The sequence below is a fragment of the Schistocerca cancellata genome, chromosome 9 (assembly GCF_023864275.1).
Source record: "Schistocerca cancellata isolate TAMUIC-IGC-003103 chromosome 9, iqSchCanc2.1, whole genome shotgun sequence".
In the NCBI taxonomy this organism is placed as follows: domain Eukaryota; kingdom Metazoa; phylum Arthropoda; class Insecta; order Orthoptera; family Acrididae; genus Schistocerca; species Schistocerca cancellata.
Window position 1 is genome coordinate 194,879,455 of NC_064634.1, and position 72,089 is coordinate 194,951,543.

General features: G+C 41.8%; 1 protein-coding gene across 1 annotated transcript; it reads right to left on the reverse strand.

The window, feature by feature from the left end:
* Positions 1 to 2,881: 2,881 nt before the first annotated feature.
* LOC126101279 (proteoglycan 4-like) lies at positions 2,882 to 50,106 on the reverse strand. The gene is made up of 2 exons (XM_049911961.1): positions 50,030 to 50,106; positions 2,882 to 3,959 (listed from the first exon to the last, which is right to left on the reverse strand). Exons 1-2 carry the CDS (start codon positions 50,104 to 50,106, stop codon positions 2,882 to 2,884), a joined length of 1,155 nt encoding a protein of 384 aa, XP_049767918.1.
* Positions 50,107 to 72,089: the final 21,983 nt, after the last annotated feature.

A 72,089-nucleotide genomic window follows, 5' to 3' on the forward strand; every position in this document is an offset into this window, starting at 1 on the left:
TCCAGGCACAAGCGGGTGATTTTTATGCAGAAGGAATTTCAAAGCTTGTGAAGAGATACGGTAAGTGCCTCAATCGCTATGGAGACTATGTAGAAAAATAGTGCAAAGATGTAGTTGTAAGATGTATATATTAAAATATATTTTTTTAACTTGGTGTATTTTTTTAAATCAACCGGAGGATACTTTCTGAACGGCCCTCGTATATCGCATTTATCGATTTCCATCCCATTTGAATAATTTCTTCGTGATGCGCTGTTTCCTTTTCTTTTAGAGTGTATTAAGTTAAACGTGACAGCCTGCATGCTTGTATGGTTAGAAATCAGGTCATCGGCATATTGGGCTGGCCTCATATTCGTCCCAGTTGGTCCAATGAAGAGAAATCGCCAGGGACAACGACCTGAGGACAAGGAAGAGGCGACAGTGGCTGCCGATGAGTGATAGGGTAACCCGTCTCTGATAGTTTTTGAATAGGACAGATAGGTTCAACGATGGAGCACATACATTCGCTTTTGTAACAGTAGCAGCGGCAGTAGTAGTCTTAGTAAGGTATGAATACTTCATGACTACTTTTATGATTTCCTGCCACTGACGCAGAGGTCTAATAGAATACATGTTGAACAAAGAATATACAAAAATGTTACTAGGTCACATAGTTTTAGTGCTTTTCGGAGAATGTCATCAATCCTGTATCCCTTCATGTCCATATCAAGTATGTAAGAAGTTTACTTCGGCATTTGGCCGCTGAAGTGGTCTACAGACTCAAAAATATCAAAGGGTTTATAACCCATAATTGTTATTTAGCAGAATGAAAACTTTGCCGTGTATGTCGGCGCCATGATTTATTTATAAGGTAATTACTGACCAGGAAGAGCAGACAGAGATTATTTTCGACCATCGATTATTTAAATGAAGGTAGCTGTGCCGCGTTTCTTTCCTGACGACCGTGGAGCCGCCGTCAAAATAACAAATCACGTGATTACCACTTCCTATGCGCGTCAGGGATATTTAAATTTTCTTTTCCACTTGTGACTGCTTACGTAAATATTAATAGACTTCGCGAGGAGCTGTGCTGCGTGAAATAATGTTACATAACGGTTATAAAAATCAGAAAAACATTTCTGCTATTTGTTCTACTGCAACTTTTTTAGATTCTGTAATACAACAGTGTCTTAGAAAAATCAAATCATGTGAAGCTCGAGTATCAGTTACCGGCAATTTATAATCTAACTTTACCCTAAATTTAAGTTACAGCACTGGGTTAATGAATAGATATCGTGATTTGTCAGTAAATAAAGCATTTATTCATGCTAATGAATTGCAAGGCCGCAACGAACTTTCTTAATGAAAATGTGCTGTGAGTAATTCATATGTAATTTGTACTGGGCAACGCCAGAAAAAAATCCACCACACCTCTTTAGTAAATGAATCATGTTGCATGCAGGAACTTGTTCAGTAATGAGTTGCGGGAAACTTAACTTGGATTCCACGAAGCTGCCATTGTTCCGTTTAGGCTGGCAAACCTAGACGAAGCATATAACTTGCAAATCAACACGAACAGTAAAAAATAATGTGAAAAGTTGCCTGTTCATGCTTACGGACTACACTCTCATAAATGGCTAAAAAAATCCGAAGATGGTAGTCTAACGAAGAAAAGGTCTAAATAAAAGCTCTCAGTGGAATAATGTCACCTTCATTCAATAAACTTTGGCGCCCACAGTAACCAAAACTTATCTTCATTTGTGTAATGAAAAATACGCGTCGTGATACGATGAACACAAACGCTCGATTCCAGCAACCCTATTTAAAGTGACGCTCATGTAACGATTGTTCTTGTAGCTGCACTTATTTTAGAACTCCTCTGAATCGGCAAGAGGAAAATATTAGCGATGCGTTGTTAAACAAAGCAAAAAAATTAATGCATTTGTGTGACACCTCTCACACGTCATAGCCTTCTCTTTATGAATTATATAGAGCTCGGAACGCTAGCAGAAAATAACTGACGTGATACACTTAGGTAAAAAAGTTTTATGATACTTTTAGTTCTTAATAGTTACACACACAAGCAAATCCGTTAATTAACCTTTGGCGTAAAATCCTTCTCAAAAACCGACTACGGGAGGTGATTACACGGGAATCACGTCTAAACGGCGCCACCGTATTTGCGTGCTAATCACTTCATGCATATGCATCGTTCCACTCGTAAGGGCAATATAAACTAATTCAAATCCTATTAATTTACTGAAAGCGTACCAAGCCGGGAATCGAACCTGACGTTCGGCTTTTGCAGAAAGTACGAAATGAAGTGTCCTCATTAAGGCTGACATATCGGCTTGACTTTAATGATCCAGTTCTCCAGTATGATAGTGTACTGAGACTTCGATGATACTGAGACTGCGATGAAATACGATGGAGAGCGTGGTGCAGTAGCTTCTTTGGCTCCCGGTGCCAAGTTCTAACTTATCACGCCCTCATAATTGTCAACCAAACATTTTATAATCGTGAGAAATTTCGTTTCTGAGGCTTTAATCAGACTGTTGGGCTCTAAAACACCAAGACTGTGGCGAAATTTGGTGACAATGTGACATAATTAATCCATATTCCACGTAGCAAGAACTTCTAAGCTGTGTCCTCATTTTTACCTTGTGACGACACCTTGCTGTTTGAAGCATCATCGAGTCCGTGGGCGACGTCGCTAGGCGCCACGCTTTTGTACCATTAGAGAGGCAGATTGTGTGTATATTTTTAATGAAGTTTTAAACTTATGTGACGCAATGGGATACAATTACAGGGTTTCGAACAACTGATCCTTTAACAGTGTTGCGCACTGTATTCGCAGTTAGCAACCGTGAGTCTACGTGCGAATTTGAGTCATAAAGGTATGTTAAGGGGCTATTTGATCAAATATTGGACAACGATTATCTTGACGTACGTGATCCTTGGCGTACGTGGTCCTTGGCGTACGTGGTCCTTGGCGTACGTGGTCCTTGGCGTACGTGGTCCTTGGCGTACGTGGTCCTTGGCGTACGTGGTCCTTGGCGTACGTGGTCCTTGGCGTACGTGGTCCTTGGCGTACGTGGTCCTTGGCGTACGTGGTCCTTGGCGTACGTGGTCCTTGGCGTACGTGGTCCTTGGCGTACGTGGTCCTTGGCGTACGTGGTCCTTGGCGTACGTGGTCCTTGGCGTACGTGGTCCTTGGCGTACGTGGTCCTTGGCGTACGTGGTCCTTGGCGTACGTGGTCCTTGGCGTACGTGGTCCTTGGCGTACGTGGTCCTTGGCGTACGTGGTCCTTGGCGTACGTGGTCCTTGGCGTACGTGGTCCTTGGCGTACGTGGTCCTTGGCGTACGTGGTCCTTGGCGTACGTGGTCCTTGGCGTACGTGGTCCTTGGCGTACGTGGTCCTTGGCGTACGTGGTCCTTGGCGTACGTGGTCCTTGGCGTACGTGGTCCTTGGCGTACGTGGTCCTTGGCGTACGTGGTCCTTGGCGTACGTGGTCCTTGGCGTACGTGGTCCTTGGCGTACGTGGTCCTTGGCGTACGTGGTCCTTGGCGTACGTGGTCCTTGGCGTACGTGGTCCTTGGCGTACGTGGTCCTTGGCGTACGTGGTCCTTGGCGTACGTGGTCCTTGGCGTACGTGGTCCTTGGCGTACGTGGTCCTTGGCGTACGTGGTCCTTGGCGTACGTGGTCCTTGGCGTACGTGGTCCTTGGCGTAGGTGGTCCTTGGCGTAGGTGATCCTTGGCGTAGGTGATCCTTGGCGTAGGTGATCCTTGGCGTAGGTGATCCTTGGCGTAGGTGATCCTTGGCGTAGGTGATCCTTGGCGTAGGTGATCCTTGGCGTAGGTGATCCTTGGCGTAGGTGATCCTTGGCGTAGGTGATCCTTGGCGTAGGTGATCCTTGGCGTAGGTGATCCTTGGCGTAGGTGATCCTTGGCGTAGGTGATCCTTGGCGTAGGTGATCCTTGGCGTAGGTGATCCTTGGCGTAGGTTATCCTTGGCGTAGGTTATCCTTGGCGTAGGTTATCCTTGGCGTAGGTTATCCTTGGCGTAGGTTATCCTTGGCGTAGGTTATCCTTGGCGTAGGTTATCCTTGGCGTAGGTTATCCTTGGCGTAGGTTATCCTTGGCGTAGGTTATCCTTGGCGTAGGTTATCCTTGGCGTAGGTTATCCTTGGCGTAGGTTATCCTTGGCGTAGGTTATCCTTGGCGTAGGTTATCCTTGGCGTAGGTTATCCTTGGCGTAGGTTATCCTTGGCATAGGTTATCCTTGGCATAGGTTATCCTTGGCATAGGTTATCCTTGGCATAGGTTATCCTTGGCATAGGTTATCCTTGGCATAGGTTATCTTTGGCATAGGTTATCTTTGGCATAGGTCATCTTTGGCATAGGTCATCTTTGGCATAGGTTATCTTTGGCATAGGTCATTCTTGGCATAGATGATCTTTGGCATAGATCCTACTATGCTGATACACTCTCAAGCAATATTTGGTCGAAGTTTCAGACCAGCGGACATTAACTTGTCACTATGCTCTGCAGCTGGATGTATTACAATTGCACTGTGTTCGCATTTGGAAGAGCAGCATTTGGGTGAAGCCGTGGATTTCGCGGCGAGATGATAAAAGCATACAACAAAATTTGTTACCGGAGCTGAAAGTCGTATGAAAATTACTTGCGAATGGACGTGAGAAAATTTCAGAACAAGCTCAGGAAAGTGGCGCCTCATATTACGAAGGAGGGCACTCACCACAGAAATGGTATGTCCGCAAAAGACAGACTTACGGTAAGACAGATTTGTTGCAGCAGGAAAAAGCTATTCTAGTCTACAGTATAGCATTCTATTACTGCAGCGCACACTGACGAAAATACCAGAAACGTGTGAAGCTATTTATAGAAAGCACTGAAGGAGGAGTATCAGAAGGCAAATAACTGCTTAGTGCATACTACAGCCATTAAGAAATATTTTTATTTCTACAAAAATTGTAAATTTTCTCCTTTATATTCTCAGGGTACATACTGGCCGTGCTTCAGCGCTAATGGTCTCAGCAATTTTTTAAGTAACTCCCCTTTGTTCTTATTCTATTTTTGTATTGGGGATGCTTCATGTGCCTCGGACATTTCTATCAGTGTATATGCGACGCACCGCGTAAATTTCGAGGCCACTTCGATGAACATAATCTGTCAGACAGCTGCAGCGGTGCTAGCGCTCCAAGCGGTTACATTTCTCGTTGTGGTAAACAGAAGACGAACGATTTCCTTCATCATATCTATGCCGAGGCAATAGATCTGATGAAATAAATTGGAGGAAAGGCGACATTTGATAAAATTTTCCTATTGCGCTACTTCCAATGTATTGGACAAATCAACTTTGTCCAATAAATTTAACAGCGTAATATCGGCATTAGTAAAAATGTCACATTTAGTGAAATGAAAGTGAGGTGGTTGTTCACCGATATACACAACATATGTCCGCCCCGACAGCAGCCTGCACGGTGGCTCAGCATGTTAGGTCAGAGAGCTGCGTGCTCTGTGTATGAAAAAACTGAGTCAAGGAGTCAACGATCAGCTTGAATGGATGTCTTTAGACATCCACCCAGGTAGGATAGTTGAGTGGTCAGCGTGACGGATTGCCGTCCTACGCGCCTGGGTTCGATTCCTGGCTGGGTCGGGGATTTTCTCCGCTCAGGGACTGGGTGTTGTGTTGTGTTGTCTTCATCATCATTTCATCCCCATCCGACGCGCAGGTCGCCCAATGTGGCGTCGAATGTAATAAGACCTGCACCAAGGCGGCCGGACCTGCCCCGTAAGGGGCCTCACGGCCAAACGCTCATTTCCATTTCTACACGACATATATTCTGTGGCCGAACGAAGACAATCACTGCAAATCCATTACTTATACGTAAAATTTCGGTTGAGACATTATGTTAGTAAAATTATATGTGGTATCGTTCCTTTCATCTGCACGTGTTCTCTGCAAACCGCTGCGAGGTGGATGGCAAAAGCGCTTCCCATTGTACCACATACCAAGGTTCCTTCCTGCACCATTCACGTATGGAGTGTAGGGGAAGTGGTTGCTTAAATGACTCTGTGAGCGCTGTTATTAGTGTAACCTTGTCCAAGCGCTGCCTATGAGATTGAAATTGGAAATTTGTGCCGGCCGCTGTGGCCGAGCGGTTCTAGGCGCTTCAGTACGGAACCGCGCTGCTGCTACGGTCGCAGGGTTCGAATCCTGCCTCAGGCATGGATGTGTGTGATGTCCTTAGGTTAGTTAGGTTTAAGTAGTTCTAAGTCTAGGTGACTAATGACCTCAGATGTTAAGTCCCATAGTGCTTAGAGCCATTTGAACCATTTGGAAATTTGTGGTAAGTTCCTATGGGACCAAACTGCTGATGTCATCGGCCCCTAGGCTTACACACTACTTAATCTAACTTACACTAAAGTACGCTAAGGACAAAACACATATCCATGGCCGACACCCGAGGGAGGACTGGTCTCGAACCTCCGCCGGGGACGTGGGGTGGAGGGCGTGGCTCGCGAACTCTGGCAAGTCATCAATATGCTGTCAAATATTTGTAATATTTCAGGCAGTACTTTGTTACAGATAACTCCATCAACTGCAAAATGTCTGGTGTCATTATAAATATTGTGTGCCAGGTAATTTAAATACACCAAGAACAGTAAAGTCGTTTTAGGACTACTAGTTAGGTTCATAGCGGCGCCTACGAGATATACGCAACGAACTTGTAGCGTCACTTTCGTGGCCTTGTCCGCCATATTTCGCGAACGCTCTGTACCGTTCACAGCCAACTGTAAATCAAAATGTCAATGAAAAAGTATCTACTAAAGGTCTTATCTTTATCGTGTGCTGTCGGGAACTTGAACGCGTTTAAACGCGTAGTTGAGAATTATTAAACTCGTGTGAAATAGCTACTCGCTGCCCCCGGAGACGGCTGCTGGCGCTCGTAAGACCTGTAGTGTCATGCGCAGTGACGTTTGATAATTGTTAAATACGGTACAAATAGGTGTCCCGGATGACTGTTCGAAAATTCGGGACAGAGCTATAAAAATCGTGGCTGTAAAAAATAAATAAATAAATAAAAATAATAAAGAGGGGGTAGGTGGTGGGATACGACGGATTGTCAAATGTGTGCGCCATCTGTGGCGCGCAGGTTATTTAAGCGATAATCCAATTCCATGTATGGCCTATCGTGTCATCATTAACGTGTGCTTCTGCTGATCTGATGCGAGCTCACAGTTCCTGCAGTTTCCGTCCAAAGAAAAAGCAATTTAATGAGATTCCATAGGACTGGGTGTCAGATTTCGTATGCTTCAACCATTCCACACGCTGTGACAGCTGACTGGTGGGGAGGCAGTCAATAACAGACAGGGAAAAGGAACAAAACAACTTTTGGCGAGTGACCTATTATGCCACAAACAGGACCTTTATACCTATTCCCGTTTCTGAAATATACGTCATCAAATTTGTAAAGATCACTTTGAAATATCCTGTATAAGTGAGCGTCGAAGCGTGCTTGCCGTTGGGTTTTTAACGGACTGAAACGAATAAAGTGCCTACGAGCTGGTCCTTATTGAATGAATTTTCACTAAGGTTTATTGGACCTATTTATTTCCAATCAATCGAATTTCTCCAGACACGAAGAAAGGTCTGGGTTTATCCCGGACGGTTGTATAAAAATCTCTCCCGTATGCCTCTGGAAGCCGTCAAAACTAGGACCAGTCGGGGACAACCGGGCGCATTCACTGTGACAAGTCTAGGCTTGCCCAGCACTGCAGTCAGAGTGGGTGAGTCGTTCACTACAATACCATTCTTGAGCGCTGCTGTAGAATGTACCAGGTTTGATATTAAACGAAACGAAATGCTGCGCATTTGTGTATCTATGAGGGGACTTGAAAAAGTAAGTTACACATTATTACGGCAGGTCAAGTAATTTTTATTGAATGCTGCACTGTACTTCACCGTGAGACAGATACTTAACACTATTTTTCGTCATAGTCAAATAATGAGCCTGCTCACCCAACGACAACGAAGCATGACCATGTTCTCCAAGTGATAGAAAGGCTTGTGCTCCGTTGGTCCCTTGGGCTTACCCCATTTGACCATGCAACAAACGCTCACGTTCGACTGCGACTTGGGGTTGAACGCATCTCAGACAAACTACTGGAAAGAAAGTTAAGATGATACGGACACGTCACACGCAGTAAAGCAGATTCGGTGGCCAAAAAACAGTTACGCATATAGAAATAAATGGCCGACGATCTCGTGGCAGGCCAAAGACTCAAAGATGGAGCGTATCAAGTCTGATATGGAATTCATCAGTGACATCTATGTAGATGCCCTTGGCAGACCAAAATGGAGCAGGTGTGTCAACAAGCAGACCCTGGTAGAGCGGAATAATCGCTAAGAAGAAGAAGACACAAATTTTCTGTAAACAACTGTTGCAACGTTCTACAAATATTTAAGAATGAAATTCGCCAAACAGCCGTGCAATTTAGATGTTATTTTATTTTCGCTACCAGTCTCGGCAATTCATTGTGCCATATTCAGGCCGCATATACATCTCTACAAAATTATGGATATTGGGATACTAGGGCCATATGTTTCTGGATGTCGAGAATTCGTAGCTCACGTACTTCCTTCGAAGACTTGACTGCAACTTAAACTACGAATTCACGACATCCAGAAACATATTGCCCTAATATGCCAATATGGATTATTTTTGAGAGGTGCATACTGGGCCTGAAGTCGGCATAGTGAATTGCAGAAACTGGTTGCGAAAATAAAATAACATCTCAATTACACGGCTGTTTGGCAAATTCCATTTTTAAATATTTGACCAGCCGCTGTCCCAAGTCCATAATAGAGCAACAGAGACGTTCTAGCAATAATTCATTTCCACAAAAGGATTCCCCTCCTCCACTATGGAGTTACCCGAGTACCAGATGTATTCTCAGATTGCCAAAAAGATGGAAATTATGCTGTGAAAGATCCATAATCTATGTGGGATCCTTTCAAGGTCTCCCAGCGAAAACGTTGATGTAAAACTTGTGTTTTGCGTCGTGTGAGGTGCTGCACTGTTGTGCGGGAGGAAGATGACTTTGCCTAATTTTTCACGGCTCTTCTTTATGGTGTTGTGCAGCGATGTCAGTGTCACACAGTGCAGATCGGCATTAATGGTTGTGTCCCTTGCCATAAACACTGCATACGCAACTCTTTCACGTTGAAATAGAACTTAAGAATTTTTAACACCGTGCAGCCCCGCCAGCAACTGTGATAATTAAACACATAGGGCGTCAGCCTCAGTTGCAAATAGAAACCAATCTTTACCTAGGTTTCAGCCAAAATAATTTGGCCTTCTTCAGAAGCTATAGACACTAAACCATTGCATGCCAAAGTTTGGCCATGTCAAGTATAAAACTATAGCACCGTGGTACCCAGTCATAAATCTACATCACTTAGCTGAAGAGAACCAGCAGGCCACACTGCGCGGACGAGGTCGGTAGGCTGCGAGTGCTGCGCCGGAACTAATCGCGGCGAGCGGCTGTGTGAAATTACAATTAGATCAATAAAATGAAATGAATACCCTTAGTTGCATACAGGCGTTGAGATACGTCAACGGGGACAGTTGAAAATGTGTGCCCCGACCAGGACTCGAACCCAGGATCTCCTGTTTACATGGCAGACGCTCTATCAATCTTTTATTTTCTTTCTCCAGTTTTGTTCGTTGTGTTTGGTCGTTGCGGACGCCACATGACATCTGTTAAAGTTCGTTTGTTGATCCTTCCAATCGTTTTTTGTTACAGAGGCCAACCAGCTCTCTGACCGAACACGCTGAGCTACAGTGCCGGCAATCCATTTGAGCCACCGAGGACACAGAGGCTAGTGCAACTGCAGGGACTTACCTCTGTCACGCTTCCCGTGAGAGCCACATTCCCAGCTTATTATCCCACACTATATTTGTAGTGCCCCTCCCCATTACACTCATTACTCGCGCCTTTACCGATTCCAATAAGAGTTCGGGCTATGTGTGTGCATCCTCAATGGAGAACGAGTTACAAAACCTAGAAGTTATCGCCTATAATAATGGATATAAACCAGAAATTGTGAGACAGCTCTTTAACAAGGAAACAGGTTGAAAAACTGCGACCTCATCTACACTAGGTGTCACACCAGAGGATAACACCACTAGCTTCATTTCTATTCCCTTCATAGGCAAATCATCCTATGAAATAGGGCGACTTTTAAAGAGCCACGGCTATAAGATTGCGTATTCTACGAATAACAGCCTCAAAACGAACTTGGTGCACTCGTTCAAGAATAATAATGACAAATTATCTCGTCTGGGGTGTACGCGTCACCTGTAGTGATTGCCCGAGTTATTACATCGGCCAGACAGGGAGCGCCCTCTCAGCTAGAGATAAAGGACATATTCCCACGAAAAGTGGTGATGGCACGCGTGGCTCGACTTTTACCGAGGACCTTTTTCAGTTGGCCCACGCTCCTAATCCAATAAATAACACAGAGCTATTAAATTGCGAGGTTGAAGGCACTAGGCTTCACATCCTTGAGGAGCTGCAAATATTTAAACACCTGTTGCTTTATAAAGAAAACCTACTTAATGACCAGCTACAACTGAGAAGTGCCACGCTGGGTTAGCCGAGCGGTCTATGGCGCTGCTGTCATGGACTGTGCGGCTGGTCTCGGCGGAGGTTCGAGTTCTTCCTCGGGCATGGGTGTGTGTTTGTCCTTAGGATAATTTAGGTTAAGTAGTGTGTAAGCTTAGGGACTGATGACCTTAGCAGTTAAGTCCCATAAGATTTGAAAAAAAACTGAGAAGTAAGAACTTTTTCGAATGTTTTCAACCTTTGCTTCATCGGCCCTGATGTTACGTAGCCTTTGCAGTCGCCCACGCCTGACTCCACTTTCTTTAGTCGAATAGTAATGTATTCAAAATGGAGAAATAATTTTGCCGAGTAATAGCTAGTCTTTCTTACGGGCTCCGAATCCGTTATAGGGTTCTCGTTCTCCTCAGAAGTAAGTTCGGTTACATATTATGCCATTAATAGTTCTAATAGTTATAGCAATCCAATTCCTAATGTAAAGGTAGATACGGTTATGCATCTATATTTCCACGCGCGCATGCCCCTGACCATCAGCGGTGCTCGGTACATAGCTGCTGCCTACCGACCTCGTCCGCGCAGTGTGGCCTGCTCGTTCTCTTCAGCTAAGTGATGTAGATTTATGACCGGGTACTACGGTGCTACAGTTTTAAACTTGACATGGCCAAACACTGGCATGCAATAGTTTAGTGTCTATAGCTTCTGAAGAAGGCCAAATTATTTTGGCTGAGACCTAGGTAAAGATTGGTTTCTATTTGCAACTGAGGCTGATATGTTATATGTTTAAATAGAACGGTGGCCATGACCTTCCCAGGCGATGGCGCAACTGTGGAGGCGAGGAGGTGTGTCTGCACCCCATAAACGCTGTCTTTGTTGCAGATGTGAAATGATGGACTCATGTCTCATCGCCTGTAATGACGCAGCGTAGGCAGTTTCTGCTTTCCAAGGAATAATGCCGAAGGAAATCCAGAGACGCCACAAACTTTGCACCTTGATACGCCGGTGACTGTGATCGCGGAAACCAGCCACGTCAGTGCGGCCTTGGTCAAATTCATGATATCATTCCACTAAGGTTGGAAGAGGATGTGTGTATTAGCGCGTGCGCGCATGTGCGTATGTGCGTATGTGCGTATGTGATTTATGTTGTTGCATGGGGGCTTTCATTTATATATATATATATATATATATATGGAATGCAAATATTTTTTTGTATTTAGTAGCTGTCTGTCCGGTTACGCAAGTCTCGTAAACGGCTGGCCCTGACTAGTTTTTGTACGCAATCTGACTGCATGTAACAACCACAAAGAATGAAATGAAAATTTCAGTTAATACAATTAATTAATTAAGTCCCCAGCAACTATAAAACCTACGAAACCAACAAAGCACAAGTGTAGCTGTTCTGTATGTGGTAGTATGACTCAACGCACATCTGGCACGGTTCTTCTTCAACAAGACAAGAATTTTTAAATAGCAATTATACTGACGTGATAAAAGAAAATTACAAATACCATAATTGTGCAAGAACACCAAAATTCCACTCTAATAGAAGAACACACGCCAGATGCTTTGTTGACTGAACCTGTAATGACACATTATTCAGGTCACTGAAAGAATAAACGAATAAAAGAAAATACCTCCATATATATTGACGAAATGCACTCTGACCATTACAATATCTCCATTAGAACATCATCATCTCTCCCATCAAACCACTGCATAAAACATGGAACAACACTCTCCACTACCGCATCTCACTCTGACTTCAGCTACAAGCAGTGTCCACCACAACTTCTCGGCAAGAACTGCCTGTCGCTGCGTCTCAATAATCACTGCTAGTGGAGGCGGCGGAACAATACTCTCTGGCGCGATTTCTGGCGCTGTGGCTCAGTGTAGCCACCTTTCATATGCCCTTCCTCCACGGGCTAGAATTTGATGGTATTTTTGCCAGCATTGGTGGTGAAAATACCACCAAATTCGTCAAAAAAATACAGACAAAAATAAAAGATAATATTAATACTTAAATATCATATAACTAGATAAAATTTTGGCTTTGCACTGACCTTACAATAGCCTAATATATAAAATACAGTAAGGAATACAAATTCTTTCATACATATGACTTTACATAATAGTTTACACAAATATCATGTGGTTAAACAATTCAATCGATAGCGTCAGCAATGACGAATATGATCAGGTAAGAGTCTTATAACTTTTCACAGACAGTAATACACAAAAAATCAGTTTATACAAATTTTCACAACAAGAAGTTGACAGTTCCAGCAGTAGCACCCAGCACTGTTGAATAGGTGCTGACAGCAACAAGTGACATCATCTCAGTAGAAGCAGTCCATCAGTGGCACTCAGCATTGTGGAATAGGTGCAGACACCATCAGGTGACATCATTTCAGTAGAAGCAGTCCATCAGTGGCACCCAGCAATGTGGAGTAGGTGCAGACTCCAACAGGTGACATCATTTCAGTAGAAGCAGTCCATCAGTGGCACCCAGCATTGTGGAACAGGTGCAGACTCTAACAGGTGACATCATCTCAGTAGAATCAGTCCATCAGTGGCACCCAGCAATGTTGAGTAGGTGCAGACAGCAAGAAGTAACATCATTTCAGTAGAAGCAGTTCCATCTGTGGTACCCAGCAATGTTGAAGAGGTACACACAGCAACAAGTCACATTTCTCAGTAGAAGCAGTTCATCAATGGCACCCAGCAATGTTGAGTAGGTGCAAACAGCAGTCCGTAATATTCACTATCACTGATCACACAGTTCATCAGCATAAATTAAACATGTCCTAGTGGCACCAATCATGTAGAAAAAGTACAAGTAACAGTCCATAATATTTATTATCACTAATCAGACAGTTCAAGCATGAACAATAGTTTGAATACACATACAAATGCTTTTACACTAAACATACAAATCATAAACACACAAATGATGTCAGATAATTGTCATATTAACTATTACAAATACACAAACATCAGTAAACCTATAATATTTATGGGTGTCAGTGCAAGCCACTACAAACAAATAAAATAATATTTAGGAGATAGGTGGGTAGGATTAGGAAAGGAAAACACACAAAACACACTCACTCATCTTTCATCCACATTAAGTACTACTGTGTAATTGAATAGTGTTAACTGTGTGAATCCCCTTCTGTCAAAATTTCATGTTCATCATGTGTATCAAGTAGTAGTGACAGCAATGTATAACAGTCAATAATAGTTAAGTCAACGTCATAGTCATCATGTCAAGACCAATGTTTGCCAAGCCAGATCAAAATGTATGGTTGCTGAACAACTGCCAGTGTGCCAAGATATGCAACTTCCTCTCTCCAAAAAAAAGTACATACTGCTTAGTGATTTAACAAAGTGTGTGTAGACAATCTTCCTTCCATTTTAGTGTTCTAGTTTGCTATCTTCATCCTCCTTGTTCCATATAGACCAACAACAAAAAAAAAAAAATATGCACCTCACTTATTTTACCTCTTATACACCATAACTCCAATCAACTTCATATAATCTCAATACCTCCATAATACCTCTTCAATACGTCGATACATATAAACCTTATTGCCAGTATCATTTCACTTCCATAACAACTCTTTCCTCTAGTCAGTCTCCTCGATCGAGTACAGATAAAATCCTAATGCAAACCTCCTCATCCTATACAATCCGAAGACACACTGTCAACACACAACCTCTGTGTAATCCATCTGACCAAAATCTTCTACTCAGTATGAATTATAAACAAAGAATGCATACATGACCTCTAACAGACTTAGTTCGAATAACTCTCAGTAATTAAGTACGATTACGGAGTATGAATGATCCTAATATTTCACAGTGTGTACACTACTTCAAGAATTATGGCAAACAGAAGCAAACATGTGGAGTATTTCTTGTGTCAAGTGTCACTTCCTATTTCAATTGCTCACGAAAAATGCTGTATAATAACTGTGTTGGTATGTCATGTCGTTAGCTTCCTTCCTATTGGCATACATTTATACAGCTTTCATAAAACCTCCAGCTCATGTGACTTCTATGAAGTTTCTTGTACTAATGTCGTTCGTCGAATTATAGCAGTTCATTTTCTTATCTTAAAAATATAAGGCACTGAGCGTAAGCAAGGCAAGCTATAGCGAGTAAATATACCAGTAGTGAACAGAATGTCAACAAGTGGATGCAGCACAATTCTTACAACGAGGCTCTGCCAAGCGAACAATCTGTAACTAGTACCATAGTGTAACCTAAACTCTATGTTTGTACACTGTACATCAGCATTGCTATATACCAAATTAAAGTATAGTTATGACAACAAGCAGAAATGTGTAAATGTGCAATCCATACGCATAGCAGTAAACATATATCTTACGTACTAAACAGGTCATTAGCATCGTATCTTAATAAGTAAACATGAAGGCGCAAGCAGATAAATCACAAAGTATAACTTACATACCTAACCACATCAGCACAATTAATCAGGTGACAATTATAATTTAAATAAATAGGCACAGCAGGCACATAATTACAAATATGACATCAGTGAAAAAGCAGTGCAGCTAAGCGATGCATAATATACACAAGTAACAATTCAGTTCATTAATAATCATTGTCAAAATCAGTTAACATACGCAAGCACGTCGCTTCACAAGTAATTTCATTGAACATGTAATTAGCACAAAGTATGAATCACGTAATCGCGAGCAGCAAATTACGTCTAAAGTACGTACCTAAGTGGAAATATGTTACCTGAAAAATAAACTCAATTAATAATTACCTTTTTAGTTTATTACTTTCTTCTTCGAAATGACATTTTTCCTGAAATTTTCTCGATAGCAAGTCGTCTTAACGTCGGACACGCACAGAATTTACCTGAAGTTCTTAAATATTTTATAGAACCGTATCCTGAAAAATACTGAATGTTAATAACAGGATTCATCAAGTCACTATAGCTTTATACTGAATTTAGTCGGAGAAATTAGACTGTGTATTTATTTACGGCTGTCAGTGCATTCGCACCGAGCGCTCGATCAGCTGTAGGCGCGTGACGTAGGAAGTGATTGTTTGCGGTCAACGACTGCCTTGTGCGGCGCGCAGACTTGACTGTTGCTTTAAAGTATATGCCGCCGCCAAAACACAGCGCGGTATCCTTGTACTCTCCGTGTGTTTACATACAATTGTTAGTTTCTCAAAAGTATGTCATTCTACAAAAATTTTTCAAAAGTATATCATTCCACAAAAATTTTAACGTTAGATATATGATGTATTCCCTTAGAGCGTCGTGATTTCAGAGATTCTACTTCGACAGTGTTATCATGAATAATTTTGCGAATTCTATATGGACCGTTATAAAGCAGAAAAAATTTGCGACACAAGCCTTTTCCTTTGTGAGACAAACAATGAGCATTAATTAACACCTTCTGACCAACTGACAAGATTTTTAAACGACCAGGACGCTTAGCTGATTTCTCTCTTCTAGCAGCCGCAGATGCAATATTTTGTAGAGCCAGGTTGACAACTTCAGAATGCCGCAGTTTCCGTGTAGGTGGAAAAGGAACGATTTCAGAAATGCGATTTGTCGGTGCTTTGTTTTTTAATATCAGTATAGGTGGTAAAGAAGTTGAGTCGTTAGGAAGTTCATTCAGAATGTTTTGAAAAATATGAAGATACTGATCCCAAGTTCTGCGATTCTGATGACAATAAAGACGACACAATTTATTGATTTCCTTCATCCATCTCTCTGAAGCGTTAGATTGAGGGTGAAAAAGTGAAATGAAAATTGGTTTAATTTTACGACGCCGTAGAGTACGAAGCCAAATTTTAGAACGAAACTGTGATCCATTATCTGATATAACCTTATCAACATGACCCACTTCTTTAAGAAAATGTTTGATGAAAGCATTAGATACTGAACGAGCTGTTGCTTTGCGTAACGGTGTAAAACACACATATTTTGATGTCAACTCCACTGCTACGAAAATGTACGCAAAACCATTAGTAGATCGAACCACTGGACCGAACAAATCAACTGCAGCCATGTCCTTTAATTGCGCTGGAATGATAGGAAACAACGGTGCTCTATGAGATACTGTTGGCGGCTTAGCCTTTTGACATAATTTGCATTTGGCAAGAACAAATCGAATACGTTTTTCCATATTATTGAAGTAGCAATTTTCTCGTAATTTATGAAAGCATTTTCTGGGACCAAAGTGTGCATAACTGAAATGCGTATACCAAATCAGCTTATTAACCCACTCATCAGGAATACAAACTAACCAAACAGTTGTCGACCGATTTTCGTTTAAAAAGAACTTTCCAGATAGATCGCAAAAACGAGGTGTGACAAAATTGTCCAATCTAACAAAGCGTCTAAGAAATTTACAGACACCAAGAAAACTACGAACATCACGTTTTGTGGTAGGAACAGCATAGTTACGAATAGCGTCTAATTTTTTTGGATCAGGAATAATACCTTCTGTAGAAATAATGTGACCGAGAAATTTCACCTAAGAACGACCAAATTCAGATTTTTCCAAGTTCACTGTAGTGCCAACTCTTGCAAAAATACGTAATAATGAATCCAAAATTTTGTTATGCTCACTCTACGAATGTTTAGCAATAAGAATGTCGTCAACATATGAAGTAATATTGTCACGAAGATGAACAGGTAAAATTTCGTTTAAACTACAAATGAATGCTGCTGAAGATACAGTAAGTCCAAACGGTAATTTCCGAAATCACTTTTGGGTAAAATAGTCATATCCGGTTATTTTTTACACGCTCTCTAGATAGATTGATAGTAGAAGAGTTGTTTCGATAGATGCAAAGAATAGTAAAAGAGTAGGTAGCAGTGCAGAAAACTAAAAGGGAAATAGCACCACTACAGCTCGGGGCCCTATGCTCGCTACGGCACATATTCACTTAGAGTAGTGAATCCCCTGAGGACTTTAATAGCTGCACATAAATTTCAGTTTGTGACTTAGTGGCAAATTTGGCGGAAGTGCGTACGTAAATTGATCTAACCATGAACATGGATGTATGTCATTGTTAGAATTAAGAAAGATCTTAAATTTCCGAACAGTTAAAAAGTGTTTATAGTCAAAGTTTTCGCCTCGTGACGACAAAGACCTACCGCGTCTGTCCCAGTCCGAATGTCGATTATTGTCAAGTTCGCGCGCCTGGCGCTCTCTTGTTGCATCCCGTAAATGAAATAAATTACTTTCTTCAAACCCCTCTGCTATCTGTGATTCCAAATTTCTTTTGCTATGTTTTCCTACAATTTCGCCTTCGATTTGTTTGACTTGCTTTCGTAATGCCTCAACTTCCCTTTTAACGCGTTCATTAAATTCTCCCTGATTTTCAACATGCTTATTTATGTTCTGGTACTCTTCGGTTTCTGAAAATGGCAATGGAGCTGTATCATCTGAATCTCTGTCCCCATTTAAACTAAGATTTGACAATTTATCTGAAATCTCCTCCACTCTTTCCGATAAGTTTACGTCTTCCGTAAGTGTCACGACTCGGGTTTCGGTATTGTCACATTTAGTAGTTAACTGTTCACACTGTTGCGTTAAGTTATTTATTCTGTCATTTGGTACGGATTCCTCGGTTCTTTCAATTATTTCTTCCTTATCGTGTGCACGATGTAAATTTAACTCTGAAAAATTTTGTACTATCACGCGATCTTTTTCTTCTTGTTCTCTGTCCTGTTCCTCTTGTCTAATTTCTGTTGAAATTAAACTATTATTGTGAGCATTCAAAATTGGTTGCACTTCTTCTCTAATTTCTTTGTTTGATTCATCTTTCATGTTGAAATATGTCCCTGTTCGTGAACTTAACCGTGTTTCCATTGTTCCCATTTGTGATACCAGTGAGTCTAACCGTTTTTCCATTGTTTCCCTATCTGTTTTTAATTCAGACCGTAACTGTGATCCCAGTGAGTCTAACCGTATTTCCATTGTTTCCCTATCTGTTTTTAATTCAGATCGTAACTGTGATCCCAAATTTAATATTGCACTCATCAACTGCTCCATATCAGCCGGTTCGAAATTCTTTTCGCCCCTAACTTATCCCACAAAACTAACTTCCTTCTGCATAGCTGTAAAGCTATCTGTGTTCGATACTATTCCAGAATCTTCTATCGTCAATCTCGTATTCTGTGAATTTTCTGAATGAGAAAAATTTTGAAATGGTTCCGGACTATTTTCCCGACTTATTAAATTGTTTTCAACTTCATTATTCATTACACTGTTCTCCTGTGTTGGCGAGTTCGCCATATCAACAATTTCGTCATTCTCACTATTCATCATTTTTGCCTTTTTCATTGATCGCGTAATCATTTACAAAATATACAAAACTCGTCACTATATGAAAATTACACACAATGACACTTTATCATCAACAATATCATTCACACGAAATGTTTCCCTCAGACACGATTGACGAACAATTGAACTAATTGCACTAAATTGTCAAACGCGTATACAAGACAACAAAAAAAATAAATTTTGAAAAATACCATTAGAAGAATGACAATTACCAAATCTACACATGCAATATAGACTACAATTACTAAACTACAATTTACTACAACAATACTACTGTCTACTATTATTACAATCAGAAGATTCCAAGGGACGATCCTGGCAGAGTCGCCACGTGCATGGGGGCTTTATTTTTAAATATATAAGGAATGCAAATATTTTTTGTGTAGCTGTAAGTCCGATTACGCAAGTCTCGTAAACGGCTGCCCTGACTAGTTTTTGTACGCAATCTGACTGCATGTAACAACCACAAAGAATGAAATGAAAATTTCAGTTAATACAATTAATTAATTAAGTCCCCAGCAACTATAAAACCTACGAAACCAACAAAGCACAAGTGTAGCTGTTCTGTATGTGGTAGTATGACTCAACGCACATCTGGCACGGTTCTTCTTCAACAAGACAAGAATTTTTAAATAGCAATTATACTGACGTGATAAAAGAAAATTACAAATACCATAATTGTGCAAGAACACCAAAATTCCACTCTAATACAAGAACACACGCCAGATGCTTTGTTGACTGAACCTGTAATGACACATTATTCAGGTCACTGAAAGAATAAAAGAATAAAAGAAAATACCTCCATATATATTGACGAAATGCACTCTGACCATTACAATATCTCCATTAGAACATCATCATCTCTCCCATCAAACCACTGCATAAAACATGGAACAACACTCTCCACTACCGCATCTCACTCTGACTTCAGCAAGCAGTGTCCACCACAACTTCTCGGCAAGAACTGCCTGTCGCTGCGTCTCAATAATCACTGCTAGTGGAGGCGGCGGAACAATACTCTCTGGCGCGATTTCTGGCGCTGTGGCTCAGTGTAGCCACCTTTCATTGTTCAGGCAGGGTTATGTACGTCAACAGGCATGGTGGAAGGAGTGTACTTCTCGATAGCTTCCTCTGCCTCAAAATTAAATTTTTATTTCCTTTTACTCATATTTGTGACTGATATTCGATATCTAAAGCGTATGCAGAGTTTTCCATTTTATTTGTTTCTCTGGTCGTCCTAAACTAGACAGATGTTGAATGTCCATCGGTCCCATATGAGACGAAATGCGTCTGGGTACAAATTCGTGGTTTCCATTCAGTCTTAGAGGCGTTCTTACAAATAAAGGGCTAACATAATTTTATATTTTAACTGTTTGCACCAAAGCTGCTAATTATTTATTTTCTGAATAGTTTCGGACTTTGCCCATTTTCGCGAGCCACGTATTTGCTACACACTAGTTGTGGACAGTTCTAATTACGCCATCACACTTTAGATGTAGTTCAGATTGTCAATATCCAACATGGCCTCATCCATTTGATAATGATATTTCATATGTAATGGAGCTTTTGTTCTCACTGGAGTTCACTGTTTGTCAAGCTGCTAATGTTCGTAGTGTTGTCATAAAAATGTTAGCTTGGCACACAGTAAACTCGTACGAGAACAAAATCCCTATCCTATATGAAATATTGTTATCCGCAGATCATACTTGATACTGAAAACCTAAGCTAAATTTAAAGTGAGATGCCATAAATAGAATTGTCCACACCAAGTATATCGCAAAAACAAAATACGTGACTTATGAAAAACCAGTCAGCCAATAAATAATATCAGTAACTAGCAGCTTCGGTACTAAACATTTAAAGTTCTTTTCTTCAATATTTGAGAGCTGCAAGACGTGACGTACTAAAAGATTTTTGTATTTTATTTGTTAATAGCAAATGATTCCGTTATTTCCTCAACCTTAAAACGACTGATAATATTTTGCATACGTACTTTGTTTGAACGTCTATGTTTGACGTCTGTTTAAGATAGTGTTATTACTCAGGTAACATACACGTTGAAAGCACCGATGATGGCTGTAAATCAATTGAAATCGATTTGCAAAATTAAATAAAGAAAACATGATCTTGCGACTGGTTGCTGCTTATTTGGTAGTTTTATGGTTTACGGTCACTGCACAACTTGGGAACCATATGGAGCCCCCCATTCAGATGTTTGTTTTTGTTTCAGAACCTATTAAGGTTTACAACGTTTCTTTGTGCAACAAGGTACACATGAACTCAGACATTTTATGCATACTCGTACAGTTCAATGTGGGTACCGTTCGTAGCTCGGCAGACAACGAAATGATACTCCACTTCTAGCCACATGTCCATACGCATAACAGGTATTATGACCTTTATCGCAGCGTAGATCCTTTGTCTCATATCTACCAGATCTCGATTCCTTGGTTCGGTTAAACAATGTCCTGGATAAACCCCCCCATGTCGAGGTAGGTGTGCCCGGTGTCTGCAGACTAAATAAAAGAATAGATCAGTCACACCTTATTTATATTTATATAATCCCAGCTGCGCGGGGTAACCACGCTTGTCCGCCCTACTCTAGAGTATTGCTGTGCGGCGTGGGATCCGCATCGGGTGGGACTGACGGATGACATCGAAAAAGTACAAAGAAGGGCAGCTCGTTTTGTATTATCGCGAAATAGGGGAGATAGTGTGACAGGCATGATAAGTGAAGGCGTTTTTCGTTGCAACGGGACCTTCTTATGAAATTTCAATAACCAGTTTTCTCCTCCGATTGCGAAAACCTTCTGTTGCCACCCACTTACATAACGGTAGAGAGACAGCTTGAAGGTGGTTCATTGAACCCTCTACCAGGTACCTTATTATGAATAGCAGAGTAATCACGTAGACATAGACTCTGAGGCGTTAAGCGGAACTCAGTATTCAAAACAATACGAGTCCGCTGGAGGATCGATCTGCATTCCGCCCGCAGCGACCTGTTGATAAAGCACTGATATGACTACGATGTGACAGTGAAACTTGGCGGAAGTTATGATGATGGTGGAATGGCTGGGAGGGTGAAAGGTAGGTGAAGCCGGGCAGAGAGCAGTCTCGCCGGGGCCCCCAGATCTTGAGATCCCCGCACAACCCTTTGTCCCACGCAAAGCCAGGCAGCGCTGGCCGACGATCGCGGAATACTGATGAGCAGCAGCGCCCCTGGCGGAATACCGCAGCAGCTGGGGCCCGCCATTAAAAGTGCACGGCCGTGCGCCCGCCGCCTGCCCTTTGTGCCGTGCTCTGGCTCCGAGGCGGCCACTGCTGGGGGATAGCAGGAGCAGCCGCGCGTCTGACTGCCCCTCTGCCTCCAGGTCACAGCTCGAGTCCTCTCAGAGGTGGCTCTTAAACAAATGCGTTTGTACAGCGCGGACGTCCCTGTACGATCCACGCCACTCTAAAATCATGCTTGCCCATCTTTCCTGCGGGACAACGGCCTTGCCGCAGTGGATACACCGGTTCCCGTGAGCTCACCGAAGTTAAGCGCAGTCGGGCGCGGTCGGCACTTGGTTGGGTGACCATCCAGGCCGCCATGCGCTGTTGCCATTTTTCGGGGTGCACTCAGCCTCGTGATGCCAATTGAGGAGATACTCGACTGAATAGTAGCGGCTTCGGTCAAGAATACCATCATAACGACCGGGAGAGCGGTGTGCTGACCCCACGCCTCTCCTGTCCGCATCCTCAACTGAGGATGACATGGCGGTCGGATGGACCCGGTCGGCCACTCGTGCCCTGAAGAAACAGTGAGTGCATCTTTCCTGCAGGTGCCACAAATCAGGCTGAGGACTGAACACAGGTAACATGACGATTAACCTTAAGCCTCTTTTACACGATAGACCTTGTCTCAGTTGACGATTCGAGACAAGTCAGTCGACTGCAGCGTCTCTGCCGTTTCACTTCTGCACTGAGTGGCCATTTTCGTTTAACATCAGTGTGTGTTGTGAGAATATCTATTGTGCAGTTTGGCATCTTAACGGTGAATGTGACTTTATGAGAGACTAATCTTTTTACGAAAAAATACAAATATAGCAGCAAAATATTGAAGCAAGCAATGACAGTGGAATTCGTCACTTCCACAGCAGAATTAATAGTGGATGTTCTGGTCAACGGACGTGTGATAAATTCCTTACACTTCTGAGAGGTGAAAGAATGGGAAACATGTCAACCAAACCCGTCAGAACATATCGGTATAGTTATTTGTTCGAGAAAATATGTACTTGCAAATACATCAAACATTATCCAGGACGCAGAAAATAGCTTCTTTTTGTTTAATCATTTTTAGCTAGTTTTCTTGCATAAGTGCCAATCAACATTGAAAAGCCGGTCTCTTCTAGGCGCTTCAGTCCGGAACCGCGCTGCTGCTGCGGTCGCAGGTTCGAATCCTGCCTCGGGCATGGATGTGTGTGATGTCCTCAGGTTAGTTAGGTTTAAGCAGTTCCAAGTCTAGGGACCTGATGACCTTAGATGATAAGTCTCATAGTGCTTGGAGCCATTTGAACCAACATCGAAAATTGTTTTTCTCGTCAAATAACTCTCACCCTTTCACGGTTGAAGTAATTTTCACTAAAACGCTATATCTATTTACGTGCTTATTTCTGCACGGTGTAGAGTACTTCAAAACCTTTTTAGTTTCAGCTATTTCGTCTATCTTGTAAAAGAACACTAGTAGGGAAAAAATATTAAGATTTTGTGAAACTTTTCAGCATTTTACGAAAACAAAGCAAACAACACAAAGGTTGAAGAGACATGAAAGCACGAAATCCATTTCTAAGAGGCGTGAGCTCTATCAGAAAAGATCAACTTTCCATTTTAGCAGACGCCGCCAAAATCTCTTGTTTATGCGCATGCGCAATGTGCCGCAGACTCTTAGAACATCGCACTCGGCAATATAGATCTTTGAAGTCATATACATATTCGCTTCGTGGTTGGATGCCATACACGCAGGTACAAAAGGTGCATGTACTTTGAATAGTCGATTTTGTCCAGATGGTCGATAGTGTAAAACGGGCTTTAAGCCGCTATTACACAATGTACATACTGGGTGACAATTATTGAACTATAAGAAATAAAATCGTCATAACTTCTGAACGATTTGCGTCATGACGTCCAAAGTACAAGGTTGGCCGCAGCGCATGATGGGAATTAGTATGGTTTGGTTTAGCGACGAAGCCCACTTTTATTTGGACGGGTACCGGTACGCCAACAAGCAAATTTGGTGCATTGAGGGGACTGATAATCCGCGTTTCGCGATCTAGAAGTCTCTTCTCCCTCAACGGCTGACTGTGTTGTGTGCAATGTCCAGTCACGGAATAATCGGTGCGATATTCCTTGATGGCACGGTGACTACCGAAGGTGAAGGTTTTGGAAGATGATTTCATGCCCATTATCCAAAATGATTCTGACTTCGACAAGGTGTGGTTCATGCAAACGCAACTTGACCCCATAGAAGCAGGAGAGTGTTTGATGTCCTGGACGCTCACTTTGCGGATCGCATTCTGGCTCTGGGGTACCCAGAGGCATAAGGAATGGGCCTCGATTGGGTGCTATATTCTCCGGATCTGAACACATCCGACTCCTTTTTGTGGAGCTGTACAAAAGACAAGGTGTACAGCAATAACCCCAAAACCACTGGTAAGCTGACAACAGCTACTGAGGAGGTCGTCGACATCGTCGATGTTCTGAGACTTCAGCGGGTCATGCAGAATTTCGCTATTCGTCTGCACCGCATCATCGCCAATGATGGCAGTCATGACCTAAATCCTAATATCTGTTGTGACATTTACATGTTGAATAAAGTGTGTTCTCGGCGTAGTTTAGTTTACGCTTTTTTATATAGTTCAGTAATTGTCACCCTGTAAAATGTGCTCTCCTGCAGCGGCGCTCCAAGCTTACGTGTTCTCAACAGCAGACTGGTTCACGTCCACCGATCACATGATACACACGGGACATTCACGGCGCGAATCGGCACCTACGCACTAGAACGTAATATCACATGAAACAGGAACGAGAATGTCTGGTTTCTAGTAAAGTCTTTCATTCCAGTTAAAAAGCTGTGGCAGCTCAAGGCTCCTATTTATTAAGTAATTGTCGTTGTCTGACGTAGCTATCACAGGATTAAGTTATAACTGTTCTGAATAATGGGCTCATTATTTATAACTGAAACAGCAACCAGCCACAAATATGGTTTAACAAGGTTTATTTGGATCAAACCATGACCGGTTTTAGGACTTTTTACAAATCCATCTTGGGATGCTTCTTTCACGTTTCGTTTTGTTTTTGTTGCTGGGGCCTCGTTCTGTATCCGATATTGGTTTGCTGCACTAGGATAGAAAGAAAGATTTTGTTCACAGTTTGGTATAGTTTAAGGCAGTTCTAAGCATTTATGAAAAGTTTTTGAAGTTATTAAAATGTGAGTTTTCACCACATTTCACGTTTTATTGACTTGAAAACCTTTTCATGAATGCTTTGAAAGAAGTCGTAAGAAATAAATCTATCGTCAACATTACCAAATAATGAACAAAAACTTTTCTGTCTATCCTAGTGCAGCAAACCAATAACAGATACAAAAAGAAACGTATAACTAATATCTCAAGAAGAATTTGTAAAAAATCCTAAATCGGTCATGGTTTTATCCAAATAAACCTCGTTAAACCACAATTGTGGCTACTTCTTGTTTCGATATTAAACCTTACAGTATTATAACCACGGTTCTCAACCTATATGGTCTAGATTTACGTTTTACACATGAAGAACACAGTTGTTTTTGAAGCTATTGTCCTGGCAGCCTTTATATATTTTGTGAGCAGACTCTATCGCCGGCTATAGCCATGCCGAAATAGAGCAAATGACTTAATGAAATTAAACGCGAACTTTCGTCAATTGAAGTGCTGTGTATAGTAAACGAAAATCAAGTATAAATTTATAAGCATATTTACTCACAAACAAACGGTTGCTAACGAACCTTATTATGAGACAACGAACCGTGAGGATCACACGGGCACCTTTACTTGCTTTACGCTTGGGTTAGGAAGCTTAATGCCTCTTTGGTCCATTCCATTTCTAGAACACGAAGAAGTCAGTACAAATAACGCTTTTCGCAACTAGCTTGTATAAAAGAAAGTCTGCTGGTAAAAAAAAATATCGATTTTGTTTAGTTACAGTATTTATGAAAATTTGCTCACTGAAAAACGCGCAAAAACCTCCAACATGAAAACCGAAGATAGCTGCTGGCCACAGATGTCAACTTTAACAGAACACTGTAAACAAATGACAATCAGAAATTATACTCTCATACTCCTTTCTGCGCATGTGCGTGCTATCAACCGTCTGGTGCGCAGACGAGGATTCACGGTAATTTAGAATAGTATCTATTTCCGCGAACGGTTAGTGCTTCTGCTAACCTGTGAGTTCCCCCTTTTCTACCACCAGATGGTTGTCGCGCTGGACCTACAGCATACCGATCGTGGTGGACCATTGTCAAATAAACTCTTCACAGCGCAGCTGCCATCCGCTTATCTGAAGTACACTTTCCTGCAAAGCTACCTTATTACCGTAAAACAAACTTCTTCCTGCTAACGAACTACGATTCGAAATAATGTGTTATGGGTCTGAAGATCAGTTATACCTGATCGAAATCGAAAGTGAATCAATGTAACAAGTGAACTTGAGACGTGTTTGTCTTTCTTCTTCTTCTTCTTCTTCTTCTTCTTCTCCTCCTCCTGCTCCTCCTCCTCCTTCTTGCATCGAATCCGGGCAATTGTTGACCACCTAAAACAGTTACTGAGAGGAGCTGTTCTTTCGAATGAGATTATTCTTCCCGTCTTCGCATTATATTTTCATTTTCTTGCTCTGCTGTTGTTTTTATTCCTGGATCAACACTCACCACGTTTCTTCTCTTTTCCTCAAAAACCCCTGAAATTTTTGTTTTCATTCTGAATCTCTTTTTTTAATGTCTTGTTCATTTATGTTCATCTGTAAGTCTTTTCGAGTAATCAATTGAAACCTTATGGTTCCAGCAACATTTTCAAGCCTCAAACATCTGTGATATATATATATATATATATATATATATATATATATATATATAATATGCAGACTGAGCGAAGAATTTTTGAGTCCCTTTGATCCACTGATTTTTTTCTTTCTGTTAATTTATTGTCCTTCACTCTTTTCTGATATCTAAAGTAACTGTCCCACCTTCTTAGGATTGCGTATGAGACTTCGGTAATTTTTAATAGCTTTCATTGTTGCTCCTTAATTTGTAGCTACCAGTTTCATCTACGATGGCCCCAGAATTTTTCGAAGGATTGTCCTCTCTTTCTCCTCCATTTTTTCTGCTTCTCCTGTTTTACTGTGACAATGAACCCTGCTGCAAATAACGCTTATGGTTTTAAGCTGTTTCATAGTACGGAATTTTCGATTAAAGAACGTTGATTTTTCGTTGGTAAGTGTCCTTGGAGAGTTGATATGCTATCCCCGTCTTCTGTGATCTTACACTGTTTGTATCTTTGGTCCATCCAGTGCTTTGAATGATTTCTCCGAGATATTCATATGTCTGAACTTTTTTAATTTTTTGAAAATCTATTTTCAACGATACTTGGACACCAACGGTATTTGTCATGTATTATGTTTTGGACGTCGAGATTTTAGGGTCTACCTTCTTTGACATTCTACTGAGGAGGTTTCTCTGGGTGACAGCTGATTCTGTGTCTTTGCCAATACTGCCAGGTCATCTGAAAAGGCCAGGAAGTTGATTTTGATTCTTTGTGTTTCGTTACTAATTTTATGTATTGAATTATTCTAGCTTCTAGCATCTGTCTTTCATCATTGCATTAGAAGTATTCACAGAGCTCTCAGACATCTTCTATTACGACAAAATCACATGAGGATTTGAAAACGCTGTTAATCGTTTCGGCCAGTCAGTCACCTCCAAAGGAAAGACACATTGTGTAAGCGGCATTAGTCACGCTGCGTTGTGTCGTGAAAAAAAATTAACAAAAATAAAAAAGCGTAATTAGTCAATGGTCTCACTTCTAACTGATTGATACCTTACAATACAAATGGATCACAGTGATAATAATAATAATAATAATAATAATAATAATAATAATAATAATAATAATAATAACACCGTTGTTGTTGTGGTCTTCAGTCCAGAGACTGGTTTGATGCAGCTCTGCATGCTACTCTATCCTGTTGAAGCTTCTTTATCTCCAAGTAACTACTGCAACCTGCGTCCTTCTGAACCTGCTACGTGTATTCATCTCTTGGTTTCAGTCTACGATTTACCCTCCACGCTGCCCTCCAATACTCAGAATATACCCTACCAACCGATCCCTTTTTCTAGTCAAGTTGTGCCACAAGCTCTTCTCCATCCCAATTCTGTTCAATACCTCCTCATTAGTTATGTGACTTACCCTGATCTTCAGCATTCTTCTGTAACACCACATTTCGAAAGCTTCTAATCTCTTCCTGTCTAAACTAGTTATCGTCCATGTTTCACTTCCATACATGGCTACACTCCATACAAATACTTTCAGGACCGACTTCCTAACACTATACTCGATATTAACAAATTTCTCTTCTTCAGAAACGCTTTCCTTGCCATTGCCAGTCTACATTTTATATCCTCTCTACTTCGACCATCATTAGGTATTTTACTCCCTAAATAGCAAAAAAAGGGTACTACTTTATCTCATTTCCTGATCTAATTCCCTCAGCATCACCTGACTTAATTCGACTACATTCCATTATCCTCATTTTGCTTTCGTTGATGTTCATCTTATATCCTCGTTTCAAGACACTGTCCCTTCCGTTCAACTGCTCATCCAGGTCCTTTGCTGTCTCTGACAGAATTACAGTATCATCGACAAACCTCAAATTTTTTATTTCTCCCCCCTGGATTTTAATTCCTACCCCGAATTTTTCTTCTGTTTCCTTTGCTGCTTGCTCAGTACACAGATTGAATAACATTGGGGAGAGGCTACAACCCTGTCCCATTCCCTTCCCAACAACTGCTTCCCTTTCCTTTCATGCGCCTCGACTCATAACTGCTATCTGGTTTCTGTACAAATTGTAAATAGGCATTAGTTGTCTGTATTTGAACCCTGTCACCTTCACAATTTGAAATAGAGCACTCCAGTCAACATTGTCAAAAGCTTTCCCTAAGTTTACATATGCTAGATACGTTGGTTTGCCTTTCCTTAATCTATCTTCTAAGATACGTCGTAGGGTCAGTATTGCCTCACATGTTCCAACATTTCTACGGAATCCAAACTGATACTCCTCAAGGTCCGCTTCTACCAGTTTTTCCATTCGTTTGTAAAGAATTCGTGTTAGTATTTTGCAGCTGTGACTTATTAAACTGATAGTTCGGTAATTTTCACATCTGTCAACACCTGTTTTTTTGGGATTGGAATTATTATATGCTTCTTGAAGTCTGAGGGTATTTCGCCTGTCTCATACATCTTGCTCACCGGACGGTAGAGTTTTGTCAGAGCTGGCGCGCCCAACGTTATCAGTAATTCTAATGGAATATTGTCTACTCCTGGGGCCTTGTTTCGACTTGGGTCTTTCAATGCTCTGTCAATTTCTTCACGCAGGATCGTATCTCCCATTTCATCTCCCTCCACGTCCTCTTCCATTTCCATAATATTGCCCTCAAGTGCATCTCCCTTGTATAGATCCTCTCTATATTCCTTCCACCTTTCTGCTTTCCCTTCTTTGCTTAGAACTGATTTTCCATCTTAGCTCTTGATATTCATACAAGTGGTTCTCTTTTCTCCAAAGGTCTCATTAATTTTCCTATAGGCAGTATCTATCTTACCCCTAGTGATACATGCCTCTACATCCTTACATTTCTGCTCTAGATATCCCTGCTTAGCCACTTTGCACTTCCTGTCGATCTCATTTTTGAGAAGTTTGTATTCCTTTTTGCCTGCTTCATTTACTGCATATTTATATTTTCTCCTTTCATCAATGAAGTTCAATATCTCTTCTGTTACCCAAGGATTTCTAGTAGCCCTCGTCTTTTTACCTACTTGATCCTCCGCTGTCTTTACTATTTCATCCTTCAAAGCTGCCCATTCTTCCTCCACTGTATTTCTTTCCCCCGTTCTTGTCAATCGTTCCATAGTGCTCACTCTCAAAGTCTCTCAAACTCTCTACAACCTCTGGTTCTTTCATTTTATCCAGATTCCATCTCCTTAAAATCCTATATTTTCGCAGTTTCTTCAGTTTTAATTTACAGTTCATAACCAATAGATTGTGGTCAGAGTCCACGTCTGCACCTGTAAATGTCTTACAATTTAAAACCTGGTTCCTAAATGTCTGTCTTACCATTATATAATCTATCTGAAACCTTCCAGTGTTTCCAGGCATCTTGCATGTATACAACCTTCTTTCATGATTCTTGAACCAAGTGTTATTAGCTATGATCAAGTTATGCTCTGTGCAAAATTCTACTAGGCGGCTTCCTCTTTCATTCCTTACCCCCATTCCATATTCACCTACTACTTTTCCTTCTCTTCGTTTTCCTACTACCGAATTCCAGTTCCCAGTAGCTATTATGTTTTCGTCTCCCTTCACTATCCCAATAATTTCTTTTATACCATGACACATTTCTTCAATCTCTTCGTCATCTGCGGACCTTTTACTACTGTGGTAGTGTGGGCTTCCTGTCTATCTGGGCTGCAATACTGCATTTGCTATACTGTTTGTAGTAATTTACCCGCGCTCCTATTTTTTATTCATTATTAAACCTACTCCTGTATTACCCCTATTTGATTTTGTGTTTATAATCCTGCATTCACCTGACCAGAAGTCTTGTTCCTCCTGCCACCGAACGTCGCTAATTCCCACTAGAGCTAACTTGAAAGGGTACAGTACTGCCCGACATTGAAAATAGGTACAACGTACTTCATTATTCTTGTCAGAACAACACATTTTTTGTAAAAATAACTCAGTTTCAATTAATACAGCGAAGCCGGATACCAGTGTGGGAAAGAATGACAATTTATTTATTTAACTGATCACATGTGCACTCCCACAAAATAAATCCCCACATCCAGTTTGGTGAGATCTGTGAAATGAATGAATGTATGGTTGTCTGCTAACCGCAGATAGTGAATGTGAATATATGATCATCTTTGAGACGTTCTTTTGGTCACCTTTAGTGGAACCAAAGAGATGAAACTTATCGGAGCTTTGAGCGCCCGAAATGTGGCTGACCAATACGGTAGCAAGGTGCTCCCCCACTTCGGCAGAGGTGCGAGAGGACCTGAAGAACGGCCATGTTTCAGCACTCTGCCACTGGATCTAGTGTTGGTAAAACCTGTCTTAGGCGTGCTCCGTAAGGACAAAAGAGTGGAGACATGGTATGCATGTGAAATACATAAGAGTAGTTTAGAATAATAATTTCTCTATTTCAGGAACTTTTGTGGGGAGAATTAAATGTCAGGCAAGTAATATTAATGGGATCGTAGTAATCTTTGGAAGTGACCAACGGTCACAATGAAACCACGTGTAGCAATAAGTTGAAATACTTCCGAGTGCTTAAGTTAAGCTGAATTACTAGCGTGTGTACTATAAGTTGGAAATATTTAAGAAGTGGCGTGTGCAGGACTTGAAAGTCTGAATCTGTGTATGAGACAAAGGATAAAGAGAAGTACTCGTCCATGGTATCAGTAGTTGAGGACTCGCGTGTGTGATGAATATGTTCTTAATATTACTTTGCGTGTTATGTTTCCGTGTGACGCTTGATTCAAACTATAATACTCTGAGAGAGAAGCAAGGTGAGTCAACCGTCTATCCAGCAACGCCACGTGGCTTGCATTGCACAGGAAGACGTGCATATATCGTCCAGAGTTCGTAGTAGGAAAGAAAAGTTACGAAGTGGGGCAGTGTCGTGTGGAACTGGGATGAATACTAATTGAAGTGGGGAAGCTGAAAGTGATGTGATTATGATGTTGTGGCTATTCCTTATGTTGTATTCCATGTTGCAGTGTGGTGTATGTGATGTAATTTAAGTATGTGTGGTTTGCATGGGAGAGTAGCAAAGTAGTTTCAGAGGTAGTGGGTTATGCATGTTCCTTTTGTACCGCTCGGTCTGGAGGAAAGTTTCGTGATGATGGTTGTGAGAGTCGAAGTGTGAGATATACCAAAAGATGCACCATCCTATCCAGAAAGTGCACTGTAGCATTAAATAATTACGAGACCATAAGATAGAGAATCACCAATGTAAAGCCATGCCCACTGGGCGGAATTTCTAATGTGTTATTGTTGTAGGTTATGGAATTTGTGTGTTTAGGTTATAGAATTTATCGGAATAAATAAGATAGTGAAAAGAAAAAGATTGGTGGCCTTTTCCTTCGAATTGTATGTTGTCATGATATCCAGAATTTATAATGTGTGCGCCATTCATATTCAGTGCGATGGCCACGTGTTGATCAAAGCCGTTAAATAAGAAACAAAATGTGGTATTGCCAGTGCGTGGTGAACAGTCAGAGTTCTGTAAATTACTTATAGTCAGATGTGCGTTTCCGTTGCGTAATATTCATACAGGAGGGTAATTTGTAACTTAATTGTGAGTACGAGAGTTCATGTTACTCGATAAATAAGAATGAATCCACTCACTTGGCAGACCACTCATCTTGCAGGCCTGACTGCTTGATGCCACAGTATGAGCAAGGCATGTGGGGTGCCTCTCAAACTTTAACCTACCCATTTCCCTTTTTAAATTTTCTAACCTATCTACCGGATTAAGGGATCTGACATTCCAGGCTCCGATCTGTAAAACGCCAGTTTTCTTCCTCCTGATAACGACGTTCCTCTTGAGTAGTTCCCGCCCGGAGATCCAAATGGGGGACTATTTTACCTCCGAAATATTTTACCCAAGAGGTGGCCATCATCATTTAACCATACAGTAAAGCTGCATGCCCTCGGAAAAATTACGGCTGTAGTTTCCCCTTGGTTTCAGTCGATCGCAGTACCAGCACAGCAAGGCCGTTTTGGTTATTGTTAGAAGGCCAGATCAGTTAATAATCCAGACTTTTGCCCCTGCAACTGCTGCAAAGGCTGCTGCCCCTCTTCAGGAACCACACGTTTGTCTGGCCTCTCAACAGATACCCATCCGTTGTGGCTGCACCTACGGTACGGCCATCTGTATCGCGAAGGCACGCAAACCTCCCGACCAGCGGCAATATCCATGGTTCATGGGGGGAATAACACTAATAACAGTTACCGTTATCGTTATTGTTATTGCTCCTTTCAGAAGAAACATGATTAATGATAGAGATACCAGAGTTTGGTAGGACATCAGAAAAGAAATGAAGTGACTTGAATGTTGTATGTGCAGCCTTCTAGCCCGCCGCCTTAAGCTTTCGTCACATCTAAGTATGTACTACAGTCGCATGAAAGATGAGGGAAGTCGGCTTACCTTGTATGTATTTAGAACGTGTCATTCCGTGCGTAGGTTCTCGAATGTTCTCAAGAGACTTGCGAGGAAAAATTTGAGCTTGTTTTGGATTACTAATTTATACTAATATTTTACGGTCAGCTAGGAGAATAATGGTTGATTTGTGAAGTTAGTTTTCATTATTTAGTCCTGACAAAGAGCCAACTCTGTTACAGAATGTACTGAATACTCGAAAGGGCGTGGAAATTGCTTTCCTCGTTCCCTATCTTCTGTCTATTGATGCAACGTAAGAATCACAGTAGTAGTTGCAGGCCCTTTGCGGTACCTGCTTAAAAATTATTTCCTAGAGACTGATAATTCTGCCCCGTTCGAATTGGCCCGCTGATTTCATACTTGTTGTCAAGGCTTACAGGCACTTAACGTTTCACTTTCCCACTTTGGTAGCTGTATGTTGTTCCTGTACCCATAGGTGTGCCACCTCTCTCCGGTCTTAATCATTCTTTGGTGGTACTCTGATTTACATGTTCTCCATGTTTGATTCATTTGAAACATTCTTTCAGAAAGTTGTAATTTGGAAAGTAATTTATTTTAAATAATCTTAGTGGGCTGTTGAATGAATATTCCCCTCTGCAGTCGATTGTACGCTGATCTGAAACTTGCTATCAGATGAAAACTGTGTGACGGACGGGGATTCTAACCCAGAACCTTGCTTTCCGCGGATAATGCTCATAATGACAGATGTATCCTTTCACGACTCACGACCTGCCCCCTCCCCTCCCCCTCAAAGCTTCACGTCATCCACAACCTCTCTCCTCCTTCCAAACGTTGAGGCCGTTTTCCTATGTATTATGCGAGATTACTGCTCCTGGAAGAAAGAACAGTGTTGAGATGTGGCTTAGCAACAGGCTCTACAGTTCCCACGTCATCCGAGGGGTAAAATGGGCCTACACAGTGTTATAAAAAAAGAGAGAGTAGGGTCAGATTGATTATGGACACTGGCATTATTGGTCGTCGGTAGTATAACCTTTTGACAGTCGAGCTGAGCTACAGCCGGGAGGAGATTCTATGTAGTCTATGATCTGAGAGAATGTACAGACAGCCTGTTCAGTAAGCAGATATGCCAGATGCGAGAAACTCTTCTACCGATGAGCATCAGTAGATGCGGTGAGACTTTGATGTGTACTGACTCGATACTGACACTTTCTATGCTGTAGGGTTTTACGCTGCAAGTAGTGAAACCAGTATTATTTCGTTTGTTAGCCAGAACGAACTGCAACTTGTGAGTTAACAAGCATTTCGCTCTCATTCAAGTATATGGCCGAAAGAGTCAACCTTCAAGAATTGTGAAACGAACCCTTTCGTCCAGGACCGGCTGCCACAAAGGGTGCAGATTCATCACGAGATGGGGAAACTCACAGACATCTATTGTCTATTGAGGCCTAAGCGCTGTAGTGTGCGAGTGAGACGAACGAGAACCTACATCATAGAGAAACCCAGTAGAAGGCTTTTGTGGCCGAGGAGACGTAGCAGTGTTAAATATGGCGGACCTAAGATCGGCTATAAAGGGAAACATCTATGAAAACTATATAATTCTATAATAATGCAGGGAGTCAAGCCACAGTAATTTTTATCTGCCATCCTCCATAAATTTTCATGGTGATCCCAATAAAACTTGAATATCTGTAATGGTTTAGAATTTACTGTCAAAGTGAAAATAACAAGTTTTGTAACAAAGACCTGAATACTAAAACCTGAAAGCTTTAGTCGATCTTAACGATCGACATTTCAGATAGAAGCGCATCATTAAAATGACAAACGTTGTAAATATCAACTCTGTAACTTTATTTATTTAAAAGATACTGATAATTGAAATTTACTATATTTGCAGTTAAGCATCAGATCATAATTTCCTCCACACAAAACACATTGAACAATGACAGCATGACACCTTATTGAATCATTATGTAATAGAAAATTTGTTGTAAAGTTTAGTGCATCATAGTTACTTTTGTTCGTTATTTATTTATTTATCGGGAAGCACATTGGTGCAAGGCTACTGGCTGTGGCATTCAAAGCTAGGAAGGAAATTTTATTGGTTTTATGTAAAATAATTATTGTTAGATTATTTAGCATATGAAAGTGGTCAAACTTAGATTATTTAAATATGTTAAAATGTAATGTAGAATAAGCTGTTGCCAATCAGAAGGACGGCTTCAGGAAAGAGAACAGCCCTAGTCAGTTGAGCGATGATATTTGGAGCGCGGGGAACGCGGCCGGGGATGGGCAGAGGGACAGTGCTGGTGGAGACGCAAAAGTGGACGATCGGTCTTTAGGAAGTGAAACGACATAGAAAATTTTGCGTTATGTGGTATCGCGGGACTTAAGTCTCTGAGTGGTGAGCAGTTGTGTGCCTGGTGTGAACTTTTACTTTTCGCATTGGTAACTTGTATTTCGTGATAAGCTTGTGAATGATCAAACTATGTCAAATGTATATGCGCTCGAGTGTAACAGTAACTCTAAATACGACCACTTTCGCTATTAGTTTGCTTTCTAAATAAACATTTGAGAGGTTCCATGCCCTCTTTTGCATGTCGCCTCTCATTCTCATCAATTTTATTAATGTTTTATGTCATTGCACGGTAGTAACAAACCGAATAAGGTTATTGTAATGAGAGTATTTGTACTGAGAGCTCAAAAAATACTTTTCACTTGATTTCTATGCATGTTGGGTTACTTCCCTGGGTGGCCTGTGCGAGGCAAGCTTCGGAGGACGCGGAACTCTGCATTTCCCGTTGGGGGCTGCACTTCCCTGAATTCTGAGGGGTTCGTACAATAGGCTTAAGTGCCTGGCGGAACGACTGACGTCGGTCGAGTTTCGCCTATTGTATGCAGGGCGAAACGACCTGCGAGACGTCTGAGAGTAGCTGCAGTTTATGTGTTTACCGTTCCGGCGCGTCTAGAACGAAGACTCCTGGCACCGACTGGCTGCATTGTCCTCTTGATTCTGAGAATACTTGTGGACCGTGCCCTGCTGGGTGCGACTGTCTGGCGCCAGATGGCCGGTGGTCTAGGCATGTTGTTTTCGTGGCCGGTCAAACGGCAGTTCAGTGCCCTCAGCTGAATAGCAGAGGCATGATTGGTCAACTTAAAAAAAAAAATTGTTCAAATGGCTCTGAGCACTTTGGGACTTAAAACCTGAGGTCATCAGTCCCCTAGACTTAGAACTACTTAAACCTAACTAACCTAAGGACATCACACACATCCATGCCCGAGGCAGGATTCGAACCTGCGACCGTAGCAGTATGCGGTTCCGGACTGAAGCGCCTAGAACCGCTCGGCCACCACGGCCGGCGGTCAACTTAAACTGAGGCTAGTTGACGTCATAAACCCCTGCTCAAAATTGGAGGGAATGGTCGCTATTGGCGTGAATGATGTTCTGAGACAATGTGGGAGAATTTTGGAATCAGAACTGAATGCTGATTCGCGGATTTCGAGGAGAGTGGGGAGTCGAGCAATGTTGTGTATGTGTGTATGGTTTGAAGTTTTCGGGCGCTAAACAGCGTGGTCACCAGCGCCCAAACGCATAGAAACAGTAACACATGCGGTGAAGGGACGAAGACGGACAGCGAACAAGGAGAACGGCTAAAAGACACAGACCTGACGCAGTTCCAAATCCTCACATACAGAGGCAAAACAAGAGGAGAGGAAACGCACTAAAAAGGAAAGGAAACACAAGGAAAAGAGAACACAAATCGAAGTGAAACAAGTAGGTAGTCGTGACTGGCGGACCTCTTACCTAAAACCTGGGTGAGCCAGTCACCCAGCAGCACATTAAAATCCTCTCCCTAAAATCCGAGGCAACAAACTGGACGGGACACAAAACCGTAAGACCTTAACCACAGTCGTTGCGTCGTCTTGCAAAATAGAGGGCAAATAGGGCAAATCCGGTGGCAAGGAAACTACCGCTCTCTGGTCAGAGAATAAAAGACAGTCTAGTAAAATGTGGCGGACAGTAATCTGGACGCCATAAGCACTGCAGATTGGGGGGTCCTCCCGCCGGAGTAAAAAACCATGCGTTAAGGGACTGTGCCCGACGCGGAGGCGAGTGAGGAGAACCTCATCCCGTCTGCACAACTGGTAGGACGTACGCCATGGCCGCGTGGTGGCCTTGACCAGACGTAGCTTATTTTCACCGACTGCCAGCCACTCCTCTTCCCATTGACGCATAAGACGAAAACGCAAAAGGGAGGTAACAGCATGGAGGGGGACGGCACGTTCAACAACGTGAGGAAGGGAACATGGATCTTTGGCAGCCACATCCGCCAGTTCGTTTCCCCTAATACCCACGTGCCCCGGCACCCAGCAGAAAGAAACCTCCTTCCCCTGGCTTCGCTCTTGCATTGCACGGGCAAGGGGATTCGGTATATGATCTTCATCAGAGTCAGACGGTCTTGCGACTTGGTCGCCCTCTTTCGGAAGAACTTAGAATTCTCAGACAGCCTTCGAGGCCAGGGGTTGACACAGAGTCGCTGCACGGCAGCTACCGACGACGTGCTGCAGATTTCAGTACTGGTATGGTATGGTATTTTGAGGCTCTGGCATTGTAGGACCTTATCAATTTTATACTGCATCCCTCAGCAGCACACATGCTCGCTTTGCTACTAGTCCACCTTGCTTGTTTCTCCATGTGATCCCATTTGAGCTCTCACTACTAATTGCAATACTGCTATACAGTCGGGAGATTGATATTTGATTCATTAGGGCCTCCAGTCATTATCGTCAGTCTGTTACATCACAGAGAATAGGAGCCCCTTGTTCTCGAGCCAACTATTGTTCTCATAATAGTTCAGTGTACCCAATCCTTTAACCTACTGTTTCTGTCGACAATCATGTGCATTTATGTTCTGATGTATAATAAATCTCATTGTAATATTTAATCCGCATATCATTAAAATTAATATAAAAATCCAGTAAATGAAGCAGACAAAAAGGAATACAAACGTCTCAAAAATGAGATTGACAGGAAGTGCAAAATGGCTAAGCAGGCATGGCTAGAGGACAAATGTAAGGATGTAGAGGCTTATCTCACTAGGGGTAAGATAGATACTGCCTACAGGAAAATTAAAGAGACCTTTGGAGAAAAGAGAACCACTTGTATGAATATCGAGAGCTCAGATGGAAACCCAGTTCTAAGCAAAGAAGGGAAAGCAGAAAGGTGGAAGGAGTATATAGAGGGTCTATACAAGGGCGATGTAATTGAGGGCAATGTTATAGAAATGGAAGAGGATGTAGATGAAGATGAAATGGGAGATATCATACTGCGTGAAGGGTTTGATAGAGCAGAAAGACCTAAGTCGAAACAAGGCCCCGGGAGTAGAAAACATTCCATTAGAACTACTGACAGCCTTGGGAGAGCCAGTCCTGACAAAACTCTACCATCTCGTGAGCAACATGTATGAAACAGGCGAAATTCCCTCAGACTTCAAGAAGAATATGATAATTCCAATCCCAAAGAAAGCAGGTGTTGACAGATGTGAAAATTACCGAACAATCTGTTTAATAAGCCACATCTGCAAAATACTAACACGAATTCTTTACAGACGAATGGAAAAACTGGTAGAAGCCGACCTCCGGGAAGATCGGTTTGGATTCCGTAGAAATATGGGAACACGTGAGGCAATACTGACCCTACGACTTATTTTAGAAGCTAGATTAAGAAAAGGCAAACCTACGTTTCTAGCATTTGTAGCCTTAGAGAAAGCTTTTGACAATGTTGACTGGCATACTATGTTTCAAGTTCTGAAGGCGGCAGGTGTAAAATACAGGGAGCGAAAGGCTATTTACAATTTGTACAGAAACCAGATGGCGGTTATAAGAGTCGAGGGACATGAAAGGGAAGCAGTGGTTGGGAAGGGAGTGAGACAGGGTTGTAGCCTCTCCCCGATGTTGTTCAATCTGTATATTGAGCAAGCAGTAAAAGAAACAAAAGAAAAATTCGGAGTAGGTATTAAAGTCCATGGAGAAGAAATAAATACTTTGAGGTTCGCCGATGACATTATAATTCTGTCGGAGACAGCAAAGGACTTGGAAGAGAAGCTGAACGGAATAGACAGTGTCTTGAAAGGAGGGTATAAGATGAACATCAACAAAAGCAAAACGAGGATAATGGAATGTAGTCGAATTAAGTTGGGTGATGCTAAGGGAATTAGATTAGAAAATGAAACACTTAAAGTAGTAAAGGAGTTTTCCTATTTAGGGAGCAAAACAACTGATGATGGTCGAAGTAGAGGGGATATAAAATGTAGACTGGCAATGGCAAGGAAAGGGTTTCTGAAGAAAAATTTGTTAACATCGAATATAGATTTAAGTGTCAGGAAGTCGTTTCTGAAAGTATTTGTATGGAGTGTAGCCATGTACGGAAGTGAAACATGGACGAGAAATAGTTTGGACAAGAAGAGAATAGAAGCTTTCGAAATGTGGTGCTACAGAAGAATGCTGAAGAGTAGATGGGTAGATCACATAACTAATGAGGAGGTATTGAATAGGATTGGGGAGAAGAGGAGTTTGTGGCACAACTTGACTAGAAGAAGGGATCGCTTGGTAGGACATGTTCTGAGGCATCAAGGGATCACCAATTTAGTATTGGAGGGCAGAGTGGAAGGTAAAAATCGTAGAGGGAGACCAAGAGATGAATACACTAAGCAGATTCAGAAGGATTTAGGTTGCAGTACGTACTAGGAGATGAAGAAGCTTGCACAGGATAGAGTAGCATGAAGAGCTGCATCAAACCAGTCTCAGGACTGAAGACCACAACAACAACAACAACACCATTTCGTTAGATGTACGCAAAATCCCATTTCCTGTTGATTATTATGGTAAAGTTTTCTTTTTTTCTAAGTACATTAAGATTCTTATTAAATTATTGTGAGTGTGCGTTCCTTATTTTACCAACTAGCAGGATCCATCATCATTTTCTTCCATTACCATTGTGTGCATAATTAATTAGATGCTAGATAAGGAGGGGGTCAAGTGCATGGCTCGTTCTCATGCAAAATTCGTCTGAATTAAAGAGGTACAAACTCTTCTCCACCCGGCACATCGCACATAATTCTAACCAAATCGCAACTGTGTAGCCTACATCATTTATGGGTCGTTAATTTAGTTCCCAATATTATTATTACTGTTATTACCTTAAATTAACTTTGTATTTCCCAAACTTGCCATCTGCCAGACAATTTAACCAAAGGGTCACATGTGTCTAATTTAGGGCGTGTAATACGACAAATGCGTTTCAAGCCCTAGGCGAGTTTGAGCCAAGACATGTCGACGAAGAGGAACCACTTGTGAGCCCAAACATCTATGGGATGTTAGCTCGCAAACTCAAGTGATTTATCTCGTAAGATTAGAGTGGATATAATTTCTGGTGGCCTCCGAATTCAGAATGATTTCCTATTTAACAAATGCTGTGTATTATACATAGATACATGTATATATACATACATACGAGGTGCGACAATAAAATAATGAGACTGATGTGGAAAAAAAAGGTTGCTTACCGCTTTAGTAAAGTTTAGTGTTGTCTCCTTCAAAGTAGCTCCCTTCTGATTGCACACAATTTTTCCAGCGCTTCTGCCATTGATGGCAACATTTCTGGAATTTATCCTGTGTAATATCCTCCAAGACCCTCGTCACAGCTTTTTGGACATCTTGTGTTGTTTGAAAATGGTGTCCCTTGACCGCCGTTTTGACTCTTGGAAAATCGAAAAAATCGCACGGGGCGATATTTGGTGAATAAGGTGGCTGTGGTAGTACTGAAATTTGTTTTGAGGTTAAAAATTGCTGTACTCAGAACAATATGGGATGTGCACATTATCGTGATGCAGGGTCAAATTATCAGCAATGTTGGCACTGACACGAGTAACTCTTTTACGAAGTCTTTCTAAAATTTCTTTGTAGTAATGTCGGTTAACTGTTTGTGCAGGAGGCACCCACTCTGTATGAACAATTCCCTTGGAATCAAAGAAGCACACAAGCATGCATTCCACTTTTGACTTTGACATGTGAGACTTTTTTTGGGTCTGGGTGATCCCTTTGAGCACCATTGCGAACTTTGGCATTTTGTCTCTGGATCGTACTGAAAAAGCCAACTTTCATCACCAGTGATTACACGGCTCAACAATTCTGGATTGATTTCCGCTTGCTCTAACAGATCGGCTGCCACATTTTTTCGTGTTTCTCACTGTTGTGGTGTGAGATTTTTGGGGGCCATTTATGCACCAATCTTCATCATACCAAGATCTTCAGTTATTAGACGAACCGTTTCTCGATTGATGTTCAGTTCTTCTGCAATCATTTTCATGGGTAATCTTCGGTCAGATCATACGAGTTCACGCACCCTGGCCAAGTTGACATCCGTCCGTGAGGTTGATGGTCGTCCACTGCAGTCTTCATCTTCAACATTCGTTCTGCCTCCACCAAACATTTTATGCCAACGAAAAACTTGAGCTGTCCTCTCCAAAAGCCTTCTGAAGTTGTCGTCGTGTTTTCACCCAACTGAACGCAAAAAGAAATGGCATACCGTTAAAGGAATATTATGCGATCCCATTTCTCTGACGAGAGACACAAACACATGTTAACATATTACAGCACAACTCACAACTGAGCAGTTGCATCGATATGCCGCTTGGACTAGAAGCGTCTTATAGACCAAGGTCAAAGATATTGTGCTTACGCAAGCCTGCAGGGTTGCCACATCTTGCAAAGAAAATCTGTCTCATTACTTTACTGTCGCACCTCGTACATACATACGTAATTGACACCCACTAAAAAGTTTAAACACTTTTGCTTCTCCCTTCATACTATGAACTAATACACCTATCGTTATAAGAAAGAACCACTCTCTCCCACATTTGCCTGATACACGTCAACTAGGTACGAACTACCAGACTTAAAAGTCCGTGATGTCAATAGTGGGGCATATCAACGTGCGCCCCAGACGGAGGACCAAGTCAAGTAAAACTTTCTGCGAATTCAGATGAGTACATGCATAATGCCCCCGGGATATGGACAAGTATGTTTCAAAACCTGGATCAAAGTTTTGATGGATTAGCTGCTTCGCCAATACAAACTGGCCATCCACGTGTGCCAGGAGACACTACAATCGAGTCCCAGATGTTTAACTCGCCTCCTCGACGATAGCGAGGGAGACACTGTTCCCTGCGACTGTTCTCTCACAGGGAGAGCCTTTCCGTGTCTTTCAGGACAGCCCTTCGTGACAGCGGACAGCCGGACGTTGATGGATGGACGCCTCGACCGGTCTACCTACCTACCTAGCTGCTGGCTGGCTGGCTGTGTTTGTGAATTCGCTGGGCAGAGAAGAGCAAAGGCCCGCAGCGTCGACCCACTGTTTCTGTAGAGACAGATTTGCAATGCAGATTACGCTGAATATCTCTGCGCGGAATGTCAACACGCCCTGATTTCTGTTCCACACACACACACACACACACACACACACACACACAAAACATGCACCGCGACACAGCTTCATCAGCGCATTTAAGTGTGTGTATAAAAACTGTAGCAATATTTCACTTGTTTCTCATACATCTTACAGACACACAATGCTACAGATAGTCGTACAGTATTAAATATTTTTCCTTCAGTACTATTAGGTTGCGATCTACTTTAACGAGTCATTTCTCTGTGTTAAATGACACTCTTTATTTCTCCACGTTTACTAGTGTCCATATCCTAAATAAATTCTATTACTCATTACAATCAATCGTCTTCCTCGAAATTAAACTTATAATAGTTGTTAAAAACGTGAATACACATTATTAATTTCCCACAATAATTATTTAAAAGTTCGTCATGAACTGTCTTTCAGCTTCTTAGGCCATAGTCAGGTAACTTAATACTAGACAGGCAGTCCACACAACTTCAGCGAGAGTTCATAGCTGTACAAAGATCACTGTACAAAGTTACGTGTCATTTTATGACTATACGGATACAAAATACATATGTAATGAAATATCTGGAGAGACTTTGAACAGATAAGTCTTATATTACAGAATATTCAAATATTAAAAAGCCGTGCGGGGTAGCCTCGCGATCTGGGGCGCTTTGTCACGGTCCACGCGGCACCCCCGTCGGAGGTTCGAGTCCTCCCACGGGCATGGGATATTGTGTGTGTGTGTGTGTGTGTGTGTGTGTGTGTGTGTGTGTGTGTGTGTGTGTGTGTGTGTTTGTCCTTGGTGTAAGTTAGTTTAAGTTAGATTAAGTAGTGCGTAAGCTTAGGGACCGATGACCTCAGCAGTTTGGACCCGTAAGACCTCATGAAAAATTTCCAAATATTAAAACTGTACGTATGTGTAAGCCAAATTTGTCGTACAAATGAGTAATGGCGCAGACTACTATGCTATATGGACAAAGTGGTAAATGTGAGGAACGGGCCGAGACAAAGGGGTGGGGGAACGAGAAGTCTATGGAATGTTGGTGTGGAGCAGTTACAACAAGCTTATTATCTGATGGTGAAAGAAATAATAAACTGATGCTGTTACTTTAGTAAAGGTGAGTAATGGACCCATATATGGTCATTAAGGACCAGGTCAGGACTCTTTGATTGGTGTTTATTAATGACCATAATTTAGAGTAATGTTAGTTGTCTGCCTTCAGTTCCTCTATGGAGAACATCACATTTTATATCAAATGAACGACATTCATTCAGAGTATTTTCAGCGAAGCTGGAATCTTTGTTGTTCAGTCTCCAACTCATTTCATGTTCAGTGATTCTAGTATTAGAGTCCTACCTGAATGACCTACTTGTAATTTGCCACACAGATTGCAGGAAATCCTATAAATTCCGCTCCGTTCTAAAGGCAGAATCTTATTTTTACTGTCGAACAGAAGGTAGGGAACAGTATTCATAGCATGGGAGCCCATTTGTTATCAGTGTGCTTTTGTTCTGTCTGAGGGGGTAAAGGAGTCCTGTTATCCTGTCTCTCTTCTTCTCCTGAGTATACTGTCAACTAGGGTACCCTAACTGACAGCATATTCAGGAGAAAGGAGAGACACATAGTTTTCAAATTTGAATGTATTGTAATATAAGATTTATTTATTCAAAGTCGCTTTGGATATTACACTATACGTGTGTTTTGTATCCATAGAGTCGGATATGACGTAGTTTTGGTAAACAATCTTTGTACAGCTATGAAGTGTCGCTGAAATTGTATGCATTATCTGTTTACTATTAAGTTATCTGAAAATGGCCTAGAAAGACGAGAGCAGGTTCATAACAGACTTAAATAAATATTATTGTGGAACATTAATACTGAGTATTCAAGTTTTTAATGTGTCTACGTTTCTCCAACACCCGACGAAATACACTCCTGGAAATGGAAAAAAGAACACATTGACACCGGTGTGTCAGACCCACCATACTTGCTCCGGACACTGCGAGAGGGCTGTACAAGCAATGATCACACGCACGGCACAGCGGACACACCAGGAACCGCGGTGTTGGCCGTCGAATGGCGCTAGCTGCGCAGCATTTGTGCACCGCCGCCGTCAGTGTCAGCCAGTTTGCCGTGGCATACGGAGCTCCATCGCAGTCTTTAACACTGGTAGCATGCCGCGACAGCGTGGACGTGAACCGTATGTGCAGTTGACGGACTTTGAGCGAGGGCGTATAGTGGGCATACGGGAGGCCGGGTGGACGTACCGCCGAATTGCTCAACACGTGGGGCGTGAGGTCTCCACAGTACATCGATGTTGTCGCCAGTGGTCGGTGGAAGGTGCACGTGCCCGTCGACCTGGGACCGGACCGCAGCGACGCACGGATGCACGCCAAGACCGTAGGATCCTACGCAGTGCCGTAGGGGACCGCACCGCCACTTCCCAGCAAATTAGGGACACTGTTGCTCCTGGGGTATCGGCGAGGACCATTCGCAACCGTCTCCATGAAGCTGGGCTACGGTCCCGCACACCGTTAGGCCGTCTTCCGCTCACGCCCCAACATTGTGCAGCCCGCCTCCAGTGGTGCCGCGACAGGCGTGAATGGAGGGACGAATGGAGACGTGTCGTCTTCAGCGATGAGAGTCGCTTCTGCCTTGGTGCCAATGATGGTCGTATGCGTGTTTGGCGCCGTGCAGGTGAGCGCCACAATCGGGACTGCATACGACCGAGGCACACAGGGCCAACACCCGGCATCATGGTGTGGGGAGCGATCTCCTACATTGGCCGTACACCACTGGTGATCGTCGAGGGGATACTGAATAGTTCACGGTACATCCAAACTGTCATCGAACCCATCGTTCTAGCATTCCTAGACCGGCAAGGGAACTTGCTGTTCCAACAGGACAATGCACGTCCGCATGTATCCCGTGCCACCCAACGTGCTCTAGAAGGTGTAAGTCAACTACCCTGGCCAGCAAGATCTCCGGATCTGTCCCCCATTGAGCATGTTTGGGACTGGATGAAGCGTCGTCTCACGCGGTCTGCACGTCCAGCACGAACGCTGGTCCAACTGAGGCGCCAGGTGGAAATGGCATGGCAAGCCGTTCCACAGGACTACATCCAGCATCTCTACGATCGTCTCCATGGGAGAATAGCACACCTGCATTGCTGCGGAAGGTGGATATACACTGTACTAGTGCCGACATTGTGCATGCTCTGTTGCCTGTGTCTATGTGCCTGTGGTTCTGTCAGTGTGATCATGTGATGTATCTGACCCCAGGAATGTGTCAATAAAGTTTCCCCTTCCTGGGACAATGAATTCACGGTGTTCTTATTTCAATTTCCAGGAGTGTATTTCACAAATAGTGTAATTGCTATCACACAACAAGTAGCCAGTCTAATAGCCCACAGGTGTGCTGCCCGTTCACTGTGTCGAACGGGCCCAATATTTCGACGATCACACACTTCGCTGTAGTCAGATGCGATGACAAACTTAGCTCCTGGGGCGCGTGACCCATTTATGTAAGTATTTATTTTCTGCTCTTGGATGTGAACTACTAAAGTTTATTCGCCCTGTGTTGCGCAACGTAATCGAGCGAAGACCATACAATTGCCCATGCGTCTACAATACACTAATGTGGCCTTGTCTGAAGCAGTGTCACCGCCTCGGACTCTAACCCTCAGCACCTGTAGTTTGCAGACTATACAGTAGTGGAAATGAGTATAAAGGCAGGGTTCCTACGACATTAATACACAATGTCTGAAGCATACATGTTGTTGTTGTTGTTGTTGTTGTAGTCTTCAGTCCTGCGACTGGTTTGATGCGGCTCTCCATGCTACTCTATCCTGTGCAAGCATCTTCATTTCCCAGTACCTACTGCAGCCTATATACTTCTGAATCTGCTTAGTGTATTCATCTCTTGGTCTCCCTCTACGAATTTTACCCTCCACGCTGCCCTCCAGTACCAAATTGGTGATTACTTGATGCCTCAGAACATGTCCTACCAACCAATCCCTTCTTCTAGTCAAGTTGTGCCACAAACTCCTCTTCTCCCCAATTCTATTCAATACCTCCTCATTAGTTATGTGATCTACCCATCTAATCTTCAGCATTCTTCTGTAGCACCACATTTCGAAAGCTTCTATTCCCTTCTTGTCTAAACTATTTATTGTCTATGTTTCACTTCCATACATGGCTACACTCCATACAAATACTTTCAGAAACGACTTCCTGACACTATACTCGATATTAACAAATTTCTCTTCTTCAGAAACGCTTTCCTTGACATTGCCAGTCTACATTTTATATCCTCTCTACTTCGACCATCATCAGTTATTTTGCTACCCAAATAGCAAAACTCCTTTGCTACTTTAAGTGTTTCATTTCCTAATCTAATTCCCTCAGCATCACCCGACTTAATTCGACTACATTCCATTATCCTCATTTTGCTTTTGTTGATGTTCATCTTATACCCTCCTTTCAAGACGCTGTCCATTCCGTTCAACTGCTCTTCCAAGTCCTTTGCTGTCTCTGACAGAATTACCATGTCATCGGCGAACCTCAAAGTTTTTATCTCTTCTCCATGGATTTTAATACCTACTCCGAACTTTTCTTTCGTTTCCTTTACTGCTTGCTCAGTATACAGATTGAATTGCATCGGGGAGAGGCTATAACCCTGTCTCACTCCCTTCCCAACCACTGCTTCCCTATCATGTCCCTCGACTCTTATAACCGCCATCTGCTGTCTGTACAAATTGTAAATAGCCTTTTGCTCCCTGTATTTTACACCTGCCACCTTCAGAACTTTAAACAGAGTATTCCAGTCAACATTGTCAAAAGCTTTCTCTAAGTCTACAAATGCTAGAAACGTAGGTTTACCTTTCCTTAATCTTTCTTCTAAGATAAGTCGTAGGATCAGTATTGCCTCACGTGTTCCAACATTTCTACGGAATCCAAACTGATCTTCCCGGAGGTCGGCTTCTACCAGTTTTTCCTTCGTTTGTAAAGAATTCGTGTTAGTATATTGCAGCCGTGACTTATTAAACTGATAGTTTGGTAATTTTCACATCTGTCAACACCTGCTTTCTTTGGGATGGGAATTATTATATTCTTCTTGAAGTCTGAGGGAATTTCGCCTGTCTCATGCATCTTGCTCACCAGATGGTAGAGTTTTGTCAGGACTGGCTCTCCCAAGGCTGTCAGTAGTTCGATGGAATGTCCATTGAACATTGAGCTCTCTACCACCTGAATCGACGTCTAGTTATATACTGTACAACTGACATCAAATGCGATACCATTTGGCTACATTTGTCAGTGTACAGGATATATAGACTGCTAACAGCCATTCCAACCGACATTGTTAATTTTCTTAGAAATATCCATACCTTTCTGCTGATTTCGACTACTTAGGACTTAAGTGAAAACACGTATTCAATGCTGCTCCGTATCATAACGCATCTTTTACTCATACTGTGTCGCTTAAGTGGGGAACCACATTAGGAAGTTCAAAAAATTCGATTTTTTGTTATTGCACAAACCGTTAGCCTAACTATCCAGGAATACGCAGTCAAAAATTTCAAAGCGTAATTAGCCTTCGTTTAGATTTTATGCTTTAAGATCGTAAAGTTTTAAAAAGCGAATGTACAAGTCACGTCCAGAAGAGAGTATGGACTCGATTCCGAAACATTCTAAAAACTAAAAAGCTTGGTGGAAAAGGCAAACTCACAGAGACATTAGTGAAAAAGCTCAGCACTTATTATGGACTAGCGATTCGAAGACATATAGATTGTGTGCAAGACATGAAAAAGAAAATTATGGCGGCATACTATCATCTGATTTCCACGGATGGAAATCCTCGACACGGGTACTGCCCAGAGGGAGAAGACAGCTGGTGGGAGTGGCAGAAACGAACAGCCCTTGGAATGGAACGTGAACCGCACCCTACTCCATTGCACCCCAACGTACAGAAGGAAATTCTTCCAATATACGAAGATTTATCAAGGGATGAATTACTTTAGAGATGTTTAGGTGGTCATACGCAAAATGCAAATGAAAGTTTTAAATCCACTATTTGGCCATTAGCTCCTAAACACTTGCACTCCGGACTAAGAGTTGTTGAATTTGCATCGTATTTAGTAGTGGGCTTATTCAAGGAAGGAAATTCATCCCTTCTGATGGTCATGAACGAGGTAGGAATTGTAGTAGACTCGCGAAGCTTCAATTATGCCGAACAAATAGATAAGCAGCGAGTGTGCCGGCAGAATCGACGTAGTTCATTGAAACCGAAGGAAGGTGTGAAAGCTCGGGAACCACTGCTGCATGAGCAAACCGAAGCCTATGAGGAGGAAGCAGGTGCTGGAATCGCAGATTAATCGGTAAGCATTTTACATTATTGTTAACTTCCTTGAATTTCTAGTTTCCGTGAATTTATTTTTCAAATGCGTTTATCTCGAAGGGACTTTTTTCATATTTGCGTGCAGTCTAATTCAAAAAGTACAGAACCGATCATTATGAAAATTGATAGTATGATTATTTTATAAAATTACGAATTATATGAATCAACTTGTGAGATGTTATGATTTTAAGGGTATTTTTCTTTGCATAATTAGAAAAAAATAGTGAAAATCGAAGTAAATTGTTCCAAAGCCTGCAAAATTTTTCATTTTTAACTGCATTGAGGTTCATATTCTTAGAAAATAAGTTATTAATGTAAAATCAAAACCTTTTTGATTTCAAATGAAAATCGGAATGGTTACACTGCACGTAACTGGGGAACTATACTTATAACCTTCAGCGGACATCACAGCGTAACTTTATTTTTGGCTGAAATTATTCAAAAAATTCACAAAAAGTGTTGGAAATATGAATGAAATGTCAAATTTTATTAAATTCTAATTAATTTTTCCCACCCAAAAAATGCCAACAAATCAGTGTCAAACAGCCTCCAAATCTGGTTTGCCCCCTTAACAATTTCTCTGCCCGCCGACTGAGTGTTTGTGTTGTCCTCATTTCATCATCATCCTCATCATTCGTGGCAGTGGCTCGACTGGACTGTGAAAAAATTGGGTTGTGAACAAATTGGGACTTTATACGGGTGCTGAGGACCGCGCATTTGAGCGCCCCACAAACCAAACACCACCACCACCACCACCATAATCCCTTAACAATTCACGCGGCCAGATTACTTCTATCCCGTACTCGTCCATCACTATGGAGTGGACAGAAGCGGCACATTCCTGAAAACGCTACATTTTTCCACTCATCTTTCCAGTATAGGCGTCTTCATACCCTCTCTGGCCGGAGCGTATCTGGTTTCTGGTCGCGCAGGGTAGCCGGGAATTCTGGGAAGCATTGCCACGGTTCGCGCGGCTCCCCCCGTCGGCGGATGGAGTCCTCCCTCGGGCATGGGTGTGTGTGTGTGTGTGTGTGTGTGTGTGTGTGTGTGTGTGTGTGTGTGTGTGTGTGGTCCTTAGCGTAAGAAGGTTTAAGTTACATTAAGTAGTGTGTAAGCCTAGCGACCGATGACCTCAGCTGTTTGGCCCCATAGCAACTTACCACAATTTTTTTCTTGTTTCTGGACAGACAGTGCAGGGAAAGTGGAGTGCCTGCCATTACTCTAGGCAGAAGAAGACTGCGTTCAACCGTCAGTGCCGGCAGCTTCGCGTACCGTGTAGTGCTCCAACGTCAACACAGCACTATCAGCATCTCGTGGTCTTAGCTTCCTGACTTTCTGTCACGGGGTCCCGGGTTCGATTCACGCGCAGATCGGGAATTATCTCCGCTTGAGAATGCGTGTGTTTTTTATTCATCATTACCAATACGCAAGTCGCCGAAGTGGCGTCAAATAGAAAGACTTGCATCAATACTCAACAAAGGAAGTAGGAGTTCAAAAATGGTTCAAATGGCTCTGAGCACTATGGGACTCAACTGCTGTGGTCGTAAGTCCCCTAGAACTTAGAACTACTTAAACCTAACTAACCTACGGACGTCACACACACCCATGCCCGAGACAGGATTCGAACCTGCGACCGTAGCGGTCGCGCGGTTCTAGACTGAAGCGCCTAGAACCGCTCGGCCACATCGGCCAGCTCGCACGCACTGTTCGTGAGTGGAACGGTAGAGAATAGTTTGAAGGTGGTCTGATGAAATCTCGGCTAGGCGCTTAATTGTGAATTGCTAAGTAATCATATAGCTGTAGATGTAGGTCGCTGAACTCCGCAGAAGGGGACTCTTATTTCAACACGGCACTAGATTCAGCTGTGCTGTACGTTAAGCCACATGGCAAAGCTGCCGGCAGGCAATTCGTGCTTTATTCATATCGCGTGGCTCAATATACACTCCACACTATGTGGGAACATTTTCTATCCAGGGTTTCATACTCGTCTTACTACCAGAACAGGATACTCCGTACATGTCAAAGTGTTACAATACAACAAAAATTGTTCTTTCACGTTTGAAGTCTCTACGTGCTGATATTGGATCCTTTGACACTGATCACGCATATATGCAATGATTTTCTCGATCGCTGCTGAAACTATCTAGATGGTGCAACAACTCAATCAAATAGTACTTTCAATTCGGAACTGTGTGAGGAAGCAGAGGTGCAGTGTGGCTAATTTAAATCTCTTTCATTCTACATACTTTTACTCGATAACTCTGATTTCATAGGGGACGGCGGAAGTTAAATTCATTGTATTGGTAAGATACATATGTTTATTACCTATGATTAAGACTCCATTTTGCGTACGGAGGCCGGCCGAAGTGGCCGAGCGGTTCTAGGCGCTACAGCCTGGAACCGCGCGACTGCTACTGTCGCAGGTTCGAATCCTGACTCGGCATGGGTGTGTGTGTGATGTCCTTAGGTTAGTTAGGTTTAAGTAGTTCTAAATTCTAGGGGACTTATGACACGAAACAGTGTTTCCTTTATTCAGTTTGTTGTGGCAGCTGGTTGAGTGCTGGTCTATTAGGGCTTGTTGCCGGATTCTGTCTGCGTGAAAAAGGACGTAAAAACGGAGCAACGAGTTTGTGTGAAATTTGGTTTTAAAACCAAGAAATCAGCTTCTGAGACTTATGAACTATTAAAAACAGCTTTTGGAGATAACTGTATGAGGCAGTCAAATATTTTTGTCTCGTTCAACAGATTTAAAAATGGCCGCGAATCATTTGAAGATGAACCGTAGTCTGGCTGTCCTTCCATCTCACCTCAAAAACGAATGAGAATGTTGTGACAGTTCACGACTTAGTGCGCTCTGATCGTAGACTTACAATTAGGGAGATGGTTGATGACCTTAATTTAAGTTTCTATGCAGTTAAGTCAATTTTAACTGAAGATCTGAACATGCGTCGAGTGTCTGCAAAATTCATTCCAAAAGTGTTGTCAATTGACCAGAGACAATATCGACCTGAATTGTGCCAAGAACTGATTAATCGGACTAAAAATGACCCATATTTATTAAATAGGGTAATTACAGGTGGCGAATCGTGGGTATATGGATATAATCCTGAAACCAAAGAAATGGTTCAAATGGCTCTGAGCACTAGGCGACTTAACTTCTGAGGTCATCAGTCGCCTAGAACTTGGAACTAATTAAACGATTCTAAGGACATCACACACATCCATGCCCGAGACAGGATTCGAACCTGCGACCGTAGTGGTCGCTCGGTTCCAGACTGTAGCGCCTAGAACCGCACGGCCACTCCAACCGGCCTGAAACCAAAGTGCAGTCTTCGCAGTGGAAGACTCCAGGTTCACCACGGCCGAAAAAAACACGCAAAGTCGGTCGGAGGTGAAGACAATGTTGGTGATTTTTTTTTCGATTCTACCGATATTGTGCATCATAAATTTAGCCCTGGAGGACAGACAATTAACCTAAAATGCTACAAATGTGTCCTTGAGCGTTTGCACGGAAAGGTGTGGAAGAAAAGGCCTGCATTGTGGAAAGACAGGAGTTGGGTGCTACACTATGACAATGCTCAAGTTCATTGTGCCTTCTCCATCGTTGAATTTTTGACCGAATTCAAAATTCCTGTGCTTCCATAACCGCCATTTTCCCCTGATTTGGCCCCTGCGGACTTCTACCTGTTTCCTAAACTGAAATTTTCACTGAAAGGGAAGTGATTCGACTCGATTGAAGACACCCAGGTAAAAAAAATTTCCAGCAATGTTCCCAAAAGTGTAAACACCGTTGGAGTAGGTGTGTTCAGTCAGAAGGGGGACTATTTTGAAGACGATGCACCTCAGTAGCATGTAAGTACCACCACTGTACAATTACAAACACATTCTTAAAACTTTCCAATCACGCCTAGTATATAAAAGGCAACATCCCAACTGACTAGTTCATTAACTCATCAACGCCGTGCTCAAACTGCTGAGGATACCGACTTGAAATTTTGAGAGGGTGTTGTTCGTAGAAGAAGGGAGTTTTGAAAATTCCGCCCCTAAGAGGGTGAAATAGGGGATGAAATGTTTTATGAAGATGTTTTATTATTAAAGTATGTTTGAACCTAAATCTATAAAAATTTGAATTTGCCTTCTCGGTTGGAAACAAAAACATTCGTGTCTCACTGTTTTTGGAAATTCAGCCTCTATAGGGCTGAAATAGGGGATGAGTGTTTTTATGGAGATATTTCATTATACAAGCATTTTAGAAGCTTAATCTATGAAAATTAGTACTTTGTATCTGTCAGATACAAAAAAAAAATGTCGCACATCAAATTTAGATAGGGGCTGAAAAGTTTTATGAAAATACTTCATTGTGAAAGCATTTATGAAACTAAATCTTTGGAAACTGGTCTGTGGTTTCTCTGTTACATGTAGAAAAACACGTGTTTCACTGTTTTAGGAAATTGATCTCCTAAGTAGGTGAAAAAGTACCAGACTGATTCACTGACGCATCATCGTCCAGTCCAGACTGCTGAGAGTAGGAACTTGAAATTTGGAGGGGGTTTGTATCTTATACTGTCAGCATCGATTAAGAAGGGATTGTTCAAAATTTCACTCATAAGGGGGTGAAATAGGCACTGCAAGGCCTTTTGAAAATATGTCGCTATTAACATAATTTTGACGCTAGCACTACGAGAATTGGTGTTTGGTTTCTCAGTCAGAAATTAGAAACTATGTATTTCAGAATTTTTGTAAATTCAATAACTAAAAGGGTAAAGTAATGGGCGGTACGTTATCAGAAAAAAATATTTATTAAAGACCCACTATACCATTTTTAGAACTACGTCTATAAAAACTGCTATTTGAAATCTAGTTTTTAAATAAAAAAAATACGTGTTTTAATGTTTTTAGACATTCAGCCTCATAAGGAAGTGAAACATGGATGTAAAGTTTTATGAAATTATTTCATTATGAAAGTATTTTCAAAGCTAAAGCTATGAATATTTGATTTTGATTCTCTGCTGGAAATAAAAAAATTACATGTTAATTGGTTTTTGAATTTCAACCTCCAAAGGGGGATGAAATAGGGCAGAGAATTTTTAAGAAAATGTTTCGTTATATTAAAAAAATTGTAAAGCTTAATCTCCGTTGGATATACAGAAACATCTGTAAGGGGATGGAAGTTTCTGTGGAAATACTACCACAAGAACTCAAAAAGCATGATTAATAAAAACTTTGAACTCCAGCTGCTAGAATCGCTTTTTGTTCAGAATCACATTCGGAAAAAGACGTTGCTTCTATGGCTTCAGATAGCGTGAAAAGTTCAGAAGATATTGCAGTCCGAGAACAACACAAAAATTCAATTAAAGAAAAAAAATCTATTCAGACCATTGTGTCTACGTGAGCGAAGCAGTGAGCACTAAGCTGGTCATGTATATAGACTGTTTGCAGTATTAGAGCGACAATCCTCTACAAATTTTAATAGCTTGTTGTTGGTGCATTCTCCTACATATTCCCCGAGTTCGGATTATTTTGGGCCAATGTTTCTGATTACAGCAGTTTCCTCAAACGCTAGCCCTGTGGTCACAGGTCAATTATCTATAAACACACTATCAGTTGTTCGTTAATAAAACCCGCTGGCACGGTTTGAGCACGTTTCGAAAACATACGCCCGTATTATATGTTATGGCTCGCGTTTCCACACAGTCTACGCCGAGGCAGCGGGCTGCATCAGAGCTAATCGCCCGCAGGGGGTAACGGCCGTGGGCGGGTAACGGCGGCACGTCGTGGCATTACCCGCCTTCCAGCGCTATCCGCTCCCAATTACCCGCCTCGCTGGGCTAAACTGCCCCGCTGATTATTTACGCATAATGCCCGGCCGGCAAGCGGCGCGGAATAAGACCTGCCCAACTCGTTCCGGCCGCGCCAGCAACTTTTACATTAATCAGCGAGTGCTGTCCGCATAGCTACACACTGCGCAAGTACTAGAGCGTTGCGTAAAGTAACAAAAAGAGTCTTGACGAAAGGTACGAGGTTCTCGAAATTGTTTCCTTACTTATCTGTAACACCAGGACCGGTTTGAGGGTGTAGGGGACCCGTGGTACTGCTGGACTGCCAGACATCTACCAAGTAATGTGCTCATATAGTTTTACAAGTTTTATGTTCATTCCATATAATAAGCGAAAGTATTGTCTAAGTGAATTTTTATTTCACTAACTAGGTGAGAAACCGGGCGTGGCTCTGGGATTTATTTATTCCTATCTTCTATTCGTCTGTATCTTCCTCCCTTCCCTCTATCCTGTCCATCCCCTCCTTACTTCTGTCTGTCCATCTCCTCTTTGACCCCCTCCCTCTCCCAGTCCATTATCTCCTTCCTCCCCTCTCCACCCCCCTCTCTATCCTTCTCCTCTCTCTTCACCCACCTTTCATCTCTCTTCTCTCTATCCATACCTCCCTGTCTCTGTCCATCACCACCTTCTCCTGTTTCTGCCTATCTCTTCCTTTCCCCTTGCTGTCTGTCAATCTCATCGTCCTTCCTCGTCTCTACAAGGTATCACTCACCGCAATAGGATACGTCTTCATAGACTGTAACTAATATGTACACCAAATTTGACTGAAACCTTACCAGGGCTTTAGGATGAGCTTTTGCCCATGGCTTTGCTTACATACGCATATGTCATATATAATTTGCGCAAATTTAACACATGTTACACGTGTTTCTACACATCTTCCACCTATATCTCTAACAATTTCGTCCTGAAGTTTCGATTTCACGCAGCTCAAGGCTTATGACGTCTTATCTCTAGAACTTTGTGCTGTACGATGGTGTAATTATGCAGATGCATCTAGCGGTATACGTGCCTATTGTCTGCGAAATGAGCTCTGAGAAGAGTTAGCTGTAAAGAAGCAATTAATTAAAACTTCATGCATGATGCGGCAGTTTCTCACACAGTGTTTATGATTTGTCCGCCGCTCGTGGTCTCGCGGTAGCGTTCTCGCTTCCCGAGCACGGGGTCCCGGGTTCGATTCCCGGCGGCGTCAGGGATTTTCACCTGCCTCGAGATGACTGGGTGTTTGTGTTGTCCTCATCATTTCATCATCATCCAGGAAAGTGGCGAAATTGGACTGCGCAAAGGTTGGGAAATTGTACGGGCGCTGATAACCGCGCTGTTGAGCGCCCCACAAACCAATCATCATCATCATCATCACAGTGTTTATGACGTCATATCTCCTAAACTATGTGTCGTACATTCATATATTTTTGCAGGTAAATTTAGCGTCGTATGTGGATACTATATGCGAAATTTGTTGTAAATAGAGCTAGCAGCAAATAAGTAACAAATTTAAACGTCTTGCATGTTGCCATTGTTTTTCAAGCATTCAGTGTTTATTGCGCCATATCTCCTGGACTAAGTGTCGTATAACGATGTAATTTTTCTAGAATGTTTAGTGGTATGTGTGATTACCGTCCGAAAAATGTATCACGAATACGGTTACCAGTAAACAAGTAATAAATTGAAACGTCATGCTTCATGTTTTACTGCATGAACAGCGAAATGGTAGCCACAATTTTTTTCCTTTCATCATTTTATAGAGTTTGTCATCGAGAAATAGTTTCGAAAGTATCTGAAATCATATGTCAAATTTATTGCAAGTCTCTAAGTGCTCTCATTCTCACAAACTGGATGACTAAAGTAGGCATACGCATGTCGTAGGCTACACTGCTTTTTCACCTCTACCGCACCCTTTTGAAAGGTGAGTGGTTCTTCTCTCACAGTGGTTCTTTCCAGATAGTAAGTGATGTGTGTACCAACTTTGGTTCAGTTTGGTCCATACATACACACATACATACATTTTTATGATGTGTGTGTCCACCCCCGGTAGCTGAATGATCAGCGTGATGGGTTGTTAATCCTCTGGGCCCTGGTTTGGTTCCCGGCTGGGTCGGGGAATTTTCTCCGCCCAGGGAATGGGTGTTGTGCTTTCCTCACCATCATCCTATCATCCTCATTGACTGCTGGTCACCGAAGTCACGTCAAATCCAAAGTTCGGCACCCTAGCCATATGATTAAATAAAATGATTTGTGTGGATTTAAGCACTAACATACCTGTGCTCTTTGATTTTAGAACCATTATGTGATCAACATAATGAACATAGGAAATTCAGTTCCACTATATTTTGGTGAGCCAATGGCCTTGCCGCAGTGGTAACACCGGTTCCCCTCAGATCACCGAAGTTATGCCCTGTTGGGCTAGGCTAGCACTTGGACGTGTGACTATCTGGTCTGCCGAGCGCTGTTGGCAAGCGGGGTGCTCTCAGCCCTTGTGAGGTAAACTGAGGAGCTACTTGATTGAGAAGTAGCGGCTCCGGTATCGTAAACTGACGTACGGCCGGGAGAGCGGTGTGCTGACCACATGCCTCTCAATATCCGCATCCAGTGACGCCTGTGGGTTGAGGATTACACGACGGCCGATCGTACCGTTGGGCCTTCCAGGGCCCGTTCGAACGGAGATATTTTGGTGACTATTAACTGTAACAGTTCCCTTTGCGGCGACTGGACATGAGAAAGGGATGATTAACTCTTTAAGTTATTAAATGTTTTGTTGTTGCTGTCGTCGTCTTCAGTCCAGAGACTGGTTTGACGCAGCTCTCCATGCTGCTCTATCCCGTGCAAGCTTCTTCATCTTCCAGTACAGTAAATGTTTTATGCAGTATAATAATGAAATACATGTCACTATGTAATATTTCGTAGTAGTAACCAATAAAATTTCTCAATTTATGTTCTAAGCCCACTGTGGATTGTGGGGAGGTAAATTTCTCAAGTTACTACCTATTTCTAAGCCCACTGTGAGTTGTGGGGTAGTAAATACTCATACCAATGAATGAAGAAGCACAAAAGCTGTGCTGAAAATGTTTAAAAAACCTGTAGGAAATTAACAATATTAACTAATGTTAGTGAAGTAGTGTTTGTAACTGCAGAAATAGTAGCTTCATCATCTGCACGAGAATCTCTTCCTAATTCTAAATTGTCTGCGTGCTCTTCTGCAACCTCTTTCCAACAGATCACTACACATCTGCCATGGAACTATGACACCTCATGAAGTCACTGTAATAGTTCCAAATGAATATTGACAAATGTCCGTATGATGCCTCTAATTATAAGACAACAAAATATGTGTAAATACCATGCCCATTACGGTGAAGTATGTGCATAAAGTATTTCAGTCGCTTGGCGTATCCTACAAGAACAGTGTCAGAGGAAATAATATTTGTTATTTCAATGATTAACGTTTTCGAGATAACTTGTGAAACGCTATTCTTCATCAGAAGAAGCATTTCACAAAAAAATAGTCAGTAATGTTGGATACAACTAGGAACTGAATTCTCCACAATCTACTTGTTTCCATGCATGGTGCGAAAGAAAACTAATTTTAAATATGCTTATAAACGACTCCAGTTTTGATCAGGCATTGCCCAGGTATTATTTATAGATGTATCCGTGACTTGGTCACGTGGAATTTACTTTTGACTTGTAGAGATTCTCTGTATGCAACGTTTGAAGTAGTGTGATCAGGGACATGATCGAAGAGCTTGTTGGCTTCAGTAACACAAGAGACAGTCATGCAGAGTTGGCGGTGCGAACAGCCACAGGAGCAACACGAAGCGTCTGTCTGTCCTTGTGCTTTGTTTATGTTCATGGCACAATATAAAATCACTGGGAAGTGTACACGTTTAAAGCGAAATTATAAACTGTTAGGAAAAAACAGGTTTCCGGTATAAAAACTCGCTCACGTATGCCACTTCTCGTCAAAATTTCCGCTTCTGTGATGTTACGTTGGAGAGAAGTAACTTCAGTCCTCTGTGAGTGAATGGTTCTGAGTAGCGAGATAATGCAAGACACTTTCAATCAGAATTATATCGCTCCTCACTTTTGGAATGAGTTTCCAAAAAGCGAGTTAAAGGCTCATTTACTCGAGCCACAGCAAGTCTCGCCTCACGATCTTTATCGGCCTTTTGAGATTGTGTAGTCCTCAGTCTTTAAGCCGTTCTGGTTTATTCACAAAAACTCAACCATTTTCCATGCATCGTTATTCGTAACAAAACGAAATCAAAATAAATTCGCTTTTCCTAGCAAAGAATATAAATAAAGCCTATCGAAAGAAGCAAAGGACGTCGTTAAGATTTTAATTCTCCTTAGGAAATCAGTAAATGCATATATCCTAGCCAATGTTAGTTTGTGTTTGTAGATGTAAGATTGCGGCACTTAATTCTGTTACTGATGTAAACTTCCGAAAATATATCTGTCGCTGAGTTAAATAACTAACAGCGTAATTCCATTTTTTCTTTGGTATACTATGAAACCAATAGTGCCATCTATTGTTTCTGTGGTGTACTACGCCATGATTATTAAACATTGGAACCACTAAGCTGAGCAGACGAGATGTAGATAATACAAGAAAAGTTACTGTGAATTAAAGTTACCGTCGTTCATGTCAGAAGAATTACTCCACAAGTGAAAAACTGCAGCTGAATACAAAACCAGCTCTGAAGATGAGTGCTTCAAATGCCATCGATAAATATACACCAGTTATTCCTGATACCTTAAACTTAACAAGTTAGAAACTTAAAAACGCTACCTTAACAGTTAAATGTAATTATTCTTTCATAATAAATTCTTCCATTGATGTATATGCTTGGTCTGGTGGTTTAGCGGTAAAGTGCATGATTGGGAAAACAGGAGTCACAGGATCGAATCCTGGTCGGACGACGGAATTTGCCTATAAGCTAGTCTTCACCTTTCAACAATATGTAGAGTCGTCAGGAATGAGACATGGTTCGGATTCCACGTTAAACTGTACGTCCCATTTCCACGGTTGGACAACAGTTACCATATCCTCCATGGCCAAGGTACTATGGCAGCAAGATAGCCCAAGACCAGGATACCAAATGGCAAATTCTAGCAAAATATCACAAGATCTCTCATTGCAGCTCACAACACAAATGCCTTGAGGAACTTAAGTATCCATGCCCGACCACCGTGGCCCAGTGGGTTTTCATCCATACAATGTGTCTGCGATGTGATGCGAAAACGTATACTTCCATTACAATGTCCTTCCAATTACCTTAATGAGTTTATATAGAATGTGCTTCAGTCATAGTAGGAAATCCTTCAAGATGACATTCGTAGGCTGTTGCTCCCATGCCATAACGAATACAGGCTCATGGGGATCACACCTAGCACTGCTGTTGTTGTTGTTCGAATGAATTCCGAATCTAATGAAAATTGAATTACTCGTGTCTAATACTAGTTATAAGATGAACATATCCACAATGTTTGATACATGTGGGGCTGGCGCAGCATGGTGTAACACTTGCCATTTCCATCACCATATGTTTTCGAAATAAAAATAGTTATTTACAGACTGGTGCCAGTCAATTCTTGGGTAATTTGCTGAAATTATTTTAATACTGGATCAAGTATAGAGGTAAAAATGGCAATACAACAACATTACATGGTTTTGTAGCTCCAATTCGCCTGATTACATGATCATATCTCGAAAGATATTGCAGTATTAAAATAATTTAAAGCACCTTAACAAAGGATGTGAAAGGTTGAGACCTCTAAAACAACTGTACATAAATTGTAACAAACGGTTTCAGTTCACTCGAGTAACTGCCTCTGTCGCATGAATCTTTTTGAAATACACTTATATTAAACGACTATTAATGAGGTGATATTGCTGAACATATACAAATTTTACATATGAAAAAAGTGTAATTCACGTATTTGAATGTAGGCCAACTCACACGGATGACAAATGCCGACGGAAAACAGTAAGTCACTTACAGCTGAATTTTCAATTGGAACTCATTGCGTTCTGTACTGTCGAAATTGGATACTTTAGTTTGATGTACATGAAACTTATTGTTATACCACATAGGCCTAAAATGGCGTTTCCTTCCAAAGGAGAATCAAAATCATTTCTAGGATCGTGAAACCTCATTCGAAAAAAAATTCTTTTTCAGCACAAATAATTGCCCTGGTAACATAAAATTCTTCACATTGGACATTCTTTTCCTATCAATGTAATTATGTAATTCACCCTCTTTCATTTTTGTTATTCATTACTGTCATACTTCCTTTATTTTACGTATTTTTTCTCTTTAAAAAGTAAACATGACATAAGTTACACACAATTTTTAGTAGAGAAACGTCTGTATTGAAATGATTTTCAATGTGGTTTGTCGATGAGCATTATCACGGGACTAAATCGTAGGAGAGGTTCTCATCGCTGAAAAATTTGAGGTAGTCATCCTCAGCCGAACTCTGAACCTTCGCTTCATTAGGCAACGATACAGGTCGATAGTGCCATATCGCTTTACTCATATATGTTGTTGTTGTTGTTGTTGTTGTTGTTGTTGTTGTTGTCTTCAGTCCAGAGACTGGTATGACGCAGCTGTCCATGCTACTCTATCCTGTGCAAGCTTCTTCATCTCCCAGTACCTATTGTAACCTACATCCTTCTGAATCTGTTTAGTGTAATCATCTCTTGGTCTCCCTCTATGATTTTTACCCTCCACGGCTCCCTCCAAAACTAAGTTGGTGATCTTTTGATGTCTCAGAATATGCCCTACCAACCGATCCCTTCTAGTCAAGTTGTCCCACAAATTTCTCTTTTCTCCAATTCTATTCAATACCTCCTCATTAGTTACGTGATCTACCCATCTACTTTTCAGCAATCTTCTTTAACACCACATTTCGAAAGCTTCTATTCTGTTCTTGTCTAAACTATTTATCGTCCACGTTCCACATCCATACATGGCTACATTCCATACAAATACTTTCAGAAACGGCTTCCTGGCACTTAAATCTATACTCGATGTTAACAAATTTCTTCAGAAACGCTTTCCTTCCCATTGCCAGTCTACATTTTATATCCTCTCTACTTCGACCATCATCAGTTATTTTGCTCCTAAAATAGCAAAACCTCTTTACTACTTTAAGTCTCTCATTTCCTAATCTAATTCCCTCAGCATCACCCGACTTAATTCGAATACATTCCATTATCCTCGTTTTGCTTTTGTTGATGTTCATCTTATATCCTCTTTTCAAGACAGTGTCCATTCCGTTCAACTGCTCTTCCAAGTCCTTTGCTGTCTCTGACAGAATTACAATGTCATCGGCGAACCTCAAAGTTTTTATTTCTTCTCCATGGATTTTAATTCCTGCTCCGAATTTTTCTTTTGTTTCCTTTACTGCTTGCTCAATACACAGATTGAATAACATCTGGGATAGGCTACAACCCTGTCTCACTCCACTTCCAACCACTGCTTCCCTTTCATGCCCCTCGACTCATAACTGTCATCTGGTTTCTCTACAAATTGTAAATAGCCTTTCGCTCCCTTTACTTTACGCCTGCGACCTTCAGAATTTGAAAGAGAGTATTCCGGTACTCATATATAAATGTAGCAATTTTGAACACAGCAGATTCTCATGAAATCTAATATGTAAGTTTTTCAGCCGGAAATTTTGCAATTATTAAAAACCTTAGCTTAACTGCTAGCCATTTACTGTAGGCAGTGAAGACATACCTCTCGCAAAATGCCCTCCCTCTCCCTCCACTCCCTTCCATTCGATCACCGTATAATGGTGTAAAAAAGGGAAATGTCGTGTGGCTAGGGCCTCCCGTCGGGTAGACCGTTCACCTGGTGCAGGTCTTTAGATTTGACGCCACTTCGGCGACCTGCGCGTCGATGGGGATGAAATGATGATGATGATTAGGACAACACAACACCCAGTCCCTGAGCGGAGAAAATCTCCGACCCAGCCGGGAATCGAACCCGGGCCCTTAGGATTGACAGTCTGTCACGCTGACCACTCAGCTACCGGGGCGGACTATAATGGTGTAAGAAACTTTAATAATTACAACACCTGATTCTGTTTATTCGAAATAGCGCAGAAGAGAGAAATATTTTGTCACATTATGGCCACAGTCAGCACTTGTTATGTAAGGGGTTGCCTAAGAACGCAACACTTACATATTTTTCTTTCGTAACGTGTAATATCCGCTCCACTCTGAGTTACGGCTACATTTATCTGAGTGGCAACCTGCACAATATAACCTTCCGTTCCAAGAGAGGCTTACGTAAAAATGCCATCTCGTCTTGGGCAGTTTGTTTCCTTGGCGTTCCCTTGCATAATACGCTCGAAACATACGTCAGTCGGTCGTCCCTCAGGAATTTACTTGATTTAAAATTAAGCGCAGCGGGAAGTTTATTGGAACATAAGATTTAATTCTATTGCATTTCAGTTCCCTACAGTTCATGTTACGCTGCGATATGAAGGCAGAGCAATGCTAGAGGGCGGTGAGTTTAAATACCCACGCTATTATAGTTTCCGGCTTTACCAGACTAGCGATAGAATCAGAAATCAGTAACACGCTGTTTAGCAGCAGATATACGTGTCACGTAACCAACTTTCCGCATGTAAGCACTGTGATATAATCAAGCTTAATTCATATAGGAACCCTGCGATAGTGGTGGGTATCGATCTTTTCATTTGTAAAAATATAGTTAGGCTATTTATATTTAATATCGTTGTTAACTGGTGTTTTCATTCGATGTGACTGGAACAGATTTTGAAGTTAATTAATAAGAAACATTACGTTTTCACTGAAGTAAAAACCTTGTAAAGTCGACAAAAATACTTCCGTAACCTGTGATGATAAGAGACGATGTAGACACAGACATGTCAGCGCAGTTGCAGTGAGTAATTGGTATTTTTTAGTTCAAGTGACCAGCGGAAATTATATTACTTTGATAATTTAATAATTATTGTGAGCCAGTAGTTCGAGGGTTAAGAATACAGAAACTAAGATGAACACTATTTTATATGATGATTATTGAAACAACATGCAGGTTAACTGGACTGGTCCCTGCCAACATACATTACATAAATGAATGTACGAAGTCTGTGAAGCAGTGGCAAAGATTAGTGCTATGCGAAATGGCTGCTAACTGCATTCACGGTTCTTGATGTGCGAATGTTCTATAAAATCTCTTCTTGGCGTCCGATTTTCAACATATTAGAACCATTACATTATTCTGTGAATATCAAATAATAGCCAGATCCACATCCGAGGCAAATCCCTGTAATGAAGCTTCCAATTGCCTCTCTTAGCACCGTCGAGGTGTACCATGCTAAGGCTAGCCACACACTGCGTGCCTTTCACACAAAGGAGCCAGTCGGTTCGACCGCCAAACCCACCTTTTACATCGTGCCATGCCATTTTTGTTGCTGAGGGACACCCCTACAGCATTTACATGTTACAAATACAAGAGATCTAAGCACGAAACTGCTTTTAGCAAACATACTTCTTTCGTAAACATATCCGTATTATAATAATACAAAATTTCAACATAACAAACTTCCATCTCTTACCAAAACTGAAATTTTTTCTTGGTGGACGAACATTCGCACAAACGAAGAATTGATAGGAGTTGACAAATATTTTGCAGGGCTGGAGGAAATTCATTTTAGAGTGGGATCAAGGCACTGGAACATCGCTGGACCAAGTGCATTAATCTAAAAGATGACTGCATTCAAAAATATAAGTTTCAGTGATGCAAGTACTTTTTTTTCTCTTCCGTTCCGAGAACTTTTCAAACCACCCTCATAGGACATTTTCGTTGAGAATACTGGTAAGCTGTGATACAACAAAAATGTGTACGGTCAAAAATTAATAAAAATAGAAAAATAAAGATGTTTCCTTTTTCCTTTTCTACTTGTCTTAATTCTTCGCCCCTTGTCAGTGTCACTGTTTCCGTCTAGCCCAAAAGTTTTCTTAAGGACCATAAATTTCACCTGGAATTCACACCCGAAATTTTCAGGATATCCACCGCGTGATTTCAGACTCTGTGTAAATAAAATCTAGACTGATAATCTCGACTTGCGTAATGTTCTTGAAGCTGAAATAAGCCCTGCAACATCGCTGCTTAATCATAGAAGTTTTCGCTATAGCCTACGTTATAGATAAAATTGTGTCCAGGAGCATATAACAACACGAACAAGGGAAGTGTGTGGTTTTTGACGCAGTGTATGCGTCTAAACGGCAAAATGCATTACGTCTGCGTGACTGATATTTGCAACGTCACTGCAACTGCAATGAGAGTAAACTAGAACCATTTTTTTTTTTTTTTTTTTTTAGAAAGTCATCAGTCTTACGATTAATTTTATGCTTTCCTACATCTTCTCGTACCTCGGGCTACACTTTTCACTTCTCTATAATTGTTACACCCAATTTAATTTACGGTCTATTATGTACAGCTCATTGCTGGTCTGCCTCTATTCTATTCCCAAACAATGGTTCAAATCGCTCTGAGCACTATGGGACTTAATATCTGTGGTCATCAGTCCCCTAGAACTTGGAGCTACTTAAACCTAACTAACCTAAGGACAGGACACACATCCATGCCCGAGACAGGATTCGAACCTGCGACCGAAGCGGTCGCGCGGCTCCAGACTGTAGCGCCTAGAACCGCTCGGCCACTCTGGCCGGCCAGAAAATTTGTGCCAGACTGTGATTCAAACTCAGGTATTGTGCTTACTAGGCAGATGCTCTGACCATTGGGCCATCTGGACGACACAGTTGCCACAACCGCATGGACAACCCTAGCACGCCTCCAGTCAGACCCAGAATTTCAACTTATACCACACACTACTGATGCAGTGCCCCTGTTCATTAGCCACATTACTCGCAACAACTCGCCAATTCCCAGAAGAGTTTGATGCTGGCGTGCATCTGCACTGAAGGTATGATTGGCCGTCATCACCTTAATTATATATACGTGGTGTCGGTTCTCGCAGACTTGTCTATCACTCAAAGATGTGCGGTTAATGTGTGCCTACTTTCTGGTCCACATTGCAAGGCTTGCAATGGTAATTTTCACGGGATTTTCAGAACTTTAAGACAAGATTCTGAGTTGTGATTTTACGCTCGTAGCTTCGTAAACTGACTTCCAATGACATCACTAACACACTGTACACATCACATGAACTTCTGAGCTCTGGACCTTCCGTATATCTCGACAGCTTGGTGTTTGAAGCGTTGTCGACCCCGAGGGCGACGTCGTAGGGTGCCAGGCTTTTGCGCTATTACGTAGGGACGCTGTAGGCACTTTGGAGCCAAATTTCAAACTTACGCTTTACAATGGGAGACATTTACGGGGTTTGAAAAAGCAGTCCTCTAATTCTACTGTACGTTGTAAGTTAACAGCAGGCCAGAACTTCTCGCTACACAGTGTCCACGAAGTAATTGTCGCATTTCATTCATTTTCGGTATGTAAACATATTTCATGTAGATCTCTTTCGACGAAATGTGTCATATTTTCATGTAGATCTCTTTCGACGAAATGTGTCATATTGTATTAGTATGCTTTCTGTATTCCTTTCTTACCTCCATGTGGACCTGACTGACATCCTACTCTAAATAGCCCTACATTTGAAAATTTAAAATGTAAATGGAGTGATTTAACCATGTACTTGTTTTTCTAGCTCCCGTAATATAAGTGATACTGAAGCACATTTGTGATTCGCTCTACCTTACGACTCCACACGTCCCATTAACTGCTGGAAAAACTACTTGTATAAATAAGTACACTCGCATTGCACAGCAGCGTGATTTACTTCAAATGGCTCTGAGCACTATGGGACTTAACATCTGAGGTCATCAGTCCCCTAGAACTTAGAACTGCTTAAAGCTAACTAACCTAAGGACATCACACACATCCATGCCCGAGGCAGGATTCGAACCAACCGTAGCGGTCGTACGGTTCCAGACTGAAACGCCTAGAACCGCTCGGCCACCACGGCCGGCGTGATTTATTTCAGGTGCAGATACTTATGATTATATTTTAAGTACTGATGCAGAGAAGACCAGAGCAGAGCAGAGTTTCCGTTACACCGAAAATATTTTTTATTTCAGGACCACAAGCAACATTTTCTTTTGTGTGCGTGTGTGGGGATGTGTTAATTCCTAAGGGACAAAACTGCTGAGGTAATCGGTCCATAGACATACACACTACTTAAACTAACTTATGCTAAGAACAACACACACGCCTATATCCGAGGGAGGACACGACCCTACGGCGGGGGGTAGGGGGGGGTAGGGGGGGGGGGCGCTCAATTCGTGACATGGCGCCTCTAACCGCGCGGCCACTCCGGGCGGCTTCCTTTGTGTATATGTGTTAAGGGGAGAGAAAATATAATCAGATCATCGTCAGTTTCAAGGCAGAATCACTACCCGTTAAAGTCAAGAACTAGCTTATCATTCAGATTAAAGTTTCACATGTTTGAGGTTATTCGTCTGTCTCTGCATCTATAGTTCAGTTCTTTTATCTTGGCGGTTCGCGCATGCCCGCCCAGACGCGGGAGATTGCTGCGTTGCCAGTTGCACACGCCAAGATAAGCAGCACAGTAGTACAGTATGGTTGGGGAGGGGGGGGGGGGGGAGCGCGCAGTTTATGAAGTAAAGCCACCACGGCCGCATTAACCCTTTCGCTGCTACAGAGACGTGCTCCCTGCATTCCGCGCTGTGCGCGATTTTGTCATAACTGCACTGCTCGCCTGTGCAGACACATAGTGTTCCGACAGCTTTGACACACTTTATCATTCGATTTCACAAAAACTATTTGGCCCAAAAATTTGATTTTTACACATCTTCTTGACTGATACCTTCCCCCCAAAAATGACTTAATTTTGTTTCGATGTTCAACGCAGTTATTGTGCAGCATTAAATGTAGTAAACCACTGCACGAAATTTTGAAGAGTTTACAGAGGTAAAAGTCCATAGCGTATACTTTCCATATGGTTGCTTCCAGTTGCCACTAGAAATTTCAAAAAATTACATTCAAACGAATAAAATTCATGAAGTAACACACTCCGATATTGTTTTTAAATAAAGAAAATATTAAGCACAGAACAAGGTATGATCTCGGAACCTTTGGCTTCGTAGCCAAACACTTTAACCATTACGCTAACGCAGCTCATCACTCAATACAGATACTGGAGGACTTTAAACGAAGACGCAAAATACCGACAAATACTGTTGGTATGACTATGAATTACTCACGTTTCGTCGAAGTACAATAGGAAATAAACAATTACCGCTGTTCTTTTTTGCGAAACAGCGGTTAGTGAGAATGATACAAACATCTTTCCTTGCTATCGCCTGAATTGGGAGGCATATTGCTTGTTTGGTTTAATTAATTAATAGAATATGAAGCAACTGGTATAAAGAATGCTTTTTCCGAAGTTTCTTTAAAAGAAATTCTGCTATCAAGACACTGCTTTCGTTCAGTTACTTTATTTATGACTGAACGTTTCTAAAACTGAAGGACACTCGTCCGTGCTCTGTACTGCAGTCGAGCTCTGGCAGCGTCGTTCTCTGTTCATTGGCTGACTGTGTTTTGTGACGTCAGATGCGCAGAACGAACCTAAACTCGGCCACCGTCATAAATGACGCGCACTTTAAATCCTAACCTTCTAAAGAGCGTTAACGTCTTATTTCAGTTCAACTTTGGAAGGCTTTCTTTAGCCCACAAATGCTAGGTAGGGAGTTTACTTCACTCTGCTTTCCATTACATAACCCGGTGTCAAGAGTTGCTTCTCTGGTATATATTTCCTTTCTGAAACCAAACTGATCTTCCTCCAGTATGTCTCCAGCCTTTCTTCCAATTATTAAGGTCAATACTTTCTAAGCTACCCTATCAGACTAATCGCGCATATTTTTCACATTTATCGGTATGCGCCTTCTTTGGTGACGTCACGATAGAAATTTTTCTGGATATCTGGTGGTGAATCACATCATAGTTTTTTGACACTGTGTCAAATAACTTTACATTCTTACACTACACATAGATTTACATCTCTCTTAAGATATATCACCGACTCTAGCTGATTTTTTTCCTCTCAGATCAGTCAGTGCTTTGGAAAATTCTAGCTGCATGACTAGTGATCTACCCCTTCCACATAAACTTCCTCATACCTATGTATCACACTTTGGACTGTTTCTGTCCGGCGTACAGGTCCTCTCTGTACCCTTTGCGTCTCTCTGCCCTTTCTTTTAAGTTTAATAGAGGTTTCCCATTTGTGATTCATTGGTTAACAGCTTTACATTTTAATCTCTGAGGTTCTTTTGGTTCAACGTGTCGATTTTCCCTACGATCGTATCCTTCACAATATTTTTTAATGTTTCTCTCAACAACTCTGATTCAACCTGTTTGTTTTTCCTGTTAATTTATTCCCTGAACAACTTATATCGCTGCTTCCTACTTCAATCTTAAGATTCTTGTATTTACTTCTCTCACATGTAAGTTTGAGTATTTTCTGAGTCATACATGACATCTTTACCTGTACTTCTGCTATAGCTATGGTTCAGTGTCTACCCTGTAATGTGTGTGTGTGCGTGTGTGTGTGTGTGTGTGCGTGTGTGTGTGTGCGTGTGTGTGTGTGCGTGTGTGTGTGTGTGCGTGTGTGTGTGTGCGTGCGTGTGTGCGTGTGCGCTCACACACCCTAAAAAGCCCGCCTGTGTTCAACCAACTCCAGAGTACTGTTAGATAGTCTGCGACTCTTGCTAAGTTTTTTTAATGGGCAGGGAGAAAGAGGGAGAGGAAGGGGAGAGCGGAGGGGAAGAGCGGAGAAGATTCAAAAAAGACCAGGGCATCTCCTTGCTGGTTACTTTGTCAGAGTGAGAAAATCACAGAAATGCTCAACGGACAGGAGTAAGATGCGATGCTAGGAAGGCATAGTCTTGTTCACAAGAGCCAAGTTACAAAGAGAGTCAAGGAACCTAGTACTTCCTAGAACATATATGTCGGTAAAATTAGAGAAACTAGCGTTTACACAGAGAGCTGCCGACAGTCTGTTTTCTGAAATACCATCCACGATTAGAACAGAAAACGGTCAGATAAATGTTACATGCTGTAGCAATGTCTTGCAGATTACAGATGCAGATGTAGACCAACGAAGATGTTACTCTATTTAAGGCTACTCTTCACACACCGCCGAACCAGTATCTTTTACGAAGTTCCTAATATTTATCCTGAAGAATTTTTCTTGTCGTAAATACGTCCAAACTAAAGCGTTATTCAGCTGTGAAGAGCACATTGCTCCTTTCTAAGGTGATCCATCCGCAATGGACCCACATCTGTAGCACCTTGTCTGCCAGACGTCTGGTGTGCAGGGCATACAGACCGACTGCTCTGAGTCTACGGACCACAGCTATCGGGGAATCTGAGACAGCTATAAGATGAGCAGTCATTTGTCTTTGCTACCAGTATTTCATTCGTTAGTGCAGTTAAGGCCTCATGGCCGTATTATTGTTGATTGGATGCTCTTGGACGATATTGTAGGTTCGACGAATCTTTACAGTGTCCTCGAAACCGTCGCCATAGTATTGGAATGTCTGTTTGTATTTCATCCAGTGCTGTTGAACGCATTAATCGACTACATAGAGCATGCTGTGTTGCGTTATTTCTTTGTTGCACCTAAAAATGTTCGTGCAAATAAAGTCGAAAGAGGAACTACAGGTTACAGAAGAAACGCATCTCCATTGTTCTAAATCCATTGAAAAAAAAAAAAAAGAAAAAAGAAAAAGCGTTATCATGATGAAGATACAAATGGAATGCGTGAAGCGCGTCTTGGCATAAATGTAGTTACAAAAAAGGCTGGTTGCTGTATTTCTTTAAGAAATTGAACCCACCCACATTTAACATGGATGAGTTAAATGTTATTTGCTTCAATTCACTGTAATACTGTAGATCCTTAAGGGAAAACCGGAAGTGTTATTACAGTGTCGTTGTGATTCTAGAACATTCATGTAATTATTTCTGAATTTCGTGCCGCTTCAAAATAGACAGTACTCCTATCCATACACAGTGAAAATTGCGGGCTGTATATCTATGAGATTACTCTGCGATCTACACTTGCATTTATGGAAGAGTGTGCACAAATCAATTTCGGATTTCTGTAAATATCTAGTGTTCCACTCTCCAACAGCACATGGGGACAATGAACAGCTAATTCTTCAGCGTGAGGTTTGATTTCTCTTATTGTATCACGACGGTCATTTCTTCATATGTATGTAGGAGTCAACAAGATATATTTTCACTAGGAGAAGATACTTGGTGACTTAATCGTGAAAATTTCGCGTCGCAACGAACATGCCATTGTTTTAATTGCCTTCCCAAATCAGTTATCATTTCCTAGACTCTCTCTTCCCTATTTTGTGACCATACAAAACAAGCCGCACTACTTTTCCAATTTTCGATGTGTTCGGGCAGTTCTAGCTGATGAGGATCCCATGTGATTGTTATGGCCTTCAGTTTGAAGACTACTGTAAAGCACAGTGATGGTAGCGTCATCTGGAAACAAACCAAGTTGGCTGCTTAAATTGACTCCTAAATCGTTTATGTAGATTAAGAATAACAGAGGGCCTAAAACGCTGCCTTGGGGAACCTCAGATATAACTTCGGTTTCACTACTTCCCGTCATTTACTATGAACAGTGACAATTATGACTTGGAATCACGAATCCAGCCGCAGAGTTCAGGATAATTTAAGTGCTGCGGCGGCTATTTCACTGAGAGTCTGAAGTACTCCTTTTTATTATCTGTGATGTACGGGCACGCTACAGTCAGGCCATACAGTTCTGGTGTTTGCCTACATATTTACGATAATTTATAGCGAAAATTGTTTGTCACATTCACAACTTTCAGAACCGATTTTCTTTCGCATGCTCTTAAATC

Coding starts and splice junctions, on each gene's coding strand:
- LOC126101279 (XM_049911961.1), bottom strand. CDS start 50,106: ATGGACGAGTACGGGATAGAAGTAATCTGGCCGCGTGAATTGTTAAGG. Junction 3,960..50,029: donor GGTGGTGGTGGTGGTGTTTG/GTTTGTGGGGCG, acceptor ACCTACGCCAAG/GATCACCTACGCCAAGGATC.